This window comes from Protopterus annectens, chromosome 3.part1 (genome assembly GCF_019279795.1).
Source record: "Protopterus annectens isolate FY-2018-M chromosome 3.part1, PAN1.0, whole genome shotgun sequence".
Taxonomy (NCBI): domain Eukaryota; kingdom Metazoa; phylum Chordata; order Ceratodontiformes; family Protopteridae; genus Protopterus; species Protopterus annectens.
The window spans coordinates 1282453598-1282525686 of record NC_056732.1 but is presented as its reverse complement, the minus strand read 5'-3'; positions in this window follow the sequence as shown (position 1 = coordinate 1282525686).

Genomic DNA, 72089 nt, shown 5'->3' with positions numbered 1-72089 from the left:
AAGACCATGACTTTAGCAGCAGTCATTAGCTGCTGTGAGACCCTCTTGTAGTATGTTAACATAATCTGGGGAGTCAATGACACCACCCAACATACAGTCATCTGCAAACTTGGTGAGCCACAGGCCTTTTGTCTTTGCCTGGACCTCTGAGAAGTAAATGCCAAACAGTAGGGGTCCCAGGACAGATCCCTGGGGAACACCACTAGTGACAGATCTGCTGTTGGAGACTGAGGCACCTATTTTGACCTTGTGGGTCCTATCGGTGAACCAGTTGACCACCCACCTGCTGAGTTAGGGATTTACACCAAGTTGTGTTAGTTTTTTGATGATGCCCAAGTGGGAGATTGTGTCAAAGGCCTTGGCCAAGTCAAGGTAAGCTGTATTTACTGACTTTGCCCTTATCCAAGGCCTTGGTGACAGTCTCAAAGAAGTCAACCTGGTTCAACTGGCAAGATCTGCCCTTGATGAATCTGAACTGGGGGGTGTCAAGTGCTTGGAGATTGAGTATGTGCTTGTTTATGAGATCCATGATAATACACTCCATGGTTTTACAGATCAGACTTGTCAAGCTAACGGGGCAATAGTTTCCAGGGTCAGTAGTGGCACCACCTTTATGCAAGGGGATGACAATGACAGTTCCCCACTCTGCTGGAATGAAGCCTACACTTAGGCATTGGTTGAATAGGGTGCTCAATGGCGAAACTAGGTCTTGCTGGGGATGGTGCATAATACAGCCTGGGATGCTATTAGGTCCCATGGAAGCTATATTCTTTGCCTTGGATAGGGCCTTTAACACTTGATCTATGGAGATGTGAGGTGTGGGACAAGTATCAAGGATGTCAAATGGGCCTTTTGGGGAGCTAGGGGGGTGAAGTTTTCCATGAACCTATCTGCTAGAAGGTTGGCTAAGTCAGTGTAAGTGGTGCCATTAAGCACAAATTCAGAACAAACCTGGTCTTTGCCATGGAAGTTCCTGACATAACTGAGGAAGGCTTTGTGGTTTCTCTTTGTTTCCGAGACTAGTTTCAATTCATAATTGGCTTTGTAGGGTTTTGATCTAATTTGCTTGTTGAGGCTGAGGAGGGAGATTTTCAGTCTTGGAATTTGTTCCTTTTTACCCTTGGACAGCAGTTTATTCCTTTTGTTGTAAAGACTGTTGCTAGAGGATGTCCACCAGACAGGTTTGTGTTTCCTTGAGGAGCAGGTTTTAGTTCTGGTGGGTATGGCTGAGTCCATGCAGTTGTACAGGTGCTTGTACACTGCATTGGGGTACTGTTCAGCATAGTTGTCTTCATCCTTGGGGGGGGTGTCAAGCTACTGTGAAGCTTTGTCTAAATCTCATATAAGAATCAAACATTGCACTTTGTGTTTGTAAATATCTTACCCATTATACAAACCTCTCATCCCCAGAGGTCTCAGTTTTGTTTGCCTCACACTATGGTCATTTGCTGGTGAACCATACTGTTTGTCTATTACTTATACTTAGACATCTACTCACTTACTGATCAGAGATAATCCAACCCCCATTCCACCACTCCATTTGAAAGCACCTAGCCCAGCCCAGCTTTTTTCTTGACTAGTTTGCATTAGCAGATATCTGAGGCCTCCCAATTGTAAAGCATCAAGAACAGTCTTCTGCTGAGAAGTGGCTTTGTCTAAGGCTCTTCAATTAAGAATCCCAGTTTGCAGTTCATTTATTCTCTGTAGTATCCATGCAATGCCATAATGTGCTTCTTGGTCTTGTTTTCCTCATGAAGCAATATTATGTATTGGCACTTTGGGGCTTCTGCTGCATTTTTAGTCTACATTTTGCCCCACAATACCCATTCCCTTCTTTATTTATAAGTTTACATGATTAATTTTCTATATATTTATAGAGACAGAGACAAAGAGAGATAGACAGAGAGAGAGAGAGAGAGAGAGAGAGAGAGAGGCCTGCTTATCCCTATGTGGCTCCCATGTTTAGGGGCTGGTGTAATGGTTAAGGTGTTTATTCTCAACTTTGAAAAGGAAATCGGTTAAGTTTAAAATGGCCCACAAGGACAGTTAGCCTAGTACAACCTGGAATGTTTAAATCTCATCCATGTTTCTTACAGGAGTGTGTTCTTATTGTTAACTTATTAGCTTTTAACCTCCTAGTCTGTGGCCGTCTGTATTTATTACCTTCTATTTTACTTTCACCTTCCCATCTTTTCATCATATATGTGAACATTATAATTTATTTTTCCATTTTGTCATTGAACTGTTGATTCATTGCCACTTTTGCAATCAATTTGCAGCATAATCGACACTGATACTAACCATCAATGTAAAGATTCTAATTAAAAAATATATAAAATACCTGTATGAGACAACAGGTTGTCTCTAAAATAAAGGAAAATAGCTCTTCTTCAGTAAAACTCTATCATAACATCATCCTGTTTAAAAGAGTCAATATCAGAAATGAAAAATATAAATAAAATGCATGAATTGCAACAAACCCTTTACTCCTAAATTAAACTCATTTAATTTTCACACGTTACTTAGAAAATATAAGAATGTTTAATACAGAGGGAAGGGAAATGAAAGAGTGTTTTCTATGTAATATCATGTTTAGCTCTTTTAAAACACAGTGTATTCAGACCTATAAGAAATCCAACAGCAGCAGCTATGAATTACCTGATTGATTCCTTCTGTTTCATATGATACCATCCTGTCCTTTGCCCAATGAAATATTAGTATTCAGAGTTCTATTTTTAATTAATCTTGCCAGGAGTCATCCTGGTTTTATTTCTGCTGCTGAGTGTAAATACACTGCTATGCCATTTAGTACCCACAAAAATCAATTATAACTATCCAAGCTTTAACAAGGTCTTTCTATCACATAAGTCACCAGACGGTGAGAGGATCGCCTGTCATTTCAATGGCTTTCTACATTCATTTAGGTATTCTTGTGAAGACTCATTCTATTTGACAGTAATATCAATCAGGTGTATTATAGTATCACAGATTCTAGCAGAACCCCTAACAATGTTTTTCAGGTCCCCCTAATAAAGTACATTTCCAGTAATAAAAAGAGTTGCCCATATATGCATATGTACATGCACAATGCATATTCAGAACACAAGGTTTACTTTATGGAGAAGGTAATACAGAATGTATATATATATATAAAGAGAGAGAGAGAGAGAGATATAGATATGAGTAAGTACTCTTTTTAAAGTCGTGTGTTATCATCTCCTGCTCATGTGTACTTTTATGTGACTGCCTGTGTATAATTATTTATAACATGTATACCACTACAAACATACATCCTTTCATGTTGCAGTAGAATAGTTAATAAATGGTTGCATTATATTTATGCATGCGATTTTAATAGCATTTCTGAATGTTTGTAGCACTGCATCTCAGCAGATTTGTCACCCAGAGAATAATTATCCCAATGTACATGAAAACAACTTTTTTTTTTATTTCATGCTATGAAGCCAAGAAAAAAGACTGAGGATGCTTATGTTTCATAGGTTCATAGGTTGGTACTAGGCTATCGGCCCTAGGGCATATTCAAGCCTAGCCATAACAATTCCTGGCTATTTCTTCCCACACTATTTACTTTCCTGGATCCCTGTCTAGCAGAGCGACTGACGTGATCCCCCAGGGTGAATTTCCTTTCTCCTATCCAATCGTCAAGGTTCCTTTTAAAGAGGGCTAAAAAGGCGCTCTGCTTGACATGTATGGGCAGTCTATTCCAGAGTCTGGTGAGAGTCTGGGTCAGGAACCTATCCATCCAGCATGTTTTGTTTATTGTGATCACAAGGTTTAGATCGCTGGAGCATGTGGCTCTGAGGGATTGGGATTTCTTTAAGTGTAGCATGTCCAATAGCTCTGGGTTTGACATGGCCTTGTATGTTAAGCAGAGATCGCCACCGAGTAGATGATATGTGACAGAGTATAGCTGGGGTTTTTTAAGGTGGTGAGCATAGGGCATCTGTCTTAGGCCTGTGATTCTTTTAGTGAGGTATTTCTGTGGCCTTTCCAGTTGTTGCAGATGTCTTGAGAGGTACATACCAAATGGGGCATTGTATTCTATAATGGGTCTAATGAGGGATGAGTACAGTGGGACAATGACCTCCTTTTTTCTGGATGAAAAGCCCTTAGTGATGAGGTGTGCCACATAGAAGGATTTCCTGACTGTTATGGCGATGTGGTTATCGAGGGTGAGACCACTGTCCACCTATGTCCCTAAGTCTCTTATCACACTTTCAGTGTTCTTATCACACTTTCAGTGTTTAGTGTACTGCCACCTATGTGGTAATTCATGGGTACATGTTTTTTTCCCAAAGGGGATAACTATACATTTCTTGGCATTGAGCTTGAGCCCATGGCTCTGGCACCAATCATCTGTTTCTGTAAGGCCCTTTAATAATGGCTCCCAGTTTGCAATCATGTGCAAACTTTGTTAGCCAGAATCCCTTTGTTTTGTCCTGTACTTCAGAGAAGTAGATGCCAAACAAGAGCGGTCCCAGGACTGAACCCTGAGGTACTCCAGTTGTCCCTTTTCACTTACAATAAATGAGGCCTCCTATTTCATTGTACTGTAGCACAAAAGATGGATTCACTTTCTGTTCTAGTGTGATGGTGAGACCTTTGTAGCAACAGGACCAGCTCACTTAACTCAAATGACTTAATCTACCTTAAAATGTTAACCTGAAATAAAGAGGTAATATATTTGAACTTTTAAAAGCAATGCAAACCCTAAACTAGCATGGCAAGACAAAGCATAGAGATTTAAGACAGAGTAATGCTTATTTATTTTTTTTCTTCCATTTTACCACATTTCACTACTAAAATTATATTACTCTGGTTGAAGATTTTGTTTAGCTGTGGATTCTCCAATATCTCATGTACATCAAATTACATCCTCTTTCTGGTTTCCATGATTGCATTTCTGAACCTTCTTCTTCTGTTGCTTGATGATCTGGGCATACAGGGCAGACAATTCATTGTTTTTCTCATGCAACATTGTTACCACCCATAAACAGGCCTACCCCTTATGCATATTTCTGTTGTTTGACTGCATTTCTCCTCTGCATAGCTATTTTGTAAGATTTTATTGTATAAGTACTCCCTTGTGTTGAAACTTTGACCTTACTCACCAAACAGTCTATAAGCTCCTTTGCAATATCAACATGGGCAACAGCACGGGCTTGGTATTAGAAATATGATAGTGTCTACATTCCTCTAGGACTGAAACTATGGCACATATAGTAAGTCTGAAGTGTCATTTTATTTTGAGGCATGGTGATCTTGGAGTTGATAAATATAAGATCAGGGGTATGAGGGACCTGCCTCCACATGGGGTGGGGTCCAGGGGACTTACCACCAGTCTCCTGTAAAAAGAAGTTTAAAGGAGAACAATTTTTGAGATTCACACTTCTCCTGTGTTTTCAGTCTTTTTTTATTGAGCTTGTCAGCACTTGGCATTTCGAGTGCTGACATTTCAATAGGGAGCTCATCAAATTCTACTGTAGTTTGGTCATCTTCTGTTTTTACTCTAATGTGACTTGAAGCAAACTTTCCTTGTTTGATCTGTATAGGACCAAGAGAGCAGGCTGGGTTCTTGGACTTAGTTTCTCTTTACAAGGCACAATCAAGATGCCCAAAGATTGTGTATGGCCCCCTGTTCCAGACAATCCCACTGTAGTGCATTTATTTGCAACAATATGATCTCTCTTTCACACACACACACACACACACACACACACACACACACACACACACACACACACACACACACACACACACACACACACAGACACACACATTTTCAGTTTTTCTCTCTCTCTCACTTACTCATGTCTTTCTTTTTCTCTTTTTAATAAAATGCAAACAATAGTGATCAGGTAACAAAAGAGATTTAAACTTGTTTTCTTATTCTACTCTTTTTACACACTCATTTGCTTTTTCAAAATCTTACCTAAACAAATGAACAAAAAGAATAAAGAGGGCAGCTTAAACTTTGAATATCAACCATGTAATGAGTCATTTGAAGTTTCAGCTGACATAACATGCAGAAGGTACAACATGTGTTCACTGAATTACTGTAGCAATATCTGAATGTTTATGAAAGTAAGCTGATTGTGTTTCACAGGAAGCACTCAGGGGCAGATTTGTACTTGCTAAATCTTCCCATACAGGAAATTTTATTTATGATGTTAATATTCTAGTATATGCATTTCTGGAAAGATCAGGTGTCGGCTTCCATCTAAGATATAAATTTGGCAGTCTGGAAAATGCACAGAAAATGTCAACTACTGTAAGGGCTTCAAAAACACTTGACTGTAGACATTAGTCAGAAAGTAGTTCATGGCACATTCTTGTCAGTACTACCATATGGGGCTAATGTTTTAACTTCTGAAATGCAAACAGACTTCATTGTGAGGCCGTGTCTACATGAGCAATGACGCTAGCTTCAGGATGGCAGAGTTCAGTTTGTCCCTGCCTGCTTCTGCTGAGTTATACTGGTGCACTGTTATGTACAGATTGAATTACATGTGGTTAGGTGTGACACATAAACAGATCCACCATGATGCAAAAAGAAATGCCACACAGACTGGAATCCCCAAGTAATACCAAGACTTTATTTCACATAAAACAGTAAGTGCTTTCGTTTGGTAGATATCACCATGATTTCCAGACAGATTGTATAGTTACAGTATCCTATCATGACTCAGTTAAGGTGCTTACCATCACCGAAGACCCTGTCATTGCAAATCTTTGTGTTGTGACAATGTTGAAAACAGGAAATGGAGCATTCAGTTGAACTGTTCCTTGTAATAGAATGGTCTCTGCCTGAAATTGTTTAACTTTAAAATAACAAAGTATCACTTTTGACAAGTGTTCTGATACATTGTTTGTGTTACCTATGATGACCGTGCCCTAGCTCAGCAATCAAGGAGCCTCAATCCTCATCACTAACATGAGGGAGGTCGTCTCCAAGAAGAGAAAAGGATAACTAATGCACACAGTAAAGTACAATTTCCCTTAAGTGCACACAGAGATCACAGTCAGTTTGGGGCTGGTTGCTCCTTTACTCACCAAGTCCCCAATAAGACTCCCCACTGGCACAGCTATAGGGTCCAGGTCTCAGCCTAAATGGGCAAGCTAAAACCTCCAGTACCCTCTCTGCCAACCAGTGCTTCATGTCCCTGCCAAGTAGCTGACACAACACACACACACTTTCAGATAAGTATTTATACAACTTCACAGACACTCCTGGGAAAGGCTGACACAGATTCTCCAACTGTGCCCCTTTACCCAGACTATACAGTAATAATTAATGCCACCACCCAGTTAATAATATCAGCTACTAAAAGACCCTTAAAAGTGTGTCCAATTATAACTGTGCAATATTAATATCCAATCGTAGTATGACTAACAGTCAAGGCTTACTTTAGAGTGACCTAATAAAATATCCTCTATAAATATGCAGTGTACTTTAGAACTTATCTCTACATAAATCAGCCACAGGTAGAAGGTTTTAAAAATATTTAATAATAAATAATTAAAGCACAAGACAAAACTACTACACCACAGAGATATCTAAGAGTTCAGAGATCACACAGAAACTTAAAATAATACAGTAGGATAGGTCTGATTTCAAAGAAAAATATATAATTAATCTTTACTAGCTTTAACTATTCCTACAAGAAATCACAGTGCTAAAACTTACATGTGAGCACAAGGCAGAGTGCTGATAAATTAGATGTCCAAAGTCAAAATGCTTTTCAGTCTCTTGTGAGAAATAGTATTTAAACATTACTAACAAGCATGGCTCTAAGATCCTCCCAAAATTACATCATTTTTGACACTTAGGTGTTCCCAGTATTCATATTGCATCATCTTAACACCTGGTCTGAGTTCTCAGGCCACAAACTGCATTATTTAGCAATCTAACACCTCCTCAGAAACCTACAACAATACAAGACATTTCACATGTATATGCTAGCAGAAACCAGAGCAATAAAGCACCTTCCACTTCTAAATTCTAGTCATAAACTTTAGCCTTAAAACAATGGGCATGAAATCTTCATTCAGCCACCATGAAGCCGAATTCTGACATGAAAGGGTACAACATGCTTCACTGGGCCAGTAGAGTGCAATGTTGTCACATATTTTGCAGTTTCACATTTAACAGTATTCTTTACACTCAAGAAACATACCTGTATTTTACATTTATTTACAAATGCCAGAATTATATATCAAATTCTATTTGACTAGGCTGGCAGCCTTCACCCATCTCTCCCTAATCGTCACATCTCTTCCCTCTCGGGGAACTCAAGCAAGTTTTTCAAGTGCTCCTTGAGAAACATCACTTGAGAGTGTCAGTTCTATCTGGGTGTATTTCACCCCATTCCCTGTCTTGAATGCCCATATACATTGGCCTTGCTACTCCGACTGCATTGCTGCACTGACATATCATATGCTTGCAACCCCAGACTCCATCTTAGCAACTTGGCATTTGCTGACTGGCTCTGTTTAACCATGTTAGAGGGTTGTGATCTGTCATCACAGTGAATTTTCTTCCATACAGATAAGGCTAAAGTTTTTGTAGTGCCCACACTATGGCTAGACACTCCTTTTCTACCGCTGCATGGCATTCCTCCCTGGGTTGGAGCCTATGACTGAGGTAAACCACTGGGTGCTCTTCTCCCTCTGAAGAAATCTGGCTAAGTACAACCCCCACCCCTTAGTTTGAAGCATCCACCTGCACAACAAATTCTTTGCTATAGTCTGGACTGACTAACACAGGGGGTCCTTCCAAAGCTGCCTTAAGCTTCTGAAATGACTGCTCACATGGTGGGGTCCACACTGCCTTATCTGGCCTGTTCTTCCTTGTCAGGTCTGTGAGGAGAGCAGCTATGGTACTATAATTGGGAACAAACTTTCTGTAGTACCCTGCTGTCCCCAAAAATGCCCTCACCTGCTTTTTGGTAATGGATGCAGGCCATGCCTGAATACCTTCCACTTTGGCAGGTTCTGGCCTTATCTTACCACTCCCAATCTATGTCCTAGGTAGGAGACCTCTGCCATACCCACCTGACATTTTCTCGGATTAATGGTCAACCCTGCCCTCTGTAATCTGCCCAGCACCTCCCTGAAATGCTGAAGGTGCTCTTGCCTGGAATGGCTGTAGATAGCAATATCATCCGTGTAAGCAAGGGCAAATCCTCTTGCTCCTGCTAAGATATGATCTACCAGCCTCTGGAAAGTTGCTGGGGCATTCTTCATCCCAAAGGGCATCTTTGTGAACTCATACAAGCCAAAAGGAGTCACAAAGGCTGACTTCTCTCTAGCACTGGGAGTCAAGGGCACCTGCCAGTAACCCTTGGTAAGATCAATCGTTGTATGATACTTAGCCCCACCCAGCTGCTCTAGGGCCTCATCTGTCCTAGGCATGGGGTAAGCATCTGACTCTGTGTGACTATTTAATTTCCTGTAATGCACACAGAACATGTTGCTGCCATCCATCTTTGGCACCAACACCACTGGTGAGGCCCAGGGACTGTTGGACTCTTGAATCACCCCTAGTTCCAACATCTGTACCTCCTCCCTCAGAGTCTATTTGACTCTCTCAGGCACCCTATAAGGGGCCTGCCTGATAGGCCTTTGGGGTCCTGTATCCACCTGATGCTGCACCAAGTGGGTGCTCCTGGTTTCCTGGTGAACATGCCCCCAAACTCCTGCAACACTTCTCGGATTTCTCAAACCTAGGTAGGACATAGCTACTGGGACATTGCTACCCTTTCCACCGAGGTGTCAGCCCGAGCCTCACTGAGGAGATCAGTCACCAGATCTCTCTCAAACTTCTCCTGCAATCCACTGCACATGCTCAGCACAAGGGCCTTCCTATCATGGTAAGGTTTTATCATGTTAACATGGTACAATTTCTGCCCCTGACATCTGCCTAGCACTTCCATGTAGTTAACATCACTTACCTTTCTTACCACCTTGTAGGGTCCCTCCCAAGCTGCCTGCAACTTGTTGTGTCTGACAGGAATGAGAACCATCACCTGCTGCCCTACAGCATACTCTTTAGCTTGAGCATTCCTATCATACCACACTTTTTTATGTTGCTGGTCTTCTGCCAGGTTATCCTGGGACAAGCCCATGAGTTCGTAGAGCCTTGTCCTAAGGGTTAGGACGTATGCCACAACAGACTCCTTGTGAGACTCACACTCTCTGAAATGGCTCCTCAGTCACAGGCAAAGGCATCAGAGAAGCTCTCACCTTGTCTTCTGCCTTGCCTACCTTTTGGCACTGTTCTCAGGTCCTACAGTACCTTGTTACATCCCTGGAAATTCCAGGCCAATAGAAGTTTTGCAAAATATGCCTCTTTGTACATTTTATGCCCATATGACCTGCAAAGGAAATATCATGGGCTATGGCTAGAAGTGCCTGATGGTAAGCTCCAGGCACTTCCAACTGCTGTACTCTCTCACCTTCTAGCCCTCCCTCAGGGGTCCACTCTCTGTACAATAACCCTTTGTTCCAGTATACAGATTCCCCCTTCCCTTAAGAATCAGGTGCCTCCTTAGCTACCTGCCTCAGGCCTTGCAATGTAGGGTCTGAGAGCTGAGCCTGTCTCAACTCTCTCCTTGTAACCCTTCCCAGCTCCCCTTCCACAGGAAGTCTGGCATCCTCTGACAGTTGTACCTCACTGTCAGCCTGGGTACTACTACTCACCTCTACCTTTGCAGTTACCCTGTCCAAGGGAACATCAGTACCCACAAGCAGCTGTGGCTCACATTCAGTCTCACTGCTACAGCGTAGCTTACTCCCTGAAGTAACCACTTCAGCAGTCCTGGCTGCAAGTATGCAGTCTGTCTGGGTATCCCCCAGGTTACCAGACTCACATGCATGTCGCCTAGCCTCACTGCATGTAACTGCATAAGTACATAGTACTGCCTCATCCAAATCCTTCTCTCTCAGGACATCTGCAGGATGGTAGTTCCATACCCCTGTTGTTTCAAGACAACCTACTGTTGGCATTTTGTCTTTCCCACTTATTGGCTCCCTCACCTTTAGTTCCCCATCTTGCCTCCGTGGACATCTGTATGCCACATGGTCCCACTGGTTGCATTCAAAACATTTAACCCTAGCTCTTGGACGTGTACCTGGACTAGTCACTTCCCCTGGTACTGGCAGATTCTGTTGGGGCAGTCTGTGCTGCCCACCATGGGTTCCTTTAGTCCCATGAGCAGTACTGGGGGTCCCTTTTCTGTGCAGGGCTGCCCTGCTTGCTAGGTATAGGTCTCCTTTCTTCCCCAACTCCTCTGAAGTAGCACACTGTCTATCAGCTAACCAGAGCCTCATGTCCTTAGGCAACGTGCGAAGGGCTTGTTCCCTTACCAAAAGGTCTTCCAGCCCTTCAAAAGTGGTGACCTGACATCCACTCACCCAGCTATGAAAATAAGTGCTCAGTTCAACAACATATTCACATACATTTTCATCTGCCTTGCGTCTATGCTCATGAAACTTTTTCCTATACATTTCAGGTGTTAGCTTAAAACATTCTAATGTCTTTTTACAGCAGTATAATCAAAACAGTCAGTGTCATGCATTTTGCTAAAGAAGTTACAGCTTTACCATGGGGTAAGGGGGTCAGGAACTGTACCCAGAGCCCTTGGTCAACTTCATACTGTTTACATACCCGCTCAAACATATGAATGAAGTTATCAAAATTATCCCCCTCTTTAAACTGTCGAAGAAATGTACTGACCTTTTCTGTGGTCCAGTTACTCCCTTCCCCATTACCTCCATGACTCTGGTGAAGAGTCAGCATTTCCCTCTCATGCCACCTCTGCCACTCATTTTCCTCAGCTTGTAGACTCCTCATTTCCTCAGCTTCTTCTAGTTCCATACGCATGGCCTCCAACTCAAGTCTCTTTAGGTCCAGCTGGATTTTTAAGTCCACTGCAGAAAGGTTGAGCTGTCCATTCTCCCAGGATATTGTATCTCCACTGTCAGTCTGATTGTCTTCCAGGATGCTGTTTTCTAATGCAGCTGTAACCAAGGCTGCAATCAGTTCTGCTTTAGTCAGGTTTCCATGCACTAGTTCCCTAGCCTGGCACATCTCCATCAGCAGGCTCCTTGTCAGCTTTCCATACTCTTCTGCTGACATGCTGACTGCTCACCCTGACTAACACTAAGCTAACAAAAGAAATAAAACAATTGTGATCTGAACTCTGCGTGGCTGTTTTAGAGTACAAAACACTTTTAGAGATCACTGTACATAAGCTACAGGAATTCACTCTACCCACACCACTACAAGCCAATTAGTATATGAAGTAGATCCCATCACTGCCACCACTTGTGATGACCATGCCCTGGCCCAGCAATCAAGGAGCCTCAATCCTCACCACTAACACCAGGGAGGTCATCTCCGAGAAGAGAAAAGGATAACTAATACACACAGTAAAGTACTATGTCCCTTAAGTGCCCTCAGAGATCACAGTCAGTCTGGGGCTGGTTGCTCCTTTACTCACCAGGTCCCCAATAAGACTCCCCACTGGCACAGCTATAGGGTCAAAGTCTCAGCCTAACCGGGCAAGCAAAAAAATCTTCAGTACCCTCTCTGTCCATCCAGTGCTCCATGTCCCTGCCAAGTAACTGACACAACACAAACACACACACACACACACACACACACACACACACACACACACACACACACACACACACACACACACACACACACACACACACACACACACTTTGAGATAAGTATTTATACAACTTCACAGACACTCCTGGGAAAGGCTAACACAGATTCTCCAACTGTGCCCCTTTACCCAGACTATATGGTAGTAATTACTGCCACCACCCAGTTAATAATATCAGCTACTAAAAGGCCCTTAAAAGGGTGTCCAATTATTACTGTGCAATATTCATATCCAATGGTAGCATGACTAACAATCAAGGCTTACTTTAGAGTGGCCTATTACAATAACCTCTATAAATATGCAATGTACTCAAGAGCTTATCTCTACATAAATCAGCCACAGGTAGAAGGTTTTAAAAATATTTAATAAATAATTAAAACACAAGACAAAACTACTACACCACAGAGATATCTAAGAGTTCAGAGATCACACAGAAACTTAAAATAATACAGTAGGACAGGTCTGATTTCAGAGAAAAATATATAATTAATCTTTACTAGCTTTAACTATTCCTACAAGAAATCACAGTACTAAAACTTACATGTGAGCACAAGACAGAGTGCTGATAAATTAGATGTCCAAAGTCAAAATGCTTTTCAGTCTCTTGTGAGAAATAGTATTTAAACATTACTAATAAACATGTCTCTAAGGCCCTCCCAAAATTACATCATTTTTGACACTTAGGTTTTCCCAGTATTCATATTGCATCATCTTAGCACCTGGTCTGTGTTTTCAGGCCACAAACTGCATTATTTAGCAATCTAACACCTCCACAGAAACTTACAATAATACAAGACATTTCACATGTATATGCTAGCAGAAACCAGAGCAATAAAGCACCTTCCACTTCTAAATTATAGTCATAAACTTTAGTCTTAAAACAATGGGCATGAAATCTTCATCCAGCAACCATGGAACCAAATTCTAATATGAAAGGGGACAACATGCTTCACTGGGCCAGTAGAGTGCAATGTTGTCACATATTTTGCAGTTTCACATTTAACAGTATTCTTTACACTCAAGAAACATACCTGTATTTTACATTTATTTACAAATGCCAGAATTATATATCAAATTCTATTTGACTAGGCTGGCAGACTTCACCCATCTCTAATCGTCACATCTCTTCCCTCTCGGAACTCAAGCTTTTCAAGTGCTCCTTGAGAAACATCACTTGAGTTCACCCCCATCCCTGTCTTGAATGCCCATATACATTGGCCTTGCTACTCCGACTGCATTGCTGCACTGACATATCATATGCTTGCAACCCCAGACTCCATCTTAGCAACTTGGCATTTGCTGACTGGCTCTGTTTAACCATGTTAGAGGGTTGTGATCTGTCATCACAGTGAATTTTCTTCCATACAGATAAGGCTAAAGTTTTTGTAGTGCCCACACTATGGCTAGACACTCCTTTTCTACCGCTGCATGGCATTCCTCCCTGGGTTGGAGCCTATGACTGAGGTAAACCACTGGGTGCTCTTCTCCCTCTGAAGAAATCTGGCTAAGTACAACCCCCACCCCTTAGTTTGAAGCATCCACCTGCACAACAAATTCTTTGCTATAGTCTGGACTGGACTGACTAACACAGGGGTCCTTCCAAAGCTGCCTTAAGCTTCTGAAATGACTGCTCACATGGTGGGGTCCACACTGCCTTATCTGGCCTGTTCTTCCTTGTCAGGTCTGTGAGGAGAGCAGCTATGGTACTATAATTGGGAACAAACTTTCTGTAGTACCCTGCTGTCCCCAAAAATGCCCTCACCTGCTTTTTGGTAATGGATGCAGGCCATGCCTGAATACCTTCCACTTTGGCAGGTTCTGGCCTTATCTTACCACTCCCAATCTATGTCCTAGGTAGGAGACCTCTGCCATACCCACCTGACATTTTCTCGGATTAATGGTCAACCCTGCCCTCTGTAATCTGCCCAGCACCTCCCTGAAATGCTGAAGGTGCTCTTGCCTGGAATGGCTGTAGATAGCAATATCATCCGTGTAAGCAAGGGCAAATCCTCTTGCTCCTGCTAAGATATGATCTACCAGCCTCTGGAAAGTTGCTGGGGCATTCTTCATCCCAAAGGGCATCTTTGTGAACTCATACAAGCCAAAAGGAGTCACAAAGGCTGACTTCTCTCTAGCACTGGGAGTCAAGGGCACCTGCCAGTAACCCTTGGTAAGATCAATCGTTGTATGATACTTAGCCCCACCCAGCTGCTCTAGGGCCTCATCTGTCCTAGGCATGGGGTAAGCATCTGACTCTGTGTGACTATTTAATTTCCTGTAATGCACACAGAACATGTTGCTGCCATCCATCTTTGGCACCAACACCACTGGTGAGGCCCAGGGACTGTTGGACTCTTGAATCACCCCTAGTTCCAACATCTGTACCTCCTCCCTCAGAGTCTATTTGACTCTCTCAGGCACCCTATAAGGGGCCTGCCTGATAGGCCTTTGGGGTCCTGTATCCACCTGATGCTGCACCAAGTGGGTGCTCCCTGGTTTCCTGGTGAACATGCCCCCAAACTCCTGCAACACTTCTCGGATTTCTCAAACCTAGGTAGGACATAGCTACTGGGACATTGCTACCCTTTCCACCGAGGTGTCAGCCCGAGCCTCACTGAGGAGATCAGTCACCAGATCTCTCTCAAACTTCTCCTGCAATCCACTGCACATGCTCAGCACAAGGGCCTTCCTATCATGGTAAGGTTTTATCATGTTAACATGGTACAATTTCTGCCCCTGACATCTGCCTAGCACTTCCATGTAGTTAACATCACTTACCTTTCTTACCACCTTGTAGGGTCCCTCCCAAGCTGCCTGCAACTTGTTGTGTCTGACAGGAATGAGAACCATCACCTGCTGCCCTACAGCATACTCTTTAGCTTGAGCATTCCTATCATACCACACTTTTTTATGTTGCTGGTCTTCTGCCAGGTTATCCTGGGACAAGCCCATGAGTTCGTAGAGCCTTGTCCTAAGGGTTAGGACGTATGCCACAACAGACTCCTTGTGAGACTCACACTCTCTGAAATGGCTCCTCAGTCACAGGCAAAGGCATCAAAGAAGCTCTCACCTTGTCTTCTGCCTTGCCTACCTTTTGGCACTGTTCTCAGGTCCTACAGTACCTTGTTACATCCCTGGAAATTCCAGGCCAATAGAAGTTTTGCAAAATATGCCTCTTTGTACATTTTATGCCCATATGACCTGCAAAGGAAATATCATGGGCTATGGCTAGAAGTGCCTGATGGTAAGCTCCAGGCACTTCCAACTGCTGTACTCTCTCACCTTCTAGCCCTCCCTCAGGGGTCCACTCTCTGTACAATAACCCTTTGTTCCAGTATACAGATTCCCCCTTCCCTTAAGAATCAGGTGCCTCCTTAGCTACCTGCCTCAGGCCTTGCAATGTAGGGTCTGAGAGCTGAGCCTGTCTCAACTCTCTCCTTGTAACCCTTCCCAGCTCCCTGTTCACAGGAAGTCTGGCATCCTCTGACAGTTGTACCTCACTGTCAGCCTGGGTACTACTACTCACCTCTACCTTTGCAGTTACCCTGTCCAAGGGAACATCAGTAACCACAAGCAGCTGTGGCTCACATTCAGTCTCACTGCTACAGCGTAGCTTACTCCCTGAAGTAACCACTTCAGCAGTCCTGGCTGCAAGTATGCAGTCTGTCTGGGTATCCCCCAGGTTACCAGACTCACATGCATGTCGCCTAGCCTCACTGCATGTAACTGCATAAGTATATAGTACTGCCTCATCCAAATCCTTCTCTCTCAGGACATCTGCAGGATGGTAGTTCCATACCCCTGTTGTTTCAAGACAACCTACTGTTGGCATTTTGTCTTTCCCACTTATTGGCTCCCTCACCTTTAGTTCCCCATCTTGCCTCCGTGGACATCTGTATGCCACATGGTCCCACTGGTTGCATTCAAAACATTTAACCCTAGCTCTTGGACGTGTACCTGGACTAGTCACTTCCCCTGGTACTGGCAGATTCTGTTGGGGCAGTCTGTGCTGCCCACCATGGGTTCCTTTAGTCCCATGAGCAGTACTGGGGGTCCCTTTTCTGTGCAGGGCTGCCCTGCTTGCTAGGTATAGGTCTCCTTTCTTCCCCAACTCCTCTGAAGTAGCACACTGTCTATCAGCTAACCAGAGCCTCATGTCCTTAGGCAACGTGCGAAGGGCTTGTTCCCTTACCAAAAGGTCTCCCAGCCCTTCAAAAGTGGTGACCTGACATCCACTCACCCAGCTATGAAAATAAGTGCTCAGTTCAACAACATATTCACATACATTTTCATCTGCCTTGCGTCTATGCTCATGAAACTTTTTCCTATACATTTCAGGTGTTAGCTTAAAACATTCTAATGTCTTTTTACAGCAGTATAATCAAAACAGTCAGTGTCATGCATTTTGCTAAAGAAGTTACAGCTTTACCATGGGGTAAGGGGGTCAGGAACTGTACCCAGAGCCCTTGGTCAACTTCATACTGTTTACATACCCGCTCAAACATATGAATGAAGTTATCAAAATTATCCCCCTCTTTAAACTGTCGAAGAAATGTACTGACCTTTTCTGTGGTCCAGTTACTCCCTTCCCCATTACCTCCATGACTCTGGTGAAGAGTCAGCATTTCCCTCTCATGCCACCTCTGCCACTCATTTTCCTCAGCTTGTAGACTCCTCATTTCCTCAGCTTCTTCTAGTTCCATACGCATGGCCTCCAACTCAAGTCTCTTTAGGTCCAGCTGGATTTTTAAGTCCACTGCAGAAAGGTTGAGCTGTCCATTCTCCCAGGATATTGTATCTCCACTGTCAGTCTGATTGTCTTCCAGGATGCTGTTTTCTAATGCAGCTGTAACCAAGGCTGCAATCAGGTCTGCTTTAGTCAGGTTTCCATGCACTAGTTCCCTAGCCTGGCACATCTCCATCAGCAGGCTCCTTGTCAGCTTTCCATACTCTTCTGCTGACATGCTGACTGCTCACCCTGACTAACACTAAGCTAACAAAAGAAATAAAACAATTGTGATCTGAACTCTGCGTGGCTGTTTTAGAGTACAAAACACTTTTAGAGATCACTGTATATAAGCTACAGGAATTCACTCTACCCACACCACTACAAGTCAATTAGTATATGAAGTAGATCCCATCACTGCCACCACTTGTGATGACCATGCCCTGGCCCAGCAATCAAGGAGCCTCAATCCTCACCACTAACACCAGGGAGGTCATCTCCGAGAAGAGAAAAGGATAACTAATACACACAGTAAAGTACTATGTCCCTTAAGTGCCCTCAGAGATCACAGTCAGTCTGGGGCTGGTTGCTCCTTTACTCACCAGGTCCCCAATAAGACTCCCCACTGGCACAGCTATAGGGTCAAAGTCTCAGCCTAACCGGGCAAGCAAAAAAATCTTCAGTACCCTCTCTGTCCATCCAGTGCTCCATGTCCCTGCCAAGTAACTGAACTGACACAACACAAACACACACACAAACACACACACACACACACACACACACACACACACACACACACACACACACACACACACACACACACACTTTGAGATAAGTATTTATACAACTTCACAGACACTCCTGGGAAAGGCTAACACAGATTCTCCAACTGTGCCCCTTTACCCAGACTATATGGTAGTAATTACTGCCACCACCCAGTTAATAATATCAGCTACTAAAAGGCCCTTAAAAGGGTGTCCAATTATTACTGTGCAATATTCATATCCAATGGTAGCATGACTAACAATCAAGGCTTACTTTAGAGTGGCCTATTACAATAACCTCTATAAATATGCAATGTACTCAAGAGCTTATCTCTACATAAATCAGCCACAGGTAGAAGGTTTTAAAATATTTAATAAATAATTAAAACACAAGACAAAACTACTACACCACAGAGATATCTAAGAGTTCAGAGATCACACAGAAACTTAAAATAATACAGTAGGACAGGTCTGATTTCAGAGAAAAATATATAATTAATCTTTACTAGCTTTAACTATTCCTACAAGAAATCACAGTACTAAAACTTACATGTGAGCACAAGACAGAGTGCTGATAAATTAGATGTCCAAAGTCAAAATGCTTTTCAGTCTCTTGTGAGAAATAGTATTTAAACATTACTAATAAACATGTCTCTAAGGCCCTCCCAAAATTACATCATTTTTGACACTTAGGTTTTCCCAGTATTCATATTGCATCATCTTAGCACCTGGTCTGAGTTTTCAGGCCACAAACTGCATTATTTAGCAATCTAACACCTCCACAGAAACTTACAATAATACAAGACATTTCACATGTATATGCTAGCAGAAACCAGAGCAATAAAGCACCTTCCACTTCTAAATTATAGTCATAAACTTTAGTCTTAAAACAATGGGCATGAAATCTTCATCCAGCAACCATGGAACCAAATTCTAATATGAAAGGGGACAACATGCTTCACTGGGCCAGTAGAGTGCAATGTTGTCACATATTTTGCAGTTTCACATTTAACAGTATTCTTTACACTCAAGAAACATACCTGTATTTTACATTTATTTACAAATGCCAGAATTATATATCAAATTCTATTTGACTAGGCTGGCAGCCTTCACCCATCTCTCCCTAATCGTCACATCTCTTCCCTCTCGGGGAACTCAAGCAAGTTTTTCAAGTGCTCCTTGAGAAACATCACTTGAGAGTGTCAGTTCTATCTGGGTGTATTTCACCCCATTCCCTGTCTTGAATGCCCATATACATTGGCCTTGCTACTCCGACTGCATTGCTGCACTGACATATCATATGCTTGCAACCCCAGACTCCATCTTAGCAACTTGGCATTTGCTGACTGGCTCTGTTTAACCATGTTAGAGGGTTGTGATCTGTCATCACAGTGAATTTTCTTCCATACAGATAAGGCTAAAGTTTTTGTAGTGCCCACACTATGGCTAGACACTCCTTTTCTACCGCTGCATGGCATTCCTCCCTGGGTTGGAGCCTATGACTGAGGTAAACCACTGGGTGCTCTTCTCCCTCTGAAGAAATCTGGCTAAGTACAACCCCCACCCCTTAGTTTGAAGCATCCACCTGCACAACAAATTCTTTGCTATAGTCTGGACTGACTAACACAGGGGGTCCTTCCAAAGCTGCCTTAAGCTTCTGAAATGACTGCTCACATGGTGGGGTCCACACTGCCTTATCTGGCCTGTTCTTCCTTGTCAGGTCTGTGAGGAGAGCAGCTATGGTACTATAATTGGGAACAAACTTTCTGTAGTACCCTGCTGTCCCCAAAAATGCCCTCACCTGCTTTTTGGTAATGGATGCAGGCCATGCCTGAATACCTTCCACTTTGGCAGGTTCTGGCCTTATCTTACCACTCCCCAATCTATGTCCTAGGTAGGAGACCTCTGCCATACCCACCTGACATTTTCTCGGATTAATGGTCAACCCTGCCCTCTGTAATCTGCCCAGCACCTCCCTGAAATGCTGAAGGTGCTCTTGCCTGGAATGGCTGTAGATAGCAATATCATCCGTGTAAGCAAGGGCAAATCCTCTTGCTCCTGCTAAGATATGATCTACCAGCCTCTGGAAAGTTGCTGGGGCATTCTTCATCCCAAAAGGGCATCTTTGTGAACTCATACAAGCCAAAAGGAGTCACAAAGGCTGACTTCTCTCTAGCACTGGGAGTCAAGGGCACCTGCCAGTAACCCTTGGTAAGATCAATCGTTGTATGATACTTAGCCCCACCCAGCTGCTCTAGGGCCTCATCTGTCCTAGGCATGGGGTAAGCATCTGACTCTGTGTGACTATTTAATTTCCTGTAATGCACACAGAACATGTTGCTGCCATCCATCTTTGGCACCAACACCACTGGTGAGGCCCAGGGACTGTTGGACTCTTGAATCACCCCTAGTTCCAACATCTGTACCTCCTCCCTCAGAGTCTATTTGACTCTCTCAGGCACCCTATAAGGGGCCTGCCTGATAGGCCTTTGGGGTCCTGTATCCACCTGATGCTGCACCAAGTGGGTGCTCCCTGGTTTCCTGGTGAACATGCCCCCAAACTCCTGCAACACTTCTCGGATTTCTCAAACCTAGGTAGGACATAGCTACTGGGACATTGCTACCCTTTCCACCGAGGTGTCAGCCCGAGCCTCACTGAGGAGATCAGTCACCAGATCTCTCTCAAACTTCTCCTGCAATCCACTGCACATGCTCAGCACAAGGGCCTTCCTATCATGGTAAGGTTTTATCATGTTAACATGGTACAATTTCTGCCCCTGACATCTGCCTAGCACTTCCATGTAGTTAACATCACTTACCTTTCTTACCACCTTGTAGGGTCCCTCCCAAGCTGCCTGCAACTTGTTGTGTCTGACAGGAATGAGAACCATCACCTGCTGCCCTACAGCATACTCTTTAGCTTGAGCATTCCTATCATACCACACTTTTTTATGTTGCTGGTCTTCTGCCAGGTTATCCTGGGACAAGCCCATGAGTTCGTAGAGCCTTGTCCTAAGGGTTAGGACGTATGCCACAACAGACTCCTTGTGAGACTCACACTCTCTGAAATGGCTCCTCAGTCACAGGCAAAGGCATCAAAGAAGCTCTCACCTTGTCTTCTGCCTTGCCTACCTTTTGGCACTGTTCTCAGGTCCTACAGTACCTTGTTACATCCCTGGAAATTCCAGGCCAATAGAAGTTTTGCAAAATATGCCTCTTTGTACATTTTATGCCCATATGACCTGCAAAGGAAATATCATGGGCTATGGCTAGAAGTGCCTGATGGTAAGCTCCAGGCACTTCCAACTGCTGTACTCTCTCACCTTCTAGCCCTCCCTCAGGGGTCCACTCTCTGTACAATAACCCTTTGTTCCAGTATACAGATTCCCCCTTCCCTTAAGAATCAGGTGCCTCCTTAGCTACCTGCCTCAGGCCTTGCAATGTAGGGTCTGAGAGCTGAGCCTGTCTCAACTCTCTCCTTGTAACCCTTCCCAGCTCCCTTCCACAGGAAGTCTGGCATCCTCTGACAGTTGTACCTCACTGTCAGCCTGGGTACTACTACTCACCTCTACCTTTGCAGTTACCCTGTCCAAGGGAACATCAGTACCCACAAGCAGCTGTGGCTCACATTCAGTCTCACTGCTACAGCGTAGCTTACTCCCTGAAGTAACCACTTCAGCAGTCCTGGCTGCAAGTATGCAGTCTGTCTGGGTATCCCCCAGGTTACCAGACTCACATGCATGTCGCCTAGCCTCACTGCATGTAACTGCATAAGTATATAGTACTGCCTCATCCAAATCCTTCTCTCTCAGGACATCTGCAGGATGGTAGTTCCATACCCCTGTTGTTTCAAGACAACCTACTGTTGGCATTTTGTCTTTCCCACTTATTGGCTCCCTCACCTTTAGTTCCCCATCTTGCCTCCGTGGACATCTGTATGCCACATGGTCCCACTGGTTGCATTCAAAACATTTAACCCTAGCTCTTGGACGTGTACCTGGACTAGTCACTTCCCCTGGTACTGGCAGATTCTGTTGGGGCAGTCTGTGCTGCCCACCATGGGTTCCTTTAGTCCCATGAGCAGTACTGGGGGTCCCTTTTCTGTGCAGGGCTGCCCTGCTTGCTAGGTATAGGTCTCCTTTCTTCCCCAACTCCTCTGAAGTAGCACACTGTCTATCAGCTAACCAGAGCCTCATGTCCTCAGGCAACGTGCGAAGGGCTTGTTCCCTTACCAAAAGGTCTCCCAGCCCTTCAAAAGTGGTGACCTGACATCCACTCACCCAGCTATGAAAATAAGTGCTCAGTTCAACAACATATTCACATACATTTTCATCTGCCTTGCGTCTATGCTCATGAAACTTTTTCCTATACATTTCAGGTGTTAGCTTAAAACATTCTAATGTCTTTTTACAGCAGTATAATCAAAACAGTCAGTGTCATGCATTTTGCTAAAGAAGTTACAGCTTTACCATGGGGTAAGGGGGTCAGGAACTGTACCCAGAGCCCTTGGTCAACTTCATACTGTTTACATACCCGCTCAAACATATGAATGAAGTTATCAAAATTATCCCCTCTTTAAACTGTCGAAGAAATGTACTGACCTTTTCTGTGGTCCAGTTACTCCCTTCCCCATTACCTCCATGACTCTGGTGAAGAGTCAGCATTTCCCTCTCATGCCACCTCTGCCACTCATTTTCCTCAGCTTGTAGACTCCTCATTTCCTCAGCTTCTTCTAGTTCCATACGCATGGCCTCCAACTCAAGTCTCTTTAGGTCCAGCTGGATTTTTAAGTCCACTGCAGAAAGGTTGAGCTGTCCATTCTCCCAGGATATTGTATCTCCACTGTCAGTCTGATTGTCTTCCAGGATGCTGTTTTCTAATGCAGCTGTAACCAAGGCTGCAATCAGGTCTGCTTTAGTCAGGTTTCCATGCACTAGTTCCCTAGCCTGGCACATCTCCATCAGCAGGCTCCTTGTCAGCTTTCCATACTCTTCTGCTGACATGCTGACTGCTCACCCTGACTAACACTAAGCTAACAAAAGAAATAAAACAATTGTGATCTGAACTCTGCGTGGCTGTTTTAGAGTACAAAACACTTTTAGAGATCACTGTATATAAGCTACAGGAATTCACTCTACCCACACCACTACAAGTCAATTAGTATATGAAGTAGATCCCATCACTGCCACCACTTGTGATGACCATGCCCTGGCCCAGCAATCAAGGAGCCTCAATCCTCACCACTAACACCAGGGAGGTCATCTCCGAGAAGAGAAAAGGATAACTAATACACACAGTAAAGTACTATGTCCCTTAAGTGCCCTCAGAGATCACAGTCAGTCTGGGGCTGGTTGCTCCTTTACTCACCAGGTCCCCAATAAGACTCCCCACTGGCACAGCTATAGGGTCAAAGTCTCAGCCTAACCGGGCAAGCAAAAAAATCTTCAGTACCCTCTCTGTCCATCCAGTGCTCCATGTCCCTGCCAAGTAACTGACACAACACAAACACACACACACACACACACACACACACACACACACACACACACACACTTTGAGATAAGTATTTATACAACTTCACAGACACTCCTGGGAAAGGCTAACACAGATTCTCCAACTGTGCCCCTTTACCCAGACTATATGGTAGTAATTACTGCCACCACCCAGTTAATAATATCAGCTACTAAAAGGCCCTTAAAAGGGTGTCCAATTATTACTGTGCAATATTCATATCCAATGGTAGCATGACTAACAATCAAGGCTTACTTTAGAGTGGCCTATTACAATAACCTCTATAAATATGCAATGTACTCAAGAGCTTATCTCTACATAAATCAGCCACAGGTAGAAGGTTTTAAAAATATTTAATAAATAATTAAAACACAAGACAAAACTACTACACCACAGAGATATCTAAGAGTTCAGAGATCACACAGAAACTTAAAATAATACAGTAGGACAGGTCTGATTTCAGAGAAAAATATATAATTAATCTTTACTAGCTTTAACTATTCCTACAAGAAATCACAGTACTAAAACTTACATGTGAGCACAAGACAGAGTGCTGATAAATTAGATGTCCAAAGTCAAAATGCTTTTCAGTCTCTTGTGAGAAATAGTATTTAAACATTACTAATAAACATGTCTCTAAGGCCCTCCCAAAATTACATCATTTTTGACACTTAGGTTTTCCCAGTATTCATATTGCATCATCTTAGCACCTGGTCTGAGTTTTCAGGCCACAAACTGCATTATTTAGCAATCTAACACCTCCACAGAAACTTACAATAATACAAGACATTTCACATGTATATGCTAGCAGAAACCAGAGCAATAAAGCACCTTCCACTTCTAAATTATAGTCATAAACTTTAGTCTTAAAACAATGGGCATGAAATCTTCATCCAGCAACCATGGAACCAAATTCTAATATGAAAGGGGACAACATGCTTCACTGGGCCAGTAGAGTGCAATGTTGTCACATATTTTGCAGTTCCACATTTCACAGTATTCTTTACACTCAAGAAACATGCCTGTATTTTACATTTATTTACAAATGCCAAAATTATATATCAAATTCTATTTGACTAGGCTGTCAGCCTTCGCCCATCTCTCCCCAATCATCACATTACCCATGATATTTCTCCTGCATTAACCCCATCCACTGAGAAAGTAAACGTGATCTCATAGAATCATTTATTGCATCGACCATAAATATCTGTGTGCACTCTTCAAGCTTAAGGCAAGTATCTTGTAACTGATTATTTGGACACACACACACACACACATAAAAACACACGTGCAAATATATGTTAGTTTATTTATTTGTATTAATTTATTTAGTGTTTGGTAGGTGGACTGGTCCTGAGACCCTTTACAGCCATGACCTGAGCACATAGGCAATAAATAATGCAATTAAATTTAAGTTATATACTTCAAATATGATAGATTGCTAGGTTCACATAGTTGCAAAACTTTAAAAAGTTAATGTCTACACAAAGTGTATATGTTCTATATTTAAGAACATCCCTAGCACATTGTTTGTGCTTTCTAGTCATTCAGAAAGACTACTCTAAGTGTACACATAGTCTACACTTTGAGGTATACTTAATGTAGACATTCACAAATCTGGCCCGCGTACAGTTTTTACACAGATTTACAAAGTACATTGTTTTTACATAAGTTTACATTATCTTTTATCAGTTTACATGGGTCGCAATACAGTTTGGCTGCATGAAATTGCTTCCTAAGGAATCAAGTGTGGTAAGATGAGTGAGCAAACTGCATCTATAATTGTTAAAATAAATTATATTATTAAAAAACATTATATATATATATATATATATATATAGAGAGAGAGAGAGAGAGAGCATGTCATTTAGAATGGATTGCAAAATACTGTCAGATAACATCAGTGAGGAGAACTATACATCTAAAACACTCTCGGTCGATAAATTAAGGGCTGGTAATATGCTCAATAATATCCTGAGGCAGAAAAATGAAAGTGTGGGAAAGTCAGGGAAGAAGGCAGCGAGAGAGAGAGTGAGAGAGGGAGAGAGAGCGAGAGAGAGATGGTGAGAAAATAATTTGAATTTGAAAGGAGAACACTAGTTAAGAAAAAATATGACTTGACATAGCTAACATCCACAAAAATACTGCACCATACAGACTATGTGGATATGTACACGCAATGCAAAAATCATTTAAAAGCATGACACATGTAAACTATATTTTGTTTTCATGTGCATTTACATCCAATAAATAGATTTAAATGCCAAGAAGTTGGTCATGTCTAGTTAAACTTCAGTTCATTAAGCAAACTGCAGTCACTGTACTTCAGCATTCATAAGAGTATATGGGTATTTACTTTCATTTTTTGGATAATATGCAAAGAAATAGCTTTTTATAGTGTAGAATTTTACTAAGCAGCCAGATGTTTACTACAATGTGTTGCCAGTATTCTGTGAATAATTTCATTCCCTCCTGCTCCCATACCCCAGGAGTAAACAGTAACATAATATATGAAACTAGTCCTGGAAAGGATGACAGTCCATCACAGGATGCAGGCGGATACACACACACACACACACACACACACACACACACACACACACACACACACACACACACACACACACACACACTCATCCACATGTGTGTGTTTGCATGTTGTGGATAGGGGAAGAAACAAGAACACTTGATGAAAACTCACATAAACAAAGGGAGAATATACAGACTGCACAAAGGAGACACCTTAGCATTGATCCAACCTGTAAAGCCAAACACTGTAAATCAACAGTACTAAATGCATACCACTGTACTGTAAATTTAGGAATATATATGATATGAAAATTATTTTTTGTGAAACCCAGCCAGTGTTTATAAACATAATCACATAGTCTAAATTGTCTACTAGTTAATTAGACATTACAAAAGGAATATGAATTTTGAAATTTCTAATAGGTTCATAGGTACTTACTAGGCTATTGATCTGTACATTCTTATTGTAGATTTTAGCCTTTATATTTTCATATATATAACACAGAGATTAATGATTAACAATTTCAGTTCCAGATAGTAGGTCACTGCACTTAAGATTATTGAAGTTAAAAGCCAGCTACCATTTTCAATGCAAATCAATATTTTATTTGGACGTTGGCTTTGATTCTGTCTGGTACAGCCAAGTTTATACACTTATGCAAGTGATTGTACAGGCCTTTAGTGTAAGCTTCAGCATAGTTACCATTTCCAGCTTGGGGTGAAGCTTGTTATGCATTTATACCTTCACCTAGGAGGGTATAGACTGCCTTGGTAAAGTTTTTAGTCTGATTTCATCCCTTGAGAGTTCTGTTGTTAGTGTCACTTTGAATGTGACTAATTTGTGGTCAGTTTTAACTAATGAGGGTCCAGCAGTTGCAGCAGTGCACCTGTTTGACATGTTGGTGAGGAACAGATCTAGAATGTTTGTTCCTCTTGTCGGAGTAATGAAAATCTGCTCCAGGGCATTTGAATTCACAAAGTCAAGGAACTTTTGTGCTAGCGAGTATGGGCTAGAGTAGGTTTCCAAGTTGATGGTGGGATAATTGATATCCCCCATAACCAGTGTGTTCGGTAAAATCTGAATTGTCTTCAGTTTGGCTAAGTAAGCTTCATGGGTGTTGTGACCCATGGTGGGGGATCTATAATTGACTAGGACTTGAAAGGGGGACTTACCCACTATAACCTGGACCTGGAGTAACTCCATGGAGTTGTCCAGTCTAACTAGACATGAGGTGAATTTATCTCTAATATAGATTGAAACACTGCCTACTTTGGTTTTCACACATTTCTTTTGCAGTCTAAAGGTGTATAAGGCATTGTAGCCTTGCAGGGTACCCTCTGAGGCCTTAAGCCAGGTTTCTGTGACTGCACAGACATCTACATCTTCTAGTGATAGAAGTGCTTCCAGGGAATGCAGTTTTTTGTTTAAGCTCTTAGCATTTGGCAGCATGACCCTTATTTTATTCTGATTGGGTGATTTCACATCGGTAATGTTGTTTTCAAGACCTTACTTAAAAAAGGCACTGCAGGGGAGGCAAGAGCCTTTGCCAGCAGCTGAAAGCCTAGCGGTGCCAGATGCAAACTGTCTGTGGCAAAGCAGTGAGGTTTGTCAACCATGGCTTCCCATGCAGACAGGAACTGGATCCCCTTGAAATGACACCAAATATTAAACCAATTATCGAAATCAATCATTTTTTGTTTATACTGCGGCAGCAGTCTAGGTGAAGGCAGTATGCTGCTCAAGAATAGGGACATACCTGCCTGGGACACATACTCAGAAAGTTCGATCATGTCTCTCTTCATATAGTCCAGTGAGATATGTCTCAGATCATTCACACCAACATGAGCTATAACAGAGCCATAACGGTACTTGTTGCTGATAGACCTGAGTGCATGCATGATTTGGCAAATCCTGGCACTGGACAGGCAGCTGACAGTGACTTGCTTCTTGTCCAACCTAGTGAGTGGGACATCCGTGTTTCTCACTATTGAGTCTCCATTGACAAGAAACTTGTTTTTTGAGGGTTACGCCTAACTGGCTTGGTGGGTGAGACACTGGTGTTGCTATGTGTCATGGGTGCTGTGGAGGCTGTGTTAGCTGTAGCAGACTTGTGTTTTGGAGGTCTGTGGTGTTTTGGTAAGTTTTTTGAGAGAACCTCTGCTTATGTGGTTTTATTTGTTTGAGGCATACTATATGTATGAGTAGTAGTACTATGTTAATATGTAGTGGTGAGTGAGTTGACAACCTTTTCTGTGTTACTGTTTTGAGTGAGAGAGAACATAGATTGTACATTCTTGGTGTCAATACATCTCTCACACTCTGTAGTAGACTGTGTTATTAGTAGAGGGATGCCTGTGTACATGAGGCAGTTGCTACATTGCCTCAAGAGACCCAAGTCAACAAGGCTAGCAGGAGAAACAAGGGTAGTTCAACTGTCCATAATGCTAGGTTGAAGACTGTTGTGACTAAGGGTGGTTTTTCAGCAATGATCATGGAGGAGCTCTGCAAATGGATATTTCTGCCTGGCGTTTAAGGGAAAACTTGTTGAATTTAATTTGTCCAGCTTTGGCGCACCATTGCATGGTAGTGCATGGTGCTGCACAATGTGCAAACAATCAGAAACCTGTTCAGATGCAGGGCCCAAATACCAGAAGCTAAAACTTGAAAAAAAAAAAACTCTAACAAAATTCAAAAGGACCAATGAGGATGCGTATTCCAAGCCCTAGATCAGCCTCTTTTTACCAGTCAGGTGCCAATTAAACACAATTCTCTCACAAAAGTGCAGCTAGGCCCCTTCCATTCCAAGATGGCCTGGAAAACATGCTCAGAACAAACAAACAACTACAAACAGTTCCAGAAGCAGCAGATGTGGATCTGGACTATGATATAGCTACTAGCTACCCTAGTTTCAGCGGGAAACACAAGAGAATATTTACCACAGCAGAAAAATGGCAGTGAGACACTGAATAAATGTTTAAAACAGCAGAAAATCAGCCAAGAGGCTATAAAGAATGATTTAAACAGTTAACAGGTCAGTTAATTAAGTACCGATTGGTGGGAAAACCAGAGCACGCAGAGCAACCTTAGAACAAATTACTTTCATTAACGTTATTTCACATTATTTTACCTTCAGTAATTGGGTATGTGAACTGGTCCAAGGTCCGTTTTTAGCACTGGCCTAGACTGAAGATGGTCCTTGATCTCTTTGATCTTCATAAGACCAATAAGTCCAGAACTAAAGACTTAAATCTCAACTAAGGTATTAATAAAACATGCTGGAAGGAAAAACTTCTATCCCATGGTTTAACCCATCTTTGGAATAAATTGCCCCTTCATATCAATTGGTGTGATGCCCTTATGTCCTTTACTCAAACTTTGATGATTGCATAGGTACCTTCAAATTTATCCCTGGACTGGCTTAGGTTGTGCTTCTAGAGGTGGCAGAAACAACTAAAGAAAGGCACTGGCAAGGTACAAATTGTCTTCTGTACTCAATTGTCTTGTCATTCCTGTGCTTTTATGTTCCTGTGAAAGGTAAAAGACTGCTTCAGCACATTTCACTAATAAAATATACCATCCCCACATTTCAATAATAATCAGGCAGAGACAGCTGCAATGTATTACAAAGAAACACTGTTGTCATACAATCTGATGTTATTGCTGCTGTCGTAGTTATTTAGTCATTAAGCTGAATCCAGCACTTCATGACCTTGTTAACTTTAGCTTCACGGGCTTTTATCAAGAATGTGATTCAGACATTATAAAAAACATTTTCTGTACAATGTGATGCTGTCAGTATGAAGACAACTCTATAATATTTATAACATGTTAAGAAAAAAATGACAACATAGAATATTGGTAATAGGATCAACAGTTCTTAATGAATGACAAAAAGTTGTCTTCTTTTATTTTGTTAACTTACGTATAGTATGTGGCATTGACTTCCCCGCACTGCTGGTCCAGGAATGCATTCTGACAGATCTGTTGTGGGGTAATCAGTTAAGTGCAACAGATTTCAAATTCTTTGTGTATGTCCATGATGCACACTTCAGTATGGATTTGAAATATTCCAATATTCCATCTTGGATATGAGACCTGCTGACGATATTTATGCCTCCTGTAGCCTCCTATTTTCTAAATATTCAAATGTGGAAAGGATGTTGACAAAGGTGTAGTTGTAACAACATAATTCAGCAACATAAAGGGTCAGATTCATAAAGGTTACCTCAAGGTGAATACATAACTTTTTTGTATTCAGAGACATCCCAACATGATTATTTTGCACAAAGACATACTGGAACACATTGGGTTGTCTCAATGGCCATGCCACATGCTAATGAGGCAGTCTGGGGAGAAGCATATGTTAATTAGCCATATGTTCTAACCTCCAAACTGCCTCTGTGAAAGCATCTACATGCCGAGCAATTCAAAGAATCACTGGTCTGTGTAGAGTAGTGTGTCCAGTCATTCCACATCACTGCAGTGAACATGGCCTAAAGGCCAAAAGGCCATATTCTTCCACTGTAACAGAGATAAGTGCTGGAGAGTTAAGTGGTAAGGTAGGGCTAGGAATTATGTGTTAGTGTATGTGTGACTGTACATGTCTGCCTAGGACGTAGTAGAGAGTAGATAGTGAGGGGTTTGTGTGTGTGTGTGTGTGTGTGTGTGTGTGTGTGTGTGTGTGTCTGTGTGTGTGTCTGTGTGTGTATGTGTGTGTGTGTCTGTTTGCCATACTTCCACATACCCCTGCCTGAATCATTGGGTGTGGAGGACAACTAGATAGCAGAGGTGACTCTAAATTCTCTTCTCTTCTCTTCTCTTCTCTTCTCTTCTCTTCTCTTCTCTTCTCTTCTCTTCTCTTCTCTTCATGGCACTTTAACAGTATTGGAATCAGGGGTGAGGGAAAATTAGACAATAGGGATACTCAGTATGACAAACTTGAAAGACACATAATTAAATAAAAGGTGTAGGGAACTACTACACACCCGGAAAAAGACAAGCGTCTTGAAAGGCACTAAGCAGACCTTAAACCTTGTGCTCTTCCACCTCCCATCAAGAGTATTAGCCATCTGCACCTCAACTAGACTCCAGGGGATAAAAAAACATGTTAAAAAATAAATACGGGGAAAAGGGATTTAATGTATGCACATTTGATAGAAAACAGCACTGAATTAGCCCCCAGTAGTAACTTTTTAATTAGGGCAGCATGTATTCTTTTACTATTTATTTAGGATTTCAGGCATTATGCAATGCCTGCAACTTGATCAGCCATATTAGGGCAAAGGATGGAAAACATTAGGCTTACCTCTCCACCTCATAAACAGCTTTGGCCTTGGGATGCATTTAATGAAAGATATGAAGAGCAAAACTTGAATATGTGGCATTGACTAATTGTAATCATATTATCTGGGGAGAGAAAAAGGAGACACCATGGACATTCTTACAAAAGCAACAGGCATGGAGTATGTGGTGTTTGTGCATGTATGTATACTCCTTTATGCTTGTGTATGTGGAAGAGTGAATGGGGGGGTGCTTCTGCTTACATGACAAGGCTGCCACAGTTGGGAATTTATTATCTGCACTTTGCAGTAGGTAACTGTGATTCATAGATATCCAAATTAGCCTTTAATGAGCTCCTTCCTCATTGTGGTTAATATGTATATAGTTTCATAGTTTCTTAGATTAGTACTAGGTTAACTGCCCTTGCGAGCCATTTTAAGCCTAGCCCATTATCCCTTGTGAGACTCAAACCCTGGACCTTGTGTTTGTAAGGCAACACCTTAACCATTAGGCCACTCTCCCAATTAATCACAAAGTACTGCATTGTGGTAATGTGGCCTTTTTACCATGGGCTATACAGCCCTCAATGGGCATCTTAATGAATCCCTAGGAAGGGATTAAGAAGAAAATTGTAAATATCATAAGAAGAAGTCTGCAGGACTATATGCAGTACAAACACCTAGTTATGGTGACCGGTCACTGGTGATCAGATGTGTCCTTGCAATTGTAATTTTATCAAAGACTAGTTCTATCCACAATAACATACTGCAATAGCCAACCCTCTGACATTTAAATTAGATCTGCTAAATACTGAATTTGGTTAAGTATAACAGTAAGGGCAATGAAATATATCAGATCACTCTTAAATTTCAAACAAAGAAAATCATTGGTGATAAGATACCAAAAGGAGAGGAATAGGTGCAAACCCCACTTTTGGGAAACAACAGGAAATAAAAAAAAATCTATAAGCAGTAATGAGAAAGGAAGAAAGCTAGTGTAAGGACAAGAATGACAAATCAGGTACAAAATTGTACCTCACTTATAGATGAAGATTACATTTTTGTGGCATTTTAGGAAAAAATATGTATTTCAAAGATTATTTTTCATTAACTTAAAAGTCCACAGAAACAGGAAGGCCCTATTGTTTAAGGAAATTCATACAGACAAAATCACAATGACCATAATCAACATTACGTTTAACATTATGTGAGATACAAAACTGTTAGAAAAGATGGGGATATCATTGGCTGAAACCATCAGTTACTCCTATCTTACACAGTCTTTCACAGAAAAAAACATTGACTCAGAGAATGTCCCGTGGAAACTCGCTTTGCCTCTCACTGCTATGATTCCAAAACTGTTTAATTCATCCAGCAAACCCCTGGATCTGCCCAAGGGACAGTATCCTAATGGGCCATGCCTGAAGCCACTTCAACAGAATCACTCAACATGTGTCTTTTTAAGATGCCCAAACCAGCTCAACTGCTTCTACTGTGATTTCATTGAGATGCTGCCCCAGGTTAGCTGTCCATGACAGCAGACTCTGACTGTGACTCTGTGGAAAAAAAAATGTCTACTACTTATACTCACAGTTTTGCTTCCTACTGACTACTGACAGATTATAATCACAGGTGATCATGTGGACCTGCAATCAAACCAGCATCTCTGGCTGAGAACTCAGCTCTTACATCTTCACGAGAGGTCACTTCAATGGCTCTAGGTCATCAGCCTTTATTTTTTAACAAAACCTCCGCAAATAAGAATAGCTTGTTCCCCAACATACAAATACAGGAAGTGACCATTATTTATTTATTTATTTTGACAATGCAGTGTGGGCTCTAATTTAGACATGATGATCACTGTATCAAATATCAAGGGTCAGAATGACCCAAAGGGGAAAATCACTTGCAAACAAGACAGATCTTTCATTTATTTTATTTTACGTTACATGTGTTTAGCAGGGTAAAACACCTATCACAACTGATCACTTCCAAGTCCTGCCAAATAAAAGGAAATGTGTAACAGAGTTGCAGGAAAATTAACATATCAAAAACAGACCAGAAAGTGACAATGTATAACAAAAACTGTACAGTAGCAATTAATAGATATAGCAACAATTATGGGAGAAATGCACATTTTATAGTTTTACATGATAATATTTCAGCTTTCATCATGTTGCAAAGGTCATGGGGTAATACTGTAATTTCTGAAATGGAGTAGGTAGTTTTGGTGAAGACCGGGTACATTCTGGAAGATGACATACAATTCCAAAAATTCTACCTATGTCCCTGCTAGTTGGTTTGGACTACTTTATATTGCAATGTGATTTCCTGATTATGTTTGAATGATCTGAAGGCAGAAATGGTTCCAAGGGATTGGATTAATCTGGCAGAAAATTCAAAAGGGGTTTTAATGTTCTCCATTAATAATGGAATCTCTCCGATTCAAGAGTAAAAATCCAAAATATAATTTATTTATTTATTTAACATTTGTTTACCTGGATAGTTTGACTGGATAGAAACCTGTTTTCAGTGGAGGCCTGGGGAGAAAAGCTCCAAAGGCAGTTAACAATATAAAAAATACAACATTTCGAAATAAATACTTTTGAATACAAACATTTAGGAAAACAAATATACAAATGTATTTAGGAATACTAGTTTGAACACATCATAATGACCAATAGTTACCCATAACTTAAAAATACATTCAGTAGAGTGAATAAGGAAATAGTAGAACAAAATGTTTTTTAGCCTAAGTCAGATGAGAAATACTAGCAAACAATAAGAGAGAGGCAAGAGCCTAAGACATGTAAGAAAAGAGACTATAGTGAGGAAAGTCAGATGAGAAATACTAGCAAACAATAAGAGAGAGGCAAGAGCCTAAGACATGTAAGAAAAGAGACTATAGTGAGGAAAGTATAGAGCGGAGTGGAGAGTAGATTATTGTAGAAATAGGGGAAGGGGAGAGAGTAGAGGAGAGAGCTAAGTGAAGGAAGAAAAGGGGAGGGGGCAAAGGTTGTAAGTTAAAGGTGAGATAATGGAAAGAAGATGGAATGCATGAAATGTTACAGATGCGGAGATGGTAAGGAGGAAAGTAAAAAAAAGTAAGTGAGTATCTTTAGCTAAGATGGCTAAGTAATGTGGTGTTTATATTTAATTGTTACATGAAGGACACGTTTTGGGCATTTTAAAGCCTGCTTTTAATATGGGTAAAACAATGTATAATGACCAATGTGTAATGAATGTACATTCTCCCTCCTTGCACATAAACTATGGGACTCCATTGCTCTCTCAGTGCGAGACATCCTAAAGGCCTCAGACAACAGCTCAAGGCACACCTCTTCACCCAAGCACTGAAGTCATGTAACATGAGCCCTGCAGCTCTCTCACACATGCCCTTTATCTGTATTACATCCTTCCTTATTTCATCTTGTCTTCCCCTTACTTACTGCCTCTCATTCATCATATGCCCCTCTTCTCTTTACATCTCTCTCTCACTTTTCCTTTCTACTTCTCTTCCCTCTGCATGCCTTATACACCTTTTCTCTGTTGTCTTTCCATGGTATCCTTACTTGCAACTGTCCCCTGTTGCCTCTTCTAATTTACTTATTTAAATATGTATATATATTTGTTTTTATCATATCCTTGTATCTATAAATATGTTTTGTTGTCATTCACCCAGGCTGTGCCTACACATGGTCCTTTGAGATCAGTTCACAATCCCCATAAACAATTATAAATAAATAATTGGTAATGTAGATTATGTGCTCAAAGTACTATTATACAGCAATTGTATCCTACTTACTAATGGAATGTACAAGGCCTTTAGCAATGGCTGTAGAGTTATTTAGATAGGATTATAGAAGACTGCAATGTTAATTTTTTTGACTTTCTACAAGATATACAGGGGTCGATTTCACAGATATTGTTGGAGTGGTCAACGAGCTCAGCAGTGATGTCCCTAGATATTAGAAGAAGCACACTGTCACCTGTTCAGTTTCCATTTTCATCAGTAAAAGGACTGGTAAAATTAAATGGATAGGGACTAGTCTTTTAATTTAAGCCATGCCTTTGACATGGCTACGATATTTGGCTATTACTGCTTTATCTACCAGTCAAGGTATGGGTCTTTATTACAGATACTGCCAATGTTAATATAAGATATGGCATTATTTTGTGGGCTGTAACACGCACAGAACCAGCATACGGTGTCAGAGCTCATCAACAGACTTGTCCCTCTTATTCTGCATTCACTCTTTTTTAACATATATCATTCTGGTGTAGTGACTTTATCAGTCTCAGGCTATGTTCTTCTTGTGTCTGACTTCACACTTAAAGACAATCAATTATGTTTACAGCTACTACTAAGCATTCAATTATCTGTGCAACAGCTCTTTGAAATACTTCTGCTGATAAAAAAAAAATAAAAGGAAACCTATCATTTTGTATTGGTGTAATATATGTACAGAAATTTGTGTGTTCTTCATCTACTTTTAGCTTGTCAGAATCTCTGATTTACATCTAATACTGTAAAGAACTTCTTATCTGTCATTGTTTAAAACCACTTCAGCTATATCTAATGGGTGATGCTCTCTTTTAATCTCTTTACTGAGATCTTATAGATCAATAGAGATGGACATCTAGCTTTAGTTTATAGCAATAAAAATATTGCTCACCTATTCCTTTGTCTGTAATTTCTTCTTAATGGCATTTGTGGTTTCCTTTCACCTCAATTCCTGCTGAACTTAACTCTACATTACTGTTGATACTCTCTGGTCTAGCTTCATGTTTTACGATTAAATTATATTCTCCCAGTAAATATAGAACCATGAAAGATATCATTGCTGTAGCTCTATACAGTATAAAAATGTCTCTGCAAATGTGAAACTGTTCCTGGAGGACAACAGGATCAAAGCATCTCTGCTTTCAGACCATGAATCTGCATTGTCATTCCTAACTTCTTTCAAGCCAAGTAGCCCAAACTATTAAACAAATTATAGATTCATAGGTTCACAGGAGATTACTAGGCTACCAGTTCAAGAACCCTTAAAAAGGCCTATCCAGTTTTACCCAGATTTTACCCAATATTCAATCCCTAGCAGAAAGATAACAAAGGTCAGCAAGTGAGATTTTGACAATTTTTACAGACTGCCTCTGTCCATAAGGGAAATGGGCTCCATCCTAGGAATTAATTTGTGGTTCCCCATACATCGGTCCAGGTTGTGCTTGAAGATGGTCAGGGAAGGGCTCTGCTTCATGTGCATAGGAAGCCTATTCCAGAGGAGGGGCAATCTCCGGGACACATATCTGTCTCTCCAACATGATGTATTCATATCAGAGATCAGGTTTAGAACTTTGGAGCAGGTAACCTTTGTGCAGTTAGTTTTGTGGATATGCAACATTTCCATCAGGGCAGGATCAGAGACTGTTGTGTAGGTCAGGCACAGATCACTCCTCAGTAATTGGTAGGAAACTGAATACAGTTATAGGGTTTTTAATTGGTCCACATATGACATGTTGGTTATAGTCTGTATTTTTTAGGGGGCTGAGAAACCTCTGAGGATGCTCCATTGGTTCATAGGTTCATAGGTGTTTACTAGGCTAATGACTACAAGGGCCTTTTTAAGCCTAGCCATGTATCCCAAATCTCTGACGAGTTCTGATACCCTTAATAAGTGTAAATATGTGCCTGGGAGATGAACCATTTATATGTCACCTCTCTCCATTAGAGATATAGGTGCCAAACCAGGGATTATTTTCTGGTTTCCCATCCATTGTCCAAGCTGCACTTGAATTGGGTTATGGAGGAACTCTGCTTCACATGGATGGGAAGCCTGTTCTATAGACAGGGTAGTCTCTGGGATACATACCTATCTCTCCAGCAGGTCCTATTTATATCACAGGCAAGGTTTAAGTCTTTAGAACGGGTAATTCTGGTACTGTTTGTTTTGTGAATATGCAGGAGGTTCATCAGAGTGGGGTCTGACAATGCCCTGTATGCCAGTCATAGATCTCCCCTCAAAAGCCTGTAGGAGACAGAATACAGGGATAGGGTCTTGAGGCAGTCTGCATAAGATATATTACTTATGCCATGTATTCTTTTTGTGAGGAACCTCTGTGGACGTTCCAATTGTTGGATATGCCTGGTTAGGTGCATACTAACTGTTGCAGGTACGTGGTGAGATGCATGCCAAAGAGTGCATTGTACTCAATCATTGGTCTGATGAGGGTGGAATAAAGTGATACTATGATATCCTTAGATCTGCATGCCATTCCCTTCTTATAAGCTGAGCCACATAGAAGGATTTCCTCACCACAGTGGACACATGGCAGTCAAAATTCAGTTTATTATCTATGTGAGTACTCAGATCTCTCACTACTGGATTCATTCTTAGGGGTGCTATCAATGTTGTCATTTGCAGTGATATTTGATTTCCCAAAGGCTATTATTATTATTATTCACTTCTTCACATTTATTTTGATGTCATGGATCTAACACCAGCCATTAGTCTATGTCAGAACAACGTGCAGTCATCAGCAGACATGGTCAGCCAAAGGTCATCTACATTTGCCTTGATGTCTGAGACGTATATCTCAAACAAATGGGGGCCCAGCACTGAGCTCTGTGATAGTCCACTGGTGACTGACTTCTTGCTGGATGTGGATTCCTCCACTCTATCAACATGTGTTCTATCCATGAGCCATGTGATTATCCATCGGGTGATGTAGAGGTTTATGCCCAATTTTGTGAGTTTACCTTTAATACATAAGTGGGGTATTGTGCCAAATGCCTTGGCCAGGTCAAGGTAGGCAGTATGCACTGTCTTCCCATTATCCATGGCTTTGATAACCTTCTCAAAGAAGTTCACCGGACTGAGCAGGCAGGGCCTGCCACTGACAATGCCAAACTGGGTTGGCCTTTGAGTCTGGAGGTTTCCTATCTCATTGTTAATCAGGTCCATGATTGTCCTTTCCATAGCCTTGAACATGGGTCTAGTCAGACTTATGGGTCAGTAGTTTCCTTAGTCCATTGATGGTCTGCCCTTGTGCAGAGGAATGACTGTTGCTGTCCTCCATGCTACTGGGACAAAGTCTGTCTGGAGACTGTAGTTAAATAGAGATCTGAGTGGGTCTGCTAGATCACATTTCAAGCTAGTTAATATGCACCCTGGGATTCCATCAGGGCCCATTACTGTGTTTTTAGCTTTAGAGAGTGCAGTGACAACCTGTCCTTTTGTGATAACAGGCAAATGGATGGCAGGAAGTATTTCATGGGGACTGACCATCGGTGATGAGGGGGTTATATTTGAGCAAAATTTATTGGCCAACACATTTGCTATTTCTTCTGGCTGAGTATAGGTAGTGCCATCTACAGCCAGCTCAGCAGATTGTTGAATGATTCCTTTAAGATTTTGGACATAACTAAAATATGCTTTGTGGTTACCCTTTGCTTGCGAGGCTATTTTAGTCACGTATTTAGCTTTTAAAGACTTGATTAGTTCCATGATTTGCCTGTTGAGACTACCCACTTACTTGTAGACAGGAGTGTCTTCTTTCTTTTGTTTAGTCTCTTTATGCCAGGGATCCACCAAGGTGACTTGTTTTTCCATCTAGATCTGAGTTTAGTTTGGTCAGGTACTGCCTTTTCTATGCAGTTGTTTTAGTGGTTGTACAGGGCATTCATGTATATTTCTGCATAGGCCTCCATATATTTGGGGTTAGGGGAGCTTTAAAATTACCTATGCTATCAGTTAATAGAACGTAATTTGCCTTGGGAAAATTCTTCACAGTTTTAGAGTTTGATGGGCATTCTACCATTACATTTATTTCAAAGGAGACTGATTTAGAATCTGATCTAACCAATGAAGACATTACACTGGGGGGGGGGGGTTGCAACACTTCCCCATGTTTGTGAGTACTATGTTAAGGATATCTGAGCTCCTAGTGGGAGTGCAGATCAGCTGTTCCAGAGCATTTGCATTGAGAAAGTCCAGGAATCACTGAGTGCATGTTAGTGGCTGTGTGTTTATTAGTTTATGAAGCGGTAGTTAAAATCGGTCAATATTACATTATTGCGCGCTTACAAAAGCGAATGATAATTAATCAACCCCATGTAAGTGAAAGCTTACAACATTGAAACCTCAGAACAGCAATTTTTTTTCCAAGGGAAAAAAATCGCTGTTCCAAAATAATAAAAAAAAAAACTTTAAAACATTATTTAATGTGGGGGGGGGCTGTTCCCCCCACACACACCCCCTACTTAAATGTTAAATATACCAACTCTGAGATTGCACTACAGTGACGAAAATGGCAAAGTAATGAAAGCAGCAAAGGGAATTCTTTCCCAGGGAAAGAATTTGCTGAAAAGCCGCTTCGCAATTTTGCCTTTTTGCTCTTTTCGGTTCGATCAAGAAGCATTCGACAAACTGCATCTGCGATCTTGTAATAGGGAACCATTACAATCACCCATGAGTTGTCCATTGGGCTGAATAGTGAGTGATTCTAGTAACTTCAAGTAAGTGGAGAGGTTTTCATAGTTCATGGTTGGGAACCTGTAGCTAATCATGATGAGGTGGGGAATTTTGTCTGTGGTCAGTTGGACATGGAGTAGCTCAAGTGGGTCATCCTGCTTGACCAGTCTAGAGGTGTTATTGTTTTCTTATGTAAATGGAAACTTGTCTTTTCATTTTTTTTCCTTTTCAGAGGGTGGTGTGAATGGGTGATAGGCGTTGTAGCCTTGCACTGCTGGGATGCTTTCCACAACCATAAACCACATCTCTTTAACTGCACAGATGTCAACATTCTTCAGGGTGAGGATAGCTTCCAGGGAGTGCAGTTTCTTGTAAAGACTCTTAGTATTTAGTTTACTGAAGTGCCACAGTTTGAAATCAGACATTGCAATTCAAGCATTATTAGTTTTTGATGCAGTGGTTTGATAGCCTGTCCAGCTTAACAATATGAACACAGACCTTTCTGTGCCTTTAGCCCGAGTGCTTCAAAATCATCTTCAGAAAAAAAAATATTCTGTGCTTCTGTGTTGTCTCACTGTTCTATTGCATTATCAGACTGCGGTGTATTGACTGTTTTCTCACCATCAATATCAAGACATTCTCACCATCAATATCAAGACATAACTCAGTGTCTTGCTCCTGTTCATAAAATGCAGATTCTTTTGAAGATACAGACCTTTCCTTTTGCATATCTTTACAAAGTTATTCTTTCAACCACATCATCACTCAATAAGAAAGATTCCATACAGAAAACATATTCCTCTGTTGGAGCAACTAAAACTGTCATAGCTAGTAGTTGATAAAAAAAAAAAAAAGAGTTCCTTGGCATACACAGGAAATTTGGTACAGATTACCCCCTTCCATATACAAAGTGGAAAATCTTATAGTACATGGAGACTTATATCTTGACCTCCAAAGTACAAAGCAAAACAATATCCTAGGATTACGTAATGAGCTTAACCCCTCCCACAAGACTGAACCCCTGCTGATCTCAATCACTCTCTTTTCGATCTTATCATTACTCACAATCCTACTCCTTTCTCATATATCAAATCAAAATTCCTCCAACAGTGACTACTATCCTACTAGTTTTAATATTCATCATCATATTAACAAAATCTATCCTAATCTGGTGATCTTTCCCAATAAATTCCAATCCAATATTCTTAAATTAAAGTCCACACCCGCGTCCTTCAGTAAGACACCTAGTCTCCCACCCACGATATCTTATCACTCCACCAATCTCCTTACTAATCATCTCACAAATATTCAGATCTCCCACTTCCCTAAAGTCACTTGGCTCCATGAGCGCAAAAAATAACTGTCTCAGCTATGAAACCAAACCCACTCTAAGGCTTATGGGCAATGCTTGCTCTTGCAAAACCAATCCACTCCCTCCTCCAGACAACATTTCAGCTTTGAAACCTGGCCAAATAAGCAATCAGACATCATAAAAGCTATCTTATGAAAGCAATCAATCTTCCCTTCTTAACAACCTGCAAACAATTATGGGCCGAGGTTAACCAAATGATAGGCTGGCATACTTCTTCCAGCACTCATTCTGCCTCCTCTCATCTCACACCCATTGACTTCAGTCTCCACCTATCTCTGGGTTCAGTAACATCCCATTTCTCACCTCACTACCAGCATATGCTCTCCATGACACTTGAAATCAATCAGTGCTAAGGACACAGTGCCTCTCCCAGAAGACTTAAAACTTGCTTGCACAGCTCGACCAGACAATCTTCTCCCTTGGTTCTTATTCAACTGCAGGGAATATTTAGTCACCCCCACTACTGCACATTTTTAACCTCTGCCTAATTCAAAGTGCAGTGCCCAAAATCTGGAAACTAACCATTGTTGTGCCCTTCTCCACCAAAAAAAATCCCTCCGACAATACCGACTTCCACCATTTCCATCCCATCTTTATTCTTCCCACCCTTGGAAAAATCATCCAAAGTCTAGTTTATATGCAACTTACTGAATACATTCCTCAATATTGTATTCTCTCCTTGAAACAGCATGGATGCTGGTCTGGTCACAGTACTTCTACTGCTATCTGGACCCTTACAGATAATGTCCTCTGTTCAATGAACAATGGCCTCCTGTCTGAAAACATTATTATTGATCTCACCAGAGCCTTACACCTCACTAACCATAACATTCTTCTTGATCACTTAACAGAAATTGAGAACAGCCCATATACAATTTCCTGTTTCCAAAATTAACTTTCTGACCACCATTTCTCACTACGCTTTCACAACAGCATCTCTCCTTCTACCCCTCTTCTTAAAGTAGTCCCACAAGGCTTCATTCTTACTACTTTTTACTCCGTATTCATTAATAAACTCCCACTTGACCTTTACACCCCCATATCTTAATGCATGCTGCTACCATTGTGATATACAATATAAACTTACCTTAAAGAATTAACTACTAAATGCTCATGTCTTTTCCTGCATTTATCCAAACAGATAAACCATTTCTCTCTCTTTGAGCTTTCCCTCTAGCTTACCTCAATTTTTACCCCTCCAAAACAGTAGGAAACTCTTTTGATCTATACGTTATTTTAAATAACTCTATTCTTACTATTGATCTTTAGACCTTAACTATTATACTAATTTCTAAACCAACCTTTTCTGTTAACTATCCTTCAAAACTATCCCTCTTACCTTTCAACCTATTCAATATATGCCAGAAAATAAAAAAAATAAATTACTCTGTTTCTGTCTGAAATTGTAATCCCACAATTTATAATTCTTCTCAATAATGTTATATTGTACTTTACTGTACTGTAAATTCTTGTACAATACTTGCTGTTATTCTGTACATATATAATGCCTTGCATAGCTATTCTCCCCGGGCCTCAACCGAAAATTTGTTCCTGACCCAGTTAGACTTTCCTGGTCAACAAATGTCAATAAATAAATATACTGCTCCAGCCCCACTTCCCCATCATACAACAACACCTACAAGCGGATTTCCTTTCCTTCATTAATTGGCTCATTTACTAAAACTAATTCTCAATGTCTATGAAACTAAAAGTCTGCTTTTTGGTACCATGCCTAAGTGCCACAATAAGCACTAAACTGTTCTTTCCCATGACCATTTTAACACCCCCATTAAACAAGTCATCTCCTTCAAGTACCTTGGTATCTGGATTCACCCCTCACTTAACTTCCACATGCATCTAGACCATGCACAGAAAAAGAAAAATACTTTCCTTTTTTGTCTAATAAAATCTCCTCTTTTCTCTCCATACCAACCAGGAGCACCACAGCCAAAGACAGCCTTCTTGATATCTAGAATAAGGTATTTCTCTGGGTCTACTTTGAAACATCTAAAACCCATAACATTTAATTTCATAACATTGAGACCAGAATATCTAAAACCCAAAACATCTAAAAACCATAACATCAAATTTCATGACATCTAACACTACATATCACAAGAAAATAACATCCCTCACATATAATGACATATAACTACACCAAACTACCAAATTCACTTTTTACTACATTTCTGCAGGGGGGCAAACCCCCCTACACCCCCCATGTGGGAGGCTCTGCCCCCCACACCCCCGTAAATTAAATATACCAACAACAAGATCGCACTACAGTGGGAAAAAGTTAATTTCCTAACCCCACTGTATCAAGCCCTATTGCAGAAACGTAGTGTGTTTGGTAGTTTTTTGTCATATGTCAATATATGTGGAGAGGATGTTATTTTCATGTGATTTGTACTGTTAGAAGTTATGAAATTCAATGTTATGGGTTTTAGATGTTTTGAGTTTTAGATGTTCTGATCTCAGTGCTATGAAATTAGATGTTATGGGTTTTAGATGTTTTGAAGGGGACCCATTTCTCTAGATGCAGCTGCCTCCAAAATAAACTTTTCTACCATTCAAACCATAGCAAATTCCATGTGCTAGTTTATTACACTCTATCCTAGGTATGAACACCACTGTCTTACTCTAAATAAAGCCAATTGGCTACCAATCCAATAATAAGGCACTCTCCTTCTAGGTTCTCAGCTTGATAAGTTCCGAAGTGAGGAATCCTGTCCACACCTTGCCTCTAACATATATTTTGGGCAAGATACCACTTGCAATCCAACAATGAGACAATCTCCTTCAAGGGTCTCAGTTTTATAAGCTCTTCAAAGGATTTCTGCCTACCTTTTGCCTGTAATACATTCGGGCAAGCTCCAACTGACAGTTTTAGAAGACCTAATCACTCTGGGCTGTTTCTGCAGTTTTCCAGAATAAAAAATCATTGCTATGACAATGCCTTCACCATCCTTGTCCACAAGATCTGGGAGGTTCCCTCTAATCTCAAAAACCTGTCTGCTGAATCCCCTTTCCATTCCCAGCTTAAAGATAGTCTCAGACTAAAGGTGAATGCAAATGCTTTCCTGCTGGCCATGTTACCTAACCTCCCATATCCCCCTAACACATCAAAACATTTCTTTCTCATTGTCTTCCATATTTACTGTCATAAATTACATCTCTGAACTCAGACTTGTAGAGACTTCATACTCTGTATATATCTGAACCCTCTGTGGTTTCTCCCTTTCATTTTATAAGTCATAATCCATTTCTACTCTATTAGATTTCTAACCTCTAACTATCCTACTCAATACACGCATTTATATTTTTGATAAATGATTTATTCCTGCTTGCTTGCTTCCTTGAAATTATTACTCAAAATTGTATTTGCCTATGTAATTCTGTCTGTTTGACTTCTTGTTTAATGCTATTTTTGTATGTCTGTGGTGGAAATGAAATTGGTCCACAAGGATGATTGTTCTTCCTTTGTTACCAAATTGAATGTATAAATACATATTGTTAATGTGCCATATTTTCAAAGGATCTTTGCAAACATTCTTCAGAAACACAAGACTTCTACATCTAATTTTGGGGATACCTGCCATAGTCTGCCGGACTGCAGATACAGATGCAGATGTTCCTCCCTGGACTACATGAAAAGAGACATGGAAGAGCTCTCCGATATTGTAGCCCAGATAGGTATGACCCTAGCCCTGAGTAGTATTCTGCCATCGCCCAGAATGATACCGTAGTACAAGGACAAAATGATTGACTTCAACAATTGGCTGAGCTTCTGGTGTCATTCTAGGGGGATCTAGCATCTGTCTTCTTGGGATGACATGGCCGACAGGCCACGATGCTTTGCCAGAGATGGCCTGCACCTGTCATCCCTGGGATTCGGGATACTGGCTAAGGCTCTTGCCACCACTGTAGTGCCTTTTTTTAGGCAAGGTTCATATGACAAATTCACCACCGTAACAGGAACAGGCAAACAAAAACTGAGGGTAATGCTACTCGATGCTAGGAGTCTAAATCTCAAAATGCACTCACTCAAGGCACTCCTTAAAATGGAGAACATTGATATTTGTGCAGTGACTGAGACCTGGCTCACGTATCCAGAGAGTGCCCCTGCACTACCCGGCTGTAACTCATACCACACTTTTCAGCCACGTAACCTGGACCGGAACACCAAAGGTGGAGGTGTGTCCATATTCATTAAGGATATCCACACCTCCAGGCTAGTTGCTCAGCATAATGCATCCGAGGTTATCCAAGTGCAACTAACTCTGGGCAAAACTGCAATCCAAATTGTAGCTTGCTACAGATCCCCCACCATGCCCCAAGATTCCCACTCCTCTTTTCTTGATGTACCAAAAAATATTAGGGTTCAACCAAACACCCTAATAATGGGTCATTTCAACTACCCCACCATTAACTGGGAAATCTACTCATGTACCAACTCCTTCACACACCGCTTTCTGGATATCATAAACTCCAATGCCCTGGATCAACTTATCCACACCCCCACCAGGGGCAACAATATCCTAGACCTAGGCATTACCAACATGAGTGACCGGTGTTCCACACCTGAAGTAAACTCCTCGTTGGTCCGATCCGACCATAAGCTAATCACCCATGATATCCACATCCCGCCCCCACCCCCCATTAAGAAAGCCATGGTAAAACATTTCCCCAAAGCCAACTTCATGCTTCTTAAGACAGAAGTGGTGAACTTCATGACACCCATGCAGATGGACAATACAGTTACAATTGCTGAATCCTACACAAATGCACTCTATAAGCACTTACATGAGTGCATGGCTCATGCTATCCCAAACAGAACCAAGATCCTATCCTCCAAAAAAGGAAACCAATCTGGTGGTCCCCTGCCATAAACAAACTGTACAACAGAAGGAAGAAATTGTTGCAAAAGAGAGTAAAATCCCATGAGTGGAGGAGCTCCCTGGTCAGCCTCAGTAAGAAGCTGAGATCCCTTATAAGATCCTCCAAAGCTAGCTATGAAAACAAAATGACCACTGATTCTAAGGACAACCACAATGCATTCTATAGCTGTGTCAAGAATCTCAATGGCAAAACCCAGATCTGCTCTGAGTTACAGCACAACAACACGAAAATTACAGAACCAACTGATATTGCCAACATCCTGGTAGATAGGTTCAGTGCTAACTTTACCCCCCCACCACCCCCTAAAGGTCCCATATCTATACAGGAAGAATGCAGAGTCCCTGTAATCACAACTATGCAGGTAACAGCTGCACTCTCTAAAGCCAAAAACACAGCGTCCATGGGACCGGACAACATCCCAGGCTGCATTTTACACGAACTTCAGAATGAACTGAAGCCCCACCTAAGCTCCATGTTCAATCATAGCCTCACATCAGGCGTTGTGCCCACTGAATGGTGTACAGCAACAGTTATCCCACTCCACAAAGGGGGAGCCACCACTGATTCTGAGAACTATCGCCCTATTAGCCTAATGAGCCTGGTCTGTAAGGACATGGAACGTATCATCATGGAACTCATAAACAAACACATTGGTAACCTCCAAACTCTGGATCCCACCCAGTTCGGGTTTGTGAAAGGCAGATCATGCCTCCTGAACCTGATCAACTTCTTTGAGGCAGTCACCAAAGCCGTAGATGAGGGTAAGGTGGTTCACACAGCCTATCTTGACCTCACCAAGGCTTTTGACACTATCCCCCATTCTGGAATTATAGCTAAACTCACTAAACTAGTTATAAATCCCTATGTCACAAGCTGGGTTGCCAACTGGCTCACTGACAGAACCCACACTGTAAAAGTTGCACACTCCAAATCTGACCTCAAACCAGTGACAAGTGGAGTACCACAGGGTTTAATCCCAGGACCTCTCCTGTTTGTTATCTACTTCTCTGAAGTACAGGCTAACACAGAAGGCCTCTGGCTAATGAAGTTCGCAGATGACTGCAAACTAGGAACCATAGTCGAGTCCCCAAATGATGTGGAAATCCTACAGAAGGGCCTCGCTGAGACAGATGCCTGGTGTCAGAGCCATGGCCTCAAGCTCAGTGCCAAAAAGTGCATTGTCATCCCCTTTGGTAAAAACTCTGTACCCATGAACTACTACATAGACAGCAGTCTACTTAACACCAAATGTGTGATAAGAGACCTTGGGACCCAGGTGGACAGTAGTCTGTCCTTTGATAGTCACATCGCCACAGTAGTCAGGAAGTCCTTCTACGTGGCACACCTCATCATAAAAGGGTTCTCATCTAGGAAAAGAGGTCATTGTTCCCCTCTAATCGACACTCATTAGACCCATTATAGAGTACAACGCCCCTTTTGGAATGTACTTCACAAGACATCTGCAACAGCTGGAAAGGCCACAGAAGTACCTCACAAAGAGGATTACTGGCCTCAAACAGATGCCCTACACTGACCATCTCAAAAAAACTCCAGCTTTACTCTTCAGCATATCGCCTACTCTGAGGTGATCTCTGCCTAACATATAAAGCTATGTCAAACCCAGAGCTGTTGGGCATGCTACACCTAAAGAAATCCCAATCCCTCCATGCTACATGGTCTAGGGACCTAAACCTTGTCACCACAATAAACAGGACATGCTGGAGTGATAGATTCCTGTCCCAGAGACTTCCCATACTCTGGAACAGGCTACCCATCTATGTCAAGCAAAGTTCTTCATTAGCACTCTTCAAGAAAAATCTTGATGAGTGGATGGGAAATAGGAAATACACCTGGGGGATCACTTCTGTGTCTCTGTTCGACAGTGGCACAGGAAAATAAATTTCTTGGGTGGCATAAGCCAGGGAACCTTGTTGGCTAGGCTTACATAGACCCTCGGGCCAATAGCCTAGTACCTACCTATGAAGCTATGAACCTATGCTACCTTGATTCCTAAAAGATTCTGGGCAGCGTTTATAGAAATATTGTATCCCGGCCATAAATTTAACCCTAACCCCTCCCAATAACTCATCAATTGAAAACACAATTAAATTCTTATTTCATAGATAGTATAGTATCTTTAACCAAGGTTTCCACAGCATCGAATCCTAACGCTGTCCAGCAGCCAGATATCACCACATCCACTTTCACCTAGAAAGCTGCACCCATATACCATGTACAACTACTCTTAAATAAACTCAAACCATGCTCTACTTCAGCTGATGACCTTCCAAAAAAGTACTTTAAAATAGCAGATCATAGCATTGCCTAACCTGTTTCAATCCTTATGAATAGGTCAATCCACGAATCCCACATTCCCTCTCTCTGGAAAAAGTTGCACATTATCACTCTGTACAAAGGAGGAAATTCAACACTCTGCACAAAGCAGGAAATTCAACAGACATTACTAACTTTAGACTTATATCAATCTTATCCCCCTCTCTAAAATACTTGAAAAATATATTTAAAAGTAATTGCTAAACTATCTACTGCAGAAAGGAGTTCTATTCTCCACACAACATGATTTCCATCCTTCACATAGAAGTAACAATGCACTTCTAAGCACTGGTGCACCACATGACTCTTACCTTGGTCCCTTATCCACACAATAGGCTTCCCTAATGACTCCACACTTATTTGCACATCTGGCAATATGGCACACCTCAAAAAATTACTCAGAAACCTTTAACAGCCACAAAAGCATGCCTTTGTAAGGTACAACTCACGCTTAACCCTAAAAAATACTTATTTACCCCAAATCCCTCTCATAATAAAATAAAATAAAATAAAGTCCTCTCTATGGATAACACAAGTCCCCTCTCATAGCAAATTAATAGGGATGATAGTGGATGATAATCTTAAATTTAATCTGCATATACAAAATTGCATAAGAAAAACTCAGCAAAAACTAGGGATACTTTACAGAGCCAAAAACTTTCTCAGCTACACTTGCCACTACTTATCTCCTCCCCACACTTCATATTGGTGCTCCCATCCTTACTAACCTTCAGGCATCACAAAAATCAAAACTTGAACAATGCTACAACAAAGTTGCTAAGACCCCCTTCAGAACCAACCACAGTATAGCTATAAAAAAGCTTAAATTGGTTAGAACTACCCCATCAGCTAACATGTACACAGCTGCTTACCACCTATAAAATTTGCCAGCATCCATCTGCTTGTTCAGCACTAAATAACATTCTGCACAACTATGTTCCCAGTCAGTCACTGTGATCCAATAACCAAAAACTCCTGTCTGTCCGCAAATCTATCAAATCTACTGGGTATTGCTTGTACTCATGTCATTTGGCTAAGGCTTGGAATTCCTTATCTGTAACCATCAGATCAACAACGTCCCATCCTTAAAAAGCATTCTGAAAGATTTCCTTGCCAAAAGCTGGCTCTGTTCTTGCTCAACACCAGGATAAACTATATCCTTAAATGTGAAAAAATACCTATTCATAGCTTACTTCTCCTTACACTCCTTTCTTCACTCATTTCATTAGTACTAACAATCTTTCTCCCCTGGCTTTCTCTCTAAATATACCACAAGTCTGCTTTTCTCTCACTTTGAATTTCAATTCCTGTTTGTATTATACTAACTTAACCTTTCATTTTTCTATAAACTGGCTAAAGTTTCTCTAGCTATTAAATCATTGCCATATAGGTTCATAGGTTCATAGGTAGGTGCTAGGCTATCGGCCCAAGGGCCTACGTAAGCCTAGCCAGCAAGGCTCCATAGCTTACACCACCCAAGAAAGTTATTTTCCTGTGCCACTGTCCAGCAGGGACACAGAAGTGATCCCCTGGGTGTATTTCCTAGTTCCCATCCACCCATCAAGATTTTTCTTGAAGAGTGCTAATGAAGAACTTTGCTTGATATAGATGGGTAGCTTGTTCCAGAGTATATAACTTGTATCTATTCCTAACCAATGTTTTCATATTATGTCTAATATGGTATAATCATTTAAACTGTAGTTTGTGTATTTTTTTTAGAAGAATGTAAAATTATTGTTCTTAAAATGTCTTGTAGTACTTTAGAGCTTTACTTCTTGGGTCTCCACTGAAAATGGGCTCCTACCCATTTAGACTTTCCTGATAATCAATTGTCAATACAAAAAATATATAAAAAAATGCAAGATCTGTTGTTCATAATTTCAGTCTGATTATTACAATAATGTTGATATTAATACAGTCTACTTCAGATTAACAGTTCTATTTCTTGTTATGTTTCTCTTATCCAGCTATGTTTGGTACCATTTTCCAACCACCCACCGCTTGCAGAGGCTCCCCAACCTGAAAGTGCAACATTCCATTTAGATTTATTATAGCAAATATGGAACATGTCATATTTTTATAACTTTTTACAAACATTCTTTAGAAACTTCAGCCTTGTACATTCCTCGATGATGTTTCACTGTAGCTGTTTACCATATCCTGACAGCTAACAAATTCCACTTTGCTTTCTACTTCATGAAATACTGATCATGACATATTGATCTTAAGGCAAGAATGATGTTAATACTAATACAGTTTTCCTCAAATAAATATTTTTCTCCACTTTGTGTTTTTGTTATCCAAGTTCATTTAGTACCATTTTACCACCCATTGCTTACATAGCCCCACCAGCATGAAAGTATCACAGTTTATTTCTGACTTGGAGAATATCATATTTTCATAACCTTTTACAATTTTGTTTTCAGAAACATAAGCTCTGTGCATCTCACAGTGATGTTTTCATTGCAGTTACCTATCATATTTTATTAGCCTGATGAGGCCATCTTCCTTCCTGCCACACAACCTACTGTTTATGAGATATTTATCATGTCTTCATATTGAAATACCATCACTCAAAATGTAGAGTAACAACAAAACAAAAATGTATCAAAAATGCAGGAAAAGAACAACGCTCCAATGCTGTTCTTCTCATTTAAACTTTTTTTGCAGGGGCCAAGCTCCCGTGCACCCCCAATGTGGACAGCAAGCCACCCACACACCCTGAACTTATATATACTAACTTCAAGACCACCATACTGTGGAGAATAGGGAATATTCCAAAAATGGACATCTCTGACTTCCTATCTGCTTTTCGGCCATTCAGTCATCATGTCTGGCTGTCATTAGTATTTCTCTTATAACAGCCGTGACAGTAATATACTAGGGTTACCACCTGTTCCGCTTTGCAAGGGACAGTTCCTCTTTGGGCAGTTGTGTCCCGCAAAAAAATTGTAAAAATGGCAAATGTCCTGAGATTTTAGGACAAAATTATTTCCTATATTTTATGTAATAGTTGCATAAAACAGTTATTCTGTATCTGAAACACCTAAATGTTATACGAAACATTATAAGCAACTAAAATGCTACAATAATAAGCTTTTATTTAGGCAAAAAAGTGAAGTTCTGTCATTTGTACTGGCTGTGGGTATGTTTTGGCCTGCAAAATCTGCCATTTGTACCAAAAATGTCCCACTTTGGGCATTTGAAAAGGTGGCAACCCTATAATATACTGAGCTATTAACAGATCTGTTTCCTGCTCATTTGCCTTTTTCCAAGTGTGTTTAGTATCATTTTTTCTAACATCAACTGCTTGCTTAGCACCTCCTACCCAAAATGACAGTAACACACTCAATGTGTGACTTATGAATGCGAATATAGAAAATATGTTATAACTTTTTACAACCTTTTGCAACTACTGTTGAGCAACAAAGCTTGTGTACCCTGCAGTCATGTTTTAGTGAGGATACCGAGCATATCCTCTTAAAGCCTATAGATGCAAACTTGTTTCCTAATATATGATCTACTGTTCCCAAGATATTCCTCTCAGCATTAGAATAATGTTAATACTAATATAGTGCACTTAAATGATACTTCAAGGTCCCTGTATATTGTCTTATCAAAGTGTGCTTAGTATCACCTTTTCCCTAAAGCCTTCTGATCCTCTAGCCCCCTCAATGTGACAGTGGCAGTTTCATATTTACTTTTATTTTGTAAACAGTTTTTTTCAGAAACTCAGTTCACTCAGGACACCTACCATAGCCTGTTAGCTTGCCGATTACATATTGTTTCCAATGACATGGCAACATTTTTTATGAGATACTAGTCCCAGTATTAGAATAATGTTAATATAATTTGCTTCAAATAAATATATTTCTTGTTGTGCTACTCTTACCCGTGTGTGTTTAGTTTAATTTGTTTTCCTAACACCCAGTTCAAGCATATACCCCCATGACATGGCAGCATCATATTCCATATTTTATTTCATGAAGAAAATATGAAAAATATGGTACCTTTTGTGAAGACTGTTTAATAACATAAGTGCTGCACATCTGACATAATCACATTAATTTTTAATCAATAATGTAAACATTTAAAATGCCTCATGTGTTTCATAATCAATTTACCAAAAACAGTTCGTCTGAATGGCTACATGATACTATTCTGATACATGCAAATAAAGCAACACATTTCTGTAACAAAATGGACTACTGCAGAAAACATCTCAGAAACTGAATCATGGCCACAATTACTCCTTTATTGCATGTTGTTCAGTACACTATGAACAGCTTGTCAGGATTCTGTAAATTCATCCTGTGTCAAACCTTTGTCATTTGGTCTCTTCTTTGCCATCTCCTCTCTCATATGGTAGAATGATGGACAATGTTGCCAACTACATCTGCCCTGTAGGGATGCTATGAAGCCATTGGTTTGAAAGAAGCCATTAAGCCTTTATCATTCAATTCCTTGACTTTGCACCCCTCCATGTTAGGTTTGCAGAACATCTGACCACATAAAGTAAGTGTGAGTCCATAAATGGATGATGTCCTCCTAGCATTCATTATTCTGGATTTCAGGTCTTACAGTGGTGATACTGCAATGTAATTTCGCTCAATATGTAGTAGGACTATGTCCAATAACAATCCAGATGCAGCTGCCCTTCTCAGTAATGGAAGAACTTCATCTTACTACATACCTCTGCCCTCACTTTTGTAGTTACAATAACCCAGTAGGCTGATGCTTATCCAACTCTACATCTCAGATGACGCAAGAGTGGCCACACATATTAACAGTAACGTGCCACTGATGGAACACTACAGCACAAGTCAGTCTCAAGAATTGCATATGGATAGTAAGATACAAGCAGTTAAAATGTTTTTAGTCCCATTAGTCTTATACACAGAACAGGCATATTTTTAGCAACCAAAGGAGAAGTTATTTATAGCAGTTAATAAAGAGCCAAAGGACTTTATCTGGGACAGGAAGACAGGAAGAGTAAAATGGGATAAGCTGATTCTTCCAGTAAAACAGGGGCAGATTGTGATTACCCAATTTCAAGAGATATTTCAGAGCTACACAATTAAGGCTCCTATACATAACACAAGCAGAAAACTATAATTCAAAGTGGAAAGGGATGATGATGAAATTGGGGGAAGCTCAAGAAACATGAGATGACTGAGATTTTGGATGTCGGCCTTTAAGGAGAATAATAATCATACAGAATAGTACATCTATAAAGTAGTAGAAAGCATCATAAGAACTAAGCCAGCACGGGAATGGAGAAAGGAGAGTCAGCTGATAGGGATGACTGCAATTAGGGATATAGACAATAAGCAAAAGGGATGAAATTTATTGGAGAAAACTGTCAAAGTAACCAAGATATTGGCAGCAAATAACTAGTGAGGGAAAGATGATGGAATGGGAAGATGCCAAGAATTTAGTTGGACTGCAGTTTACAGACTGCTCTTCCTATCAAGGATTGATATCAGAGTATAGGCAAAAACAGAATGAAATGGAGGGGGTCCTAAACAAAAGACCAGCACTGGTAGAATTTTTAGTAGAATCTAGAACAGAAGCTGCCATTAAAAAAGGAATAATTAGTAGAGCATATAAAATATTGCATGATAACTGTAACAATCAATCAGAAGAGGTTAGAGAGGATTGGGAAGAGAGACTGGACAAGAAATTCACAAAGAAACAATGGGAGGACATATGTATGTCTCCCAAATATGCAACAAACTATAGAAAATTTAGGATTTTTATTTATTTATTTTTTATTTTATTTTACATTTGCTAACCGGGTTGAGTCCAGCTGGGCAAGGAGCCCATTTTCAGTGGAGACCTGGGGAGATAAACTCCATAACAATAGCACAAAAAGATTAAAACAATTTTTAAAAGATTTACAAACAATGTAAACAAAGTTTGACAATTGCCAAACAATAACAATTAAAAAAAGAGGAATGTAAAACAGAAAACATTACATTTCTTAAGCCTTAGTGCAGACAGTAATATGAAACTCATTAGCTATATAACTAAAAACCATTGCTGTATTTTCATTTGGTAGAAGTAAAGCAAGAAGATAACAGAATAGAAAACATTTGATCGAAGGCATGAGAAATTAGCTAGGAGTATTACAGGAGCATAGCCAATGTTGAGTAAAGTATTCCTTTTACCTGTTTGAAGCTATGACTTTCTGTGTTTGCATAGATATTTTTATACCCCAAGTAGACTCAAGAGAATTTTTCTGAAGGTAGATAGCAAATGTTGGAGGTATGATGGGGAAGAAAGAGGTAACTGGGGACATATTTTCTGGGAGTGAGTGTGAGTTGACGGACTTTAAGGATTCCCTGCAGGATGCACTGTTGGAGATGTTGGGTGTGTAGATTGGTGTGAAGACGGTGGATGATTTTTCTGAACTGTGACACAGAATTGGAATTGCCTAGACATGGTAAGGCCTTGCTGTACTGCTTGCTGTGCTGTACTGAGCGTTGCGGGGTTTTTTGTTCCAGAGGTTCCTGAAGCCTTTTTTGTTGCAAAACAACCTTCTCCGGTTGTTTTAAGCGAAAGGGCAAAAAAGAGGAGATCTCAGTTTACCTTGCTACCTGCACCCTATCTAGTGCATTTTACATAGGGAAAACAGCTAGGAAGCTGAAGGATAGGATAATAGAACATAGATCTGAAATAAAAAGAAAGCTTGAGACAAATGGGCTATACAGGCATCTGCATGATTTTCAGACACATGCATTTAAGTTTAGGTGTATATCTATTCTGCAGTTGGGCATTAGAGGGGGTGATATTGATAATCTTTTGTTGCTAAAAGAGTATGAGTGGATAGTGCGACTACAGGCTGATAAGTATCCAGGCCTTAATGGGACAGTCAGTTTAAAACCAGTTTTGACCAAGATGCAGAGAGAAAATTTATAGTATTAAGTGTATAGTATTTCTAAATGTGTAGATGTAATTATTTGTCTATATATATATATATATATATATATATATATATGTAACAGTTTTTTGTACTTTTTTATACTTATGTATTATGCTTTTAACAAGTAACTGCATGAAAATTAATTTTATTAGATGTTTTTAAATTGAATTTGCATATTTAATTATAGTGGTCCTTTGAATGGCTGGCTTGATCATGTGATTATAATGGTCCTCTATTTAAATGTGTTAATGTGTTGTGATTTTGTATGCTGATGAAGGGTGTAAACCTGAAAGCTTCATTAAAAGTTTCTTGTTTGTGACTATCGTGTGCTGTGGATTTCTTTAAGTGTAGCATGTCCAACAGCTCTGGGTTTGACATGGCCTTGTATGTTAAGCAAAGATCGCCTCTGAGTAGACGATGTGCAACAGAGTATAGCTGGAGTTTTTTAAGGCGGTCAGCGTAGGGCATCTGCTTTAGGCCTGTGATTCTTTTAGTGAGGTATTTCTGCTGCCTTTCCAGTTGTTGCAGATGTCTTGAGAGGTACATACCAAATGGAGTGTTGTATTCTATAATAGGTCTAATGAGGGAGGAGTACAGTGGGACAATGACCTTCTTTTTCTGGATGAAAAGCCCTTAGTGATGAGATGTGCCACACAGAAGGATTTCCTGACTGTTGTGGCAATGTGGTTATCGAAAGTGAGACCACTGTCGACCTGTGTCCCTAAGTCTCTTATCACACTTTCAGTGTTTAGTGTACTGCCATCTATGTGGTAATTCACAGGTACATGTTTTTTCCCAAAGGGGATATCTATACATTCCTTGGCATTCAGCTTGAGCCCATGGCTATGGCACCAAGCATCTGTTTCTGTAAGGCCCTTTTGTATAGTATCCACATCATTTGGGGATTAAATAATGGCTCCCAGTTTGCAGTCATCTGCAAACTTTGCTAGCCAGAGTCCCTTAGTGTTGGCCTGTACTTCAGAGAAGTAGATGCCAAACAAGAGCGGTCCCAGGACTGAACCCTGAGGTACTCCACTTGTCACTTGTCTGGAGCTGGATTTGGAGTCAGCTAGTTTTACATTGTGGGTTCTATCAGTAAGCCAGTTGGCAACCCATCGAGTCACATAGGGATTAATGCCCAGCTTAGTAAGTCTATCTATGATTCCAGAGTGGGGGCTAGTGTCAAACACCTTGGCAAGGTCCAGATAGGCTGTGTGGACTGCCTTACCCTTGTCCACAGCTCTGGAGACTGTTTCGAAGAAGTCAGTCAGGTTCAGAAGACAAGATTGGTCCTTCACGAACTCAAATATTTGTGTAGTCCAGTGTTTGAAGGCTGCCAATATCTCTGTTTATAAGTTCTATGTTAATATGTTCCATGGCCGTGCAGATCAGGCTCGTCAGACTAATGGGGTGGTAATTCCCAGGATCCAAGGTGGATCCCCCCATGTGGAGTGGGATAACTGTAGCTGTGCACCAATCAGTGGGCATGAAGCCTGAGGTGAGGCTATGATTAAACATGACACTAAGGTGAGGTGCCAGTTCATTTTGTAGTTCATGTAGTACACAGCCTGGGATGTCATCTGGTCCCATGGATACTGTATTCTTAACTTTGGAGAGTGCGTTTTTTACCCATGTGGCCATTATTATCAGAATTTGGCAATCTTCTGGTATTGAGATGGGCCATTTAGGGGATAAGGGGGGGGGTGAAGTTGGCACTGAATTGATCTGCCAGGATATTGCCAATATCCTTGGGATCGGTATATTTAATGCCATTCTGTTGTAGCTCAGAGCAGATCTGAGCATTGCCATTTAGATTCATGACATAGTTATAGAATGCCTTGTGGTTGTCTTTGGAATCTTTGGCAATTTTATTTTTGTAACTAGCTTAGGAGGATTTTATGAGGGATCTCAGCTTCTAACTGAGGCTGGTAAGGGAGTTGTTTTGCATCATGGGATTTTCCGCTTTTCTGCAACATTTTCTTCCTTTTGTTGTAAAGTTTGTTTATGGCAGGGGACCACCATATTGGCTTCCTTTTTTTGGAGGAGAGCATCTTGGTTCTATGTGAGATGGCATAATTCATGCATGAGTGGATGTGCTTGTACAGTGCCATAGTGTAGAATTCAGCAATCGAACTTTCAGTTCCCATCTGCATGGGTGTCATGAAGTTTGTCACTTCTGACTTGAATAGCATGAAGTTGGCTTTGGAGAAGTTTTTTATGGAGGTTTCCTTACTGGGGGATGGGGGTGGGATGTGGATGTTAAGGGTGATTAGCTTATGGTCAGACCTGACCAACAAGGGGGTGACCATAGGTGTGGAGCATCGATTTACCATGTTGTTAATGACCAGGTCTACGATATTGCAGCCCCTGGTGGGACTATGGATTAGTTGATCCAGGGCATTGGAATTTATGAATTCCAAGAACCACTGGGCAAAGGTGCTGGTACATGAGTAGTTTTCCCAGTTAATGGCAGGGTAGTTGAAATCACCCAGAATTAGGGTGTTTGGTTGTATCTTAATATTTTCCAGTATGTTTAGAAAGGTGTAGTGAGAATTTTGGGGCATGGTGGGGGATCTGTAGCAAGCTACAATTTGGACTGCAGTCTTATCTAGTGTTAGTTGCACCTGGAGAATTTCAGACACATTGTGTTGGGCAACTAGCCTGGTGATGTGAATATCCTTGGTGAATATGGACATTCCCTCCACCTATAGTGTTTCAGTCCTGGTTTGGTGGCCAACAAGTGTGGTAAGAGTTGTAGCCTGGTATTGCAGGGGTGCTCTCTGGAGCCTTGAACCAGGTCTCAGTTACGGCACAGATATCAATGTTCTCCATTTTTAGGAGTGCCTCGAGAGAGTGCATTTTGAGGTTTAGACTTCTAGCATTGAGTAGCATTACTTTCAGAATTTGCATGCTTGTACCTGTTACGGTGGTGGTTTTGTCCTTTGAACTTTGCCTAAAAAAGGCACTATAGGGATGGCAAGAGCCTTAGCCAGTAACCTGAATCCCAGGGGTGACAGGTGCAGACCATCTCTGGCAAAGCATTGTGGACTGTCGATCATGTCGTCCCAGGCAGATAGATACTGGATCCCCTTTGAATGACACCAGAAGCTTAGCCAATTGTTGAAGTCAATAATTTTGTCCTTATAATGTGGTATCATTCTGGGCAGAGGCAGGATGCTACTCAGGGCGAGAGTCATACCTGCCTGGGCCACATGATCTGAGAGCTCTTCCATGTCTCTTTTCATGTAGTCCAGGGAGGTACATCTCAAGTCATTCAGTCCAACATGGACAATGACAGACTCATGTTTGTACTTGTTGTGGAGTGACTTGAGTGCATGCGTTATGTGGCGGATCTTGGCACCAGACAGGTAGCTGACTGTAATTTTCTCCTTGTTCAGCCTAGTGAGTGGAACATCAGTGTGCCTGACTATAGAGTCACCTATGACTAAAGTGTTAGATACATTGTCTTGACTTAGGGTCTGTTGCTGGGTGGCAAACTGGTGTTGTGAGCTATGTGACAGTTTGGTTGTGATTGGTGTTTGTTTGCATTTCAGCTTCAAAGGTCCTTGTTGCTTGGGCAGGTTACAGTAAAGGGGCTCCACATATGTGCATTTAATGTTGCTATGTGTGGGTGTTGGTAGTGTGGGTTTAGAAGGGTTATGTGTTGCTTGAGGTGTAGTGCGGGTGTTAACCTTCTCCTCTTGACTGTCTAGCACAATCTTGGGTGGAGAGAGCTTTACTTCTAGTTTGGCTATGTAAGTGCAGCTCTCACAGGACGTAGTATTGGGTGGTAGGAGGAGTGGGTTGTCTGTGTACATGAGGCAATTGCTGCATTGCCCGGTATGCCCAGATTCATCAGGTGGATAGGAGAAATCATAGGAAGCTGACCCTTGGACATGCCTGTTTTGGTGCTTTTTTCTGTAAAATACAGGAGCCGTTTTCCCTTGCCTTAGCAAAGTACTTTGCAATTATAGGCTGTTTAGTGTATTAACAAGGAGAGTTTATTTATTATTTTATTTTGTTTTATTTTACATTTGTTGACCAGGCTAGTCTAACTGGATATATGTCCATTTTGAGTAGAGGCCCAGGGAGATAAGCTTCATGACACACAGATAAAATAACAGCAAATATCAAAAATAACATCAGTTGTATATACAAGGACATTTCTGGTTAATACAAGAAATTATCAGAGAGGACAGAAATCAATACAGTGTAAAATGTAGGTACAAATCAACATATAGATATAGTACTTAATAAAAAAAAAGGAGGCATACAGGCTAATTCCACATACAAGTACAGTACATATCAGTTTAAAGCTTCCTAGTGCTTTCCAGCAGGTATTAGACCAAGTGCTAGTCACAGGGATGCTTAAAGGTAAGATGAAAAAAAAATGGTTTATCCTAAACAATGCAGTGTGCACTAGATAAGTTAGATGTGAAAGTAGGTAACTTAGTTTTACCTGTCTAAAAAGTGAAGTTTTAGTGGAGAGTCACTATTTTTAAAACAGCAAGATGGATTGAAAGGGGGGTGGTCACTTTTGTATTCTGGTACTATGGAATACAGTCGGATAGCCAATAAATTTAAATAGTTGAAGGAGAGTAATTTCACAAAATGATAATTTTGTGCTTATTCACACAAGCCAGTGAAAGCAGAGAGGAAATGAGATATATAAGATAGAGGGGAGGAATGATGTTTAAAGAAGGCAGAACTTAAATGAGCTATGTAATGTTTGACTGAAAATGATAGGATAGATTATAAGTGATGTATAATGTTTGCAACTGGGAGTATGTCACCATGGTTTGTGGTGTAAAGTGCTTGCAACTAGTATCGCATTGGTGTGGCTTGTTTTCACTTATATAAATGTATGATTGCTTAGATTATAAGTGATGGCTTAATAAAGATTTTTTTTGTTTAAAAAATGGCATAAACAAAGCACATACTGGATATTACTTACATGTTACTGCTGTGGTCTGGTTTGTTGTAAGTGTCAGAATAACCATTATTATATCATTAGTATGTAAATGTGATCACAGACACCTTGTTGATACCCAAGCCATATACCCTGTGGTCAACCTATCACCATCATACAGTGCTGATCATGTTATGTGTACACATGCTCACAACAGCACTGATGTGATTCAGTGCCTAAGTTTGGTAGTCCAAATGTTCATCTCCCTCCCAAAAACAAATTACTCTGTGATGACTTCAAGAACAAGGTGCACTAATGCATATACTAAGTTCTCCATGGTGAAAGAGATGCGTGACAGTATTGCCACAACAGTTCCAGGTAGTGCCATACAACATATCCGAGCAGCAGTGGTGCCTTGACAGCTGTGCTATGCAGTTTACATATTTCATAAGGTGCAGTTAACCATATAATCACATACCAACCAATGAAAACCAACAATTGCAGCACTGCACAAATACAAAAATGCCAGAAACAACATACAAGGAACCATGGTACTAGGCAGTGGCAGCTGGTGATCTCAAAGCAATGGAGGGCTGCAGGAAACAAGTGAATAGGTGGGGCTTACTGAAATGGGTAGGGGTCTGTTACAGTAGGTCAAAAACATTTACCTGTGATCAAACAGATGTGGTCATTTACTTTCATCCAAAGGCTGCCTCAGTATGCACAATACCTCTTAATCTCTTAGAGCAAGAAATCTTGGCAAAGCTATAAATAATGGGTGGAACAAATGACCAAAAATAGGAACACTTTTTAAATATTGCTCTTACAGATTTAGAAAGTTGATAGAATAACATGTTTTGCATAATTTTCTGAAGGGTATGAAATAACTGCCATTATTTTCTGATTTCACTCCCCAATGATTTGCCAATAATTTGCCAGAAAACTGCAACTTTATGAGAAACAGACCAAAAATATGAGGCAAAAATCTGGACAGTTGAAAGATATGGCATGTACTCATTCATTATAACCACTTTACTGACTACATATATGTCTCACATGGCTGATTGTAACCAGCAAGGACACCCTTAGCTGAATTGGAGCCCTAGGCAAAGGACTCTGTGGGTCCTCCATTGTACACTGGTCTCCTCTATACTTGTGTGCCTTTTAGGATTTTAAATGCTCTGCTATGCATGTTAGAGTTTTTTCCCAACTTTTTGATTTAGTGATGGCCTGAACAAAAAATCATGAATAAGGAAAGAAATTCAATCTTATTTTTTTCTTTCAAGGAAGATATACAGACCCTATCTGGGAATAGGGACTGCCTTCCTGGCCCACAAAAGAGAAATATTAACCCTTTGTGTAACCCACTGGTGTTAGAGTGGGGCAAAAGTTAAAGTACAAATGGCGAAAGGCATATATTATACAGCTCAGAGTTTGGAGGAAAAAAACAAAACACATGGGTAAAACCCACATAGACAAAAAGAGTGCATGCAGGTTCCACAAAGAAGGAATCACTGCCAAAAACTCAACCAGAGAACCAAGTGTTGTTAGGCAGCAACAACAATAAGATTCTCCATTGATCTTATCACACAAATGCTGCCCTGAATACAATGCGGAGTTTAACTGTAAATAAAAGCAAAAAAATATTATAACTAACTTGCTACTTTTAGATAAGCAGGAATTTATATTTTGTAGCTCACTGTCCAAATGCAGTGTGAAACCCTCTCCCCATATATGTCTTATCTTCTTATGTCAAGAGTCAAAGATAAAGCCAAAAATAATGAAGAATATTATTTCAATTGCAACTGATCAAAACCAGGGACAACTACTGCCATTATATACTTGCAAACTTGATAGAATAAAAGGCCTTGTTTCAGTGGATATTTTTGATGGCCATTAAGACTGAAACTCAAATGGAAATCATCATTATTTACTGACTGCAATCCCCAGTGATTTGCCAGGTAAAACAAACACTTTATAAGGAACAGACCAAAATAGGATAAAAATAAATGGAGACTTTCTAAAAAATCAGGGATAGTTCAGAGCATATCTCCCCCCATTACCATATGACCATCAATTACACACATTTTGTATAATGCTGACTTTATACTTCAGGTGTTTGTATCAAATAAATGAATAAATACATAACTGACATGCAGGGATTTATCATTTCAGTTCACTGTTGCAGAATATAGTGTACAAGAATTCCCCCACCCACACAAATGCACACATGCACACATTTTGTATATCGCACATACGTATACACTTACATACAATCATATACGTATGCAGCCCCACTTAAATGAAGTGCTTACCTCCCCTAGTGATGCTGGCAGTAGTAGTGGCAGGCAGAGTGCCAAAGAATAATATATTTATTAAAAAAAAAACTTCCTCTCATGCTTGTTACTCAACTCCCTTTGCTTCCAGACAGGCTGTCTCAGCCACCTGAAACAGCCTGAGCCAATAAGAAGCTCTCTTTGTTGCTTACTGCTGCAGCCCAGAAAGGCACTATAAGTGACATTTTGAACATCCTTGAGAGGTCTGCTGAGAATAAATTTGGCAAATAAATTAAGACACTCTAGTTTTTTTTGCTTTGGAGTTCATTGGAATTGTACATGAGTGGTAATCCAAGGAGCTCCAAAGCAAAACAAACAGTCAGAAAGCCGATTATTATTTTTAATTTGAAAATAATAGTCAGATTTTTAAATTTAGCACACATTCATCTTTTTCTTTTCATCTGAGGTCTGCAGCACAGCAGCCAGTACCACGAGCCACCATAGGTACTTGGATGATAAACATCACACTGCCACCAACAGTGAGCTTGTGATGTGCATTCTTATCAGCACATGTTTTGTATGGCTTTGTGGTATACAACCACTGCAATACACAATGCCAGAAATATATATTTTATTCAACTGCTCTTAGTGTAACTGTCTTAGTTGCTCTTTTGCGTGCTGTTATCTGTTCAGTCGCTCCTACTCTGCACTTATTACTGCTTGTTAGTAGTCTTCTAATTTACTGCCTTCTGCACTTGTTTTTTAGTCATTTGTTAATTTAATTGCATTTATTTGAACTGTATTTGCATTAGTGTTGCTACACACTCAGGTGTGCTGGCCTGCACTACAATTTGAATTGTATTTACTGCTGTTTTAGCTGCTTTTCTGTAACAAAAAAAAAAATCTAAGCTTGTTTCCTACCTTTCCTGTAACTAGTCAAGTCCAGATCCAGACAAGCCTTTCCGTGTTGGAGGGAAGCATTCTAGCTTATCAGTGAGAGTGGTAAGCATCAGATAGCCTATCTACCATAAGAGGAGGGGTCCCTGGCCCAGAAATTGTAGCTATTGGCTGTTTGAGCAGTTGTTTTCCATCTCTTTCAATTTTCTCATTTGAAAGCTGCACTTGTGCCTGTTTCCTGCCTTTCCTATAACTAGCCTAGTTACAGAGTTGCTGTATCCAGGATTGTTAGTAAGCTTCTGAGCCCCCCAAGCCTTTCTGTGTTGGAGGGAAGCCTTCTAGCTTATCAGTGGGAGTGGTAAGTACTAGGTAGCCTATCCTCCATGGGAAGAGTGAGATTTGGCCCAGAAATTGCAATTTATTTGGCTGTTTGGGCAGTTTTCCATCTCTTTCAACTTTTGGCTTAAAAGCCTACGTTTGTACTTGTTCCCCACCTTTCCTGCAACTAGTCTAGTCCAGGTACAGATTTGCTGTATCCAGGACTCTTTGTAAGCTTCTGAGCCCCCCAAGTCTTTCTGTGTTGGAGGGAAGCTTTCTAGCTTATCAGTGAGAGTGGTGAGCATTAGGTAGCCTATCTACCACAAGAGGAGTGGTTCATGGCCCAGAAATTGTAGCTATTTTCCATTTGGGCAGTTTTTTTTTCCATCTCTTTCAACATTCTGGTTTAAAAGCCACACTTGCACTTGTTTCCCATCTTTCCTGTAACTGGCCTAGTCCAGATACAGAGTTGCTGTATCCAGGACTGTTGGTAAGCTTCTGAGCCCCACAAGCCTTTCTGTGTTGGAAGAAAGCCTTCTAGCTTATCAGTGGGAGTGGTAAGCACTAGGTAGCCTGTCTACCATGAGAGGAGAGGTTCTTGGCCCAGAAATTGTAGTTTATTGACCATTTGGACAGTCTGTCCATCTCTTTCAACTTTCTGGTTTAAAAGACCACATCTACACTTGTTTCCCATCTTTCCTGTAACTAACCTACTGGGTAGCACTAGAAAGCCTTAAACTGATACAAGCCTTATAGCCTAGAAGAGAGACTTTGGAGTGATTAAGTATCAGTTTTCTGTACTTTCTTGCTGTACATACTGTTTTCTGCCTAAACGCAGATTTTCCAGTGTTTACTGTGATTTAAAAGCTTGTTTTTTTTCACATATTGTACTTATTTGACTGCCTGCATTTTTAAAAAGTTGTTTTTTGTTTAAATAATTTGTTTAATTGTTGTAGGCTGCACACTAAAGTGTGATAGCCTTTCCTGATTGTGTTTTAAGTGTATTTTTTACTGTTTTTGCCTTATCTTTTCAAAAAAACAAAAAAACAAAAAAATGTCCTTGTTTCCTGCTTTTCTAAACTAGTATAGTCCAGTTTTCAGGCTAGTGCTGAATTTAGGGCTGTGATACTAGTTTCTGAGTTGCCCATACCTTACTTGAATAGAAGGAAGTGTCTCTAATCCTGTGAGAGAGGGGAGCTTTGAACAACCTATCTGTCCCTGGAGGAGTGGTTCCAGCTCAGAAGTTAGTAGTTTATTGGCCATTTTGAGCTAATTTCTATCTCTTTCATTTCCCTACTATAAAAACCACGTTTGCACGGTTTTGTGCACCGGTAAATTATTCCCAGCTCCACTAAGTCTCCTCTTCAGTATTCCCCTTGAAACTAGTCTAACTCTCTACCTAAGCACTCAAAAAGCATCTTACAGCCCAGCACTTGCTCAGACCTAATAGCAAGCACTAATATACCCTGACACTGATCGCCCAGCAGGGCAAGGCTCTTTATTCACCCCTCACCAACCAAATGACTAAGCAGCTCACCCTACTATTCAGGCATGACCAAAGGGCAACTTCAGGTGCACTCTCCAGTCCAGCTGGTGAATCTGGGTATCCTGAGGCAATGTTACAACTGCTTTATGTACACAGACAATTCTCTCCTCCTACCAAAAAAACACTAACATATGCAAGAGATGCAGTTATACAGCCAAACTGGAAGCTAAGCTGTCTCCACCCAAGACTGGAACAGACAGTCAAGAGGAGAAGGTTAACACTTGCACCATACCTCCAGCCGCACACAGACCTACTAAAACAGCACTGGCAAAAAAATACACATAAATACACAAAATCATACTCAGAGGCTTTAAATAAAAACCTGCAAAAGCACCAGAGACCTCCAAAGCAGACACCCAAACAACCTGCACTTCCCATCACAAACCAGACAACACATAAAACACAAAATCAGTGTGCTGCATAATCACAGCCCTTAAGGCTATAGAGTCACCTAATACACTAGTAATAGGTGACTCTATAGTCAGGCACACTGACATCCCACTCACTAGGCTGGACAAGCAGAAGGTTACTGTTAGCTGCTTGTCGGGAGCCAAAATCCGCCACATAGCACAAACACTCAGGTCATTCCAGAACAAGTACAAATATGACTCTGTCATTGTTCATGTTGGTGTGAATGACCTGAGACGTACCTCCCTGGACTACATGAAAAGAGACATGGAAGAGCTCTCTGATCATGCAGCCCAGGCTGGCATGACCCTGACCCTGAGTAGCATCCTGCCCTCACCAAGAATGATACCTCAGTATAAAGAAAAAATGATCAATTTCAACAATTGGCTAAGCTTCTGGTGTCATTCAAAGGGGATCCAGTGTCTGTCAGCCTAGGACGACATGCTTGACAAGCCATGTTGCTTTGCAAGAGACGGCTTGCACCTGTCACCCCTAGGCTTTCAAATACTGGCCAAGGCTCTTGCTGCCCCCATAGTGCCTTTTGTAGGCAAGGCTCAAAAGTCAAACCCACCTCTGTAAACAGCACAATTAACAAAAAATCGAGGGTTATGCTACTCAACACCAGGAGTTTAAATCTAAAAATGCACGCGCTTGAAGCACTCCTCAGTATGGAGAATGTTGACATCTGTGCAGTAACTGAAACCTGGTTCAAGGCTCCAGAGAGCACCCCAGCACTACCGGGCTACAACTCATACCACACGTTTTGGCCACAGAATGCAGACCGAAACACAAAAGGAGGGGGTGTATCCATATTCATCAAGGATACCTACACCTCCAGGTTAGTGGCACAGCATGATACCCCTGAGATCATCCATGTGCAACTAACATTGGGCAAATCTGCGATGCAAATTGTGGCCTGCTACAGATCACCCTCCGTGACCCAGGATTACCACTCTACCTTTCTGGAGACACTGGAAAACATGAAGGTCTAACTGAACACCCTGATATTGGGTGATTTCAATTACACTACCATTCACTGAGAAAACTACTTGAGTACAAATTCCCAGGCCCAGCGCTTCCTGGAATTCATCAACTCAAATGCCCTGGATCAGCTGGTAAACTCCCCTACCAGAGCTAAAAACATATTGGACCTGGTCATCACCAACACGGGCAACAGGTGTTCCACACCGGAGGTCAACCCGTCACTGGTTAGATCAGACCATAAACTAATCACTCTGGATGTCCACACCCCACCACCACCCCCAACTAAGGAAACCACAGCAAAAAACTTTTCTAAAGCTAACTTCACCTTACTTAAGGCAGAGGTGGTAAGTTTCACAGCTGCCACGATAAATAATAATGCTGCCCAAGATGCAGAAATCTTTACAAATGCACTCTATGAGCACCTACAAGGATGCAAGTATCGTGCCATCCCTAGCAAAACCAAGACTCACTCCTCTAAGAGAAGGAAACCAGTTTGGTGGACCCCTGCAATAAACAGGCTATACAACAGAAGGAGGAAACTAGTTCAGAAAAAAAAGCAAATCCCAAGAAGGAAAGACATCCCTGATCAGTATCAGTAAGAAATTAAGGTCCCTCATGAAATCATCCAAGGCTAACTTTGAAAGAAAAATAGCCAAGGATTCAAAAGATAACCACAAAGCCTTCTTTAGCTATGTTAAGAATCTAAGTGGCAACTCACAGATATGCACTGAACTAGTGCAAAATAGCACAAAATATACTGAACCTACTGATATTACCAACATCCTGGCAGATAGATTCAGTGCAAACTTCACCCCCCCTCTCACCTCCAAAAGGGCCCACAACAATACCAGAAAAGTGTAGTGTCCCAAAAATCACAGACGCACAGGTGAAAACAGCCCTTTCAAAAGCCAAAAACACTGCATCAATGGGACCAGATGGTGTCACAGGCTGCGTCTTGCACGAATTACAGAACGAACTAACCCCCCACCTAAACACGCTGTTCAGCCTCAGCCGCTCCACAGGCTACGTGCCCATAAAATGGTGCACAGCAATGGTTATTCCTCTCCACAAAGGAGGGACCACAACTGACCCTGGTAACTATTGCCCCATAAGCCTGACTAGCCTGGTCTGCAAGGCTATGGAGCACATCATCATGGAACTCATTAACAAAGACATTGGGAACCTCCAAACACTTGACTCGACCCAGTTTGGCTTTGCTAAGGGCAGATCATGCCTACTAAACCTTGTTGACTTCTTCAAGACAGTCACCAAGGCCATAGACGAGAGAAAGGTGGTTCACACAGCCTACCTTGACCTCACCAAGGCTTTTGACACCATTCCTCACTCGGGTATTACAGAAAAACTCACCAGCCTGAACATAAACCCCTACGTCACGAGATGAGTTGCCAACTGTCTTACAGACAGAACTTACACTGTAAGAATAGCGGGCTCCAGGTCCGACTCTAAACCAGTCACAAGTGGTGTCCCACAAGGCTCAGTCCTGGGACCCCTACTGTTTGGCATATACTTCTCAGAAGTACAGGCAAACACAGGAGGGCTATGGCTAACCAAGTTCGCCGATGACTGCAAACTGGGCGCCATAACTGACTCTTCAGCTGACATGGACATCCTCCAAAAGGGCCTTACTGAGATGGACACCTGGTGTCAAAGTCATGGCCTCAAGCTAAATGACAAAAAATGCATAGTCATCCCATTTGGGAAAAACAAAACACCCACGAATTACCACATAGGTGGCAGCCCCCTTAATACAGAAGAGATAATAAGAGATCTGGGGACCCAGGTAGATAGTAATCTCTCCTTTGACAATCATATTGCCAAAGTAGTTAGGAAATCCTTCTATGTGGCCCATCTAATTACTAAAGGGTTCCCATCTAGAAATAAAGAGGTTATAGTGCCCCTCTACTCATCACTCATTAGACCCATCATAGAGTACAATGCCCCATTTGGGATGTACCACACAAGACACTTCCAATAGCTGGAAAGACCACAAAAGTACCTTACCAAGAGGATTACTGGCCTCAAACATATGTCTCATGCAGCCCGACTGAAAAAACTCTGGCTGTACTCAGTGGCATATCGCTTACTCAGAGGTGATCTCTGCCTGACTTACAAAGCCATGTCCAACTCAGAATTGATGGACATGCTTCACCTAAAGAAGTCCAAGTCACTGCGAGCCATGCGCTCTAGTGAGCTAAACCTCACCACAATAATAAATAGAACATGCTGGAGGGATAGATTGATGTCACAGAGACTCCCCATGCTTTGGAACACAGTTCCAAATTACATCAGGCAGAGCACTTCACTAACACTCTTCACGAGATACCTTGACGAGTGGATGGGTAACAGAAAATACACCCCTGGGATCACTTCATTGGCTCTGCTTGACAGAGGATCAGTTAATTAATCAATGGGGCCATGAAAACCGACACACTCTGATTAGGCTTATAAATGCCCTGAGGCAGATTGCCTGTACCTACCTGTGAACCTGTGAACCTATAAGAAACTTGCATCTTTACTGTTATGAAAATTTCTGAGCACCATGTATTGTTGTGCTCACATCTAAGGATCGTGATATTTTATGCCATGCAGTATTGTATGTGCAAAGCAGTCATTCATGCAAATCAGACCAGTGATTGCTGGCCAGCAGAGCAAGCTGAACAAACTAAGGCCCCAAGAAAGCAACAAAAGTGCACTATTTGTCTGATCCACCAACACAATCACCTTTAGCAACCGCATGTCAGTCTGTGAGTCAGATGTAACATGAAGCATGAGCCATTCATGCAGGAAACACAAAGACACCAAATGCCAACTGATGTGAAATGAGTATGTACTGAACTGCATGTATGTGCCAAAGGCCACTTTCCCAGCTGTCTATGCAGCATTACCTTGTATAAGTGTTCTATTTAGACTGTACATTTGTAATAAACATTTTCAATAGGCAGAAAAATACAGTCCTTCTCTAAGTATTATGTCACACAGTTGTAACAAAGGTAAATTAAAAATATAGTGAGCACTTGGCAATCTATGTGGTTTACAGTAAACAACCCACCGTTTCAATAACGTGGAAGAAAGTGACGTTTTCTGATATGCAGGCAATCAATGCGTCTGGTGCAGAACATCAAGCTTACCTGTCATTCAAAGCAATGGTAGACGAAAAGTCATTGATAGATTTTTAGTTGAATCAGGACTCAGGTGGGAAAAACAGAGTATGGAATTCAAACTCTGTACTTGGTGCAAGAGATGACATGACTCAAGCAACTGACTTTATGGCTATTTAGAAAATTATAGTCACGTGATATTTCAGAACAATATAGTCTGAGACTACTTTAAGTGAGCCATATTGTGTGTCCTGCACTGTGGCATTAAAATCTGGAGGCAAAGCCATCTCTCTTCCTGTTAGTGCCACACAGCATACATGTGTACTAATGCTTTCTGAACATCAGAGCAATGCAGTTTGCATGGCTTACAATGTGCTGCCACTTTTATAATCACATATTAACCAATCATAACCAAAAGCTACAACACTGTACACATACAGAGTTACTCCATTTGTAAACTGAGCTATGGAAAACAACACAACTGGAGTAGTAGCAAGTGATATCACATTCCTAACCATAATGGCCTGGTGATGTGTTTTCAGCTGTAAACATTCATTACATATGGACTTCCTTTGCATGACTGTTTCTTTCATGCCCTCTGCAATACACAGTGCATGAACAGAATCATGTCCTTACTTTAAAGTAGACTTATGAGCAATAAGCATGACTGTGCTCACTAATTATGAATCTAGAATTTTTATACGTGCAATGTTGAACTTGGAAAGCTGATGTTATGTGTTCAACAGACCTGGAACTGCTGGTCAGGGCAGTAAAGTGAGCATACTTAGGATGACAAGACAAAATAAATGCACTATTTGTCTACTTCATTCACATATTCATCTTTAGTAACCACAATTCAGTCTGTGAGCCAGAAGTTACATGAAGTGTAGGCCATTCATGCATGCAAAACACCGACACCAAAAGTGGACTGATGTGAAAAGGACTTGCACCCAGGTGCATGTCCATGTGAGTGGCACAGCAGTGCTTCCCTTAATATTCCCTCACAGAGGTATAGAAGAATGCTACCATTATTACTTACTAATAACTGTATGCTTTACATTAAATAGCACACTATTCACTCACACAGCTGGAGTAATGTTTTCCTGCTGTGAAGACAAACTATGTTGTTTAGTGCAGGATATACAACTCAACCATGTTTATCCCTTTGTATTGCTCCAGCTAAATATAGCATAGTACCAGCTGCTGCTCAGTGCAGGACAGGCAACTCAACCAAACATCTTTCAGGACAATAACATAGGTAAAGGCATGGACAGATTTTTTTCCTTGGATCATGCTACTCCAGTGAAAAACAGATTGAGAAAACCAATCTCTGTATGGGCTGGTGTAAGAAATGTGACTCAAACAATTGTATCTCTAGGTACCATTTATGTAACTGGCCGTTGCAGGGCACATAGGTTAAGGAACTGAATAATGATGCACAGATACCCAATGCAGGAGCTTGTATAGGCTGCTGCAGGTCATCTGACATAACCTGCAATTTTTTTTGGCACACAACACTTCACAGTTTGTCTGATGGCAAAAAACACTAAGGAAGGGTGGTATCAATGATGCACTTGGGATGGTGTGACCATGGTACTCTACAAAGTATTTCACACAAAGCTGTACCTTTACATCTATGCATAGATACTGTGGCTCTGTTCATATACCTTTAACTGCTCAGTTCAAACACCACCATTTCTTAAGTCTTGTGGTGTTAATATGCTCCAGGACCAAATCTGTTGGTTGGCTCTTGGGTGAATGTGTGCTGCCGTAGTAGTATTTGACTGACAACGACAGTTCTTGTTTGACTTTTGTAACCATTAATGATCAATGTTTTCCTGAACATCTATTGCCTTGTAGGTATCGCTCACCCATTGCATGGGTTTTACTTTCACGAAGCAAAGAGAATGCTTTCACTACTGCCACACTCTACAGGAATACAACATGTATATCCACCACATTTTGGCCTCTCACACTGATTCATACATTTATAGGTAAGTACTAAGCAACCTGCCCTTGTAGGCCATTTTAAGTCTAGCCAATTTCCCGTACAAAGGTAAGAATCTAACTCAGTACCTTTAGTACTTAAGGTAAATAACTTAACCATTATTCCAACCCCC